The sequence below is a fragment of the Delphinapterus leucas genome, chromosome 19 (genome assembly GCF_059928025.1).
Source record: "Delphinapterus leucas isolate spDelLeu-1000000601 "Yukka" chromosome 19, BTC_Dleu_Yukka2, whole genome shotgun sequence".
Taxonomy (NCBI): domain Eukaryota; kingdom Metazoa; phylum Chordata; class Mammalia; order Artiodactyla; family Monodontidae; genus Delphinapterus; species Delphinapterus leucas.
The window spans coordinates 26,673,835-26,745,177 of NC_143147.1; the positions used below are offsets into that span (position 1 = coordinate 26,673,835).

The 71,343-nt window shown below is 45.4% G+C and overlaps 3 protein-coding genes across 3 annotated transcripts in view; 1 reads left to right on the top strand and 2 right to left on the bottom strand.

Moving 5' to 3' along the window:
- The first annotated feature begins 9,548 nt into the window (after positions 1-9,548).
- On the top strand, positions 9,549-11,227 carry LOC111185888 (C-C motif chemokine 8-like). Its single transcript, XM_022595915.3, has 3 exons — positions 9,549-9,709; positions 10,525-10,642; positions 11,048-11,227. The coding sequence occupies exons 1-3, from the start codon at positions 9,634-9,636 to the stop codon at positions 11,151-11,153; spliced, it is 300 nt and encodes a 99-aa protein (XP_022451623.1). The 5' UTR covers positions 9,549-9,633; the 3' UTR covers positions 11,154-11,227.
- Positions 11,228-28,509: 17,282 nt separating this feature from the next.
- CCL1 (C-C motif chemokine ligand 1) lies at positions 28,510-32,797 on the bottom strand. Its single transcript, XM_089900800.1, has 4 exons — positions 31,587-32,797; positions 31,332-31,488; positions 30,058-30,172; positions 28,510-28,950 (listed from the first exon to the last, which is right to left on the bottom strand). Exons 2-4 carry the CDS (start codon positions 31,405-31,407, stop codon positions 28,860-28,862), a joined length of 282 nt encoding a protein of 93 aa, XP_089756926.1. The 5' UTR covers positions 31,408-31,488; positions 31,587-32,797; the 3' UTR covers positions 28,510-28,859.
- Positions 32,798-49,924: 17,127 nt separating this feature from the next.
- LOC111171139 (AP-2 complex subunit beta-like) overlaps positions 49,925-71,343 on the bottom strand; it is a 62,664-nt gene continuing 41,245 nt past the window's right edge. The window contains 6 exon segments of the mRNA XM_089900799.1: positions 49,925-50,889; positions 58,940-59,199; positions 67,151-67,249; positions 68,793-68,958; positions 70,972-70,996; positions 70,999-71,077. Of these exon segments, the coding sequence (XP_089756925.1) occupies positions 50,883-50,889; positions 58,940-59,199; positions 67,151-67,249; positions 68,793-68,958; positions 70,972-70,996; positions 70,999-71,077 (636 nt within the window). The 3' untranslated portion in view covers positions 49,925-50,882.

Consider the following 71,343-nt stretch of genomic DNA (forward strand, 5'->3'; position numbering starts at 1 on the left):
TTCTGCCCATGATCTCACTTGGTGAAAGAATATGACAACTAAGCTGAGGTTTGAAAACCACAGCACTACAAGATCTTTATCTGCCAGCTTTGATCTCTGCTGATGTTAAGATCCAAGAGCTTTATAACTAGGATTCCTGGAGTCCTTCATTCAGCCCAACAGGGGGAACTTTGGATCTGCTCATCTTTCTTATGACCAGTTTCATTTCTTCTTCCCTTTTCTACAAAAGGATTTTCAATGAAAAGGAAGTGGAGCCCCTATGCTGATCCAGCTCAGAGCCTTTCCTGTTCTTAGATTGGGCATAACTGTAGCTTCTCTTCCTATCTCAGCCCCGTTAGTCTTGGCACCAGATGGAAGATGTGTCCAGTCCCACTCCACTGGTTCCCTTTTTTTCTTCCAGGAAGCCTCCCCAGGACCCCACTGCTTACTCTGCAGATTTTGGATCTCATTTCATCATTCCTTGACCGTGACCCTACTAAGAGAAAGGCTTCCCTTGCATCCTCCTAACTCTCTACCTCCTATAAAATAACGGATCACAACTCTATAAAAATCAAGCAGAGCAGCCAGGGGAGCAGAGAAGCTGAGAGAAACCCAGAAAAATCCACGGTTTTAGGAAGTGGGGGGCATATGCCCCCAATGAATGGCCTTTTGACTTGGCTGTTCTCCATGCCGAGGTTCAAGACAGGCAGGGTCTTCCCAGCACTGGGGTTCTGGTGCCCCACTGCAGCTTGCTGGGACTCCAGGACTTCAGTCGCCTGTCCAGAACCAGCCATAGACATTCCCTTCCTCACGTGCCCACCAAACCCTTCCTCCTACACAGTGAAATCTCGTGGGAGGGAGATCTATTGAAATAGCCTTTGGGATTTCTCCCTGCCTCTCACCATTCCCATCCATCTATCCTCAGCCCCAGAGATCTTATGTGAACTGAGACCTCAGAGGAATGCTGGTGACAACAGACTTAATAGTCAGGTGACACTTTTCAGTGAAGAAGAAACATAAGCAGGACCTGCCTTAAAGGATGGGGCGAGATTAGAGCAGAGGATTCTACAGAATTAGTTCAGGATGGGTAGATGAGTAGGCAAGAAGCAGAAATTTCATCTGGCTGGAATTTGGTCCGGGAATAGGAGGAAAGTTCAGAAATTTTAGAATGCGAGCTTGGAGTCTTGTTTTAGAGGGTCTTGAATGTCAAGGTGGACAGCTGGGGTTCAATTCTGAAAGTGATAGGGAGATACTGAGCATATTTGACCAGCAGGGAAGCCAAAGTGCCATAATCAGAAGTGTGCTCTCAGCGGAGAAAGCTGTGGGCAGGATGGGGTGTGGAAGGGAGGACCTGAGAGCTGGTCTCTGCGATGATCCAGGCAAGAAGTAATGGCAAGGGTGGGGGAGAGGAGGCAGCTTGTAGGGGATTTACTGAAGATATTCAGTCATGAGGACAGAGAGGAGGGCCAGTGATGCAGGTTCTAGAACCAGCTCCCCAAACACCACAAGCTGGTATTTACAGGCATGTCCACCCTATGCCCGAAATTTTCTTCCCTTTATCACTATCCCCTTAAGCCCAACTCTAGAGGTTTAGGAACAATCATTTAAAGAGACAGGGTCTCCTCTTCCTGGATGGTCCCCTAAGATCCCCCTGCAGTATATGAGCTTGGCTTGCTGTTCTTTCAAAAAGGGGACCCACTTGTACGGAAACCAGCCTCCCCACCAAAGTTAAAGACCAACTATCGGGACTCACACTTGCCAGTTTCAGGGAGAGATGGCTGCTGTACATAACAGTGTACTTGGGAGCGTGGGGTGCTGGAAAAGTCCAGTCCCGGGAGGCAGGAGATGTCAGTGCTGATTGCAGACATGGCACTGACTCCCTGTGCACTCAGGCATATCAACTTCTCTTTCTGGGCCTCAGTTTCCCTCTTCATTCAATGGGGATAATACTGTATCACAGGCAGGAAGGGAGAGAGTCTGGTAAGTGACCTCACCATTTCCCTCAGTTCAAGGAGCCATGTCTTGGGAGAAGCTGGAAGGCACCAAGCTTCAAATCCGCACTTGGGGCCAGCCAAGGGCCTGGGTTACTATAAACCCACTCCTGGCTCAGCCATTGCCTGCCTAGGTACAGAGTTTTCATCAAAGCCCCCAAGGAGGCCCCCAAAGTCCTGGGAGAAATCAACATCTTCATTCATCCTCGGACTGGGTCCAGTAGTCCCGTGTGCCTCTTCAGACACCAAGATCCTATCTCCAAACGCCCATCAAGAGTGACCCCTAAACCTCCAATGGAGTGGAGGGGCACAGAGTGAGTCAGAGTACAGATGACTAAGATGCCGCCATATGATCCACACTCAGAAGCCCCTCTGGCACTAGGCAAGTCTTGGGCAGAAGGTGGGGAATGGTAAGAGGCATGAGGTGGGTTTTGTTGTTTTTGGACCACCCTCTGCTGCTATATCCTTGGGGTCAATAGGTAGAGATGCACTGCCACCAAATGCCACAAGTGCACAACCTCAAATAGAATCTGCTTGCACTCCCTCCTTAAAGATATCGCTCTTCATTTTGAAATGGTCCTCAGCCCATTTGTCCTCTCACTCCTGTCCATGAACCTGTAAACTCAAAGCACTGGAGACTCTGGGACCTCTGATAGAGAAAAGCTCCCACCAGGGACCAGGGACAAAACACGGATGCATGATGTGTAATTGAGCATCACCCTGTCAGATTCTTCTGCACTAAATGGTCAGCCTCTTTCCATTGTTTCTATGATTCTGTGATCTCTGAATAAACCTGGGGCAAAGCTGTAAAATGTAGCCCGGGCTTGGGATTCCCAGGCTATTCTTCCACCTGACCCTGATGTTCCTTGAGAGTCACTTAAGAAGATGGAGACCAGCTTCCACGGCAGCAGCCTCATTTCTTTCCCAGTGCTAACTTAACCCTGCCCTCTACCAGCTTATTGTCTAGACCACAGGCTTGCCATCCACTGGCTCCTAAATGACAAGCACGTTGAGAAGCCCCCAGGAGAGGAGAGAGAGAGAGAAGGTAGAAGGATCCCCTCCCTGGGGAGGGCAGTCTGGCAGCTGGCCAGAACAGCTACAGAACTTGAGCAGTCTCGAGTTTCGTGTTAGCTTTCACACTAAGATTTCCCAAATCCAGATGAAAACCACAACGAAAGGAGGGAAATTGAGAAATCAAAGGGATTTGCTGACGGCAGTCTTTGAACTCCCCGCAGAACCTGAGCGAGGTGCCTCTCTGTGTCTGTCCTACCTGGGATCTGTCTCCCATTCCTTCTGGGGGCCCAGAGCCTTCTGCACCTCTGGTTTGTGTGAGGGTCTGAGGACCCCATGCTCCACTGTTTCCAGGAGACTCTTTCTATTTCCTCATCTATAGCACAGGTCTTCCAGAAGGTCCTACTACATCTTTACCAAGAAACATGAAGACAGCTAAAGGAACACTTCCAGTAGTCCACACCCCAGGTACCTCCCTAGCAGCCTCTGGTCACTGCATCCCCCTCATTATGAATATCCATAACTGCTAACTTAATAAATACTTACTATATGCTAATAACACACTGTTCAATGCTCTCCTGTGTCAACTCTTTTCGTTCACTCATTTTACTGATAGGGAAACTGAGGTACAGAGAGCCGAAATAAGCATCCAAGCATCCAAATCCTGGAGTTGATTAGCTTAACCACTCTCCTTCCTCCTAGATGGAGCTAAGCAGGAAAGAACACTTCCCAGGCGATTCCTAATGTCCTAAATGTCCAGTCTCAGACTGGACCCGGTTCCAGATGATCTTGGGAGAATAAAATGGAGGGGAGCATAGGTATCTCTTGGCCCAGAAATGGCCATGTCACAAAACTGCGGTCCTCCCTAACACTGTGCCCATGGAGGACATCAGTAAAGAGCCTCCTCACTATTTCTCATAGCCCAGTATAAGACCTCTCTATCCTTCCAACCATCCTCTTGGGTTGACACTTGCACTGAAACTCACTTGTCATCCCTGATCTTGTGCATCCCCACATTTCATAGATGAAGCAGGTGGGCCTAATGGAATCTGGGTGGGTCACAGAGCTACTTAGCAGGCAAGCCAGGATTATGCCTGCTGGACCTTAATCCCTTGCATTTCGATGAACCCACTTATCCTCATAATAGACTTTTAGTCTTATTTCTAGTTCTTGCTTCCAGATGCACCTCTGTATCATGTCATCTCACTGGAGAATAAAAATGTCCTGGGCTTATTTAGTGACCTTGCATGTGCACTGCAGCTAAGTACAAACTTGGTCCCTAAACCATGCTGGACCATGTGTATCAGACATGATGCAATTGGTGGGGAGAGTCCCCGAGTTTAAAAAAGCTGCCGTCCTGGAAGGGCTTAAGTTCCTTCTTCTTCTAAGAGGAAATCCTGAGGTCAGAACTATGGTTCATGTGCTGTAACTTCTGTATTGTTAAGAGGTGATACAGTGTTTTCAAAAAATGAAATATACAAGAGGTAGATGTTTTAAAGTCTCTTATAAATAAAGAAGAAAAATAAGTGAATTCTTAAGCTAAGGAGACTATCAATTCACAAGATAAAAAACCTAAACCAATAGTGTATTGTTTAGCCTCCATGTGTTTGTATTTTTTACACTTTTTTCCTGTAATTGATATCTAGCCTCATAGCGTTGTGGTCAGAAAAGATACTTGATATGATTTCAATTTTCTTAAATTTACCAAGGCTTGATTTGTGACCCAAGATATGATCGATCCTGGAGAATGTTCCATGAGCACTTGAGAAGAAAGTGTATTCTGTTGTTTTTACATGGAATGTCCTATAAATATCAATTAAGTCCATGTTGTTTAATGTATCATTTAAAGCTTGTGCTTCCTTATTTATTTTCATTTTGGATGACCTGTCCATTGGTGAAAGTGGGGTGTTAAAGTCCCCTACTATGATTGTGTTACTGTCGATTTCCCCTTTTATGGCTGTTAGCATTTGCCTTATGTATTGAGGTGCTCCTATGTTGGGTGCATCAATATTTACAATTGTTATATCTTGATCCCTTGATCATTATATAGTGTCCTTCTTTGTCTCTTGTAATAGTCTTTATTTTAAAGTCTATTTTGCCTGATATGAGAATTGGTACTCCAGCTTTCTTTTGATTTCCATTTGCATGGAATATCTTTCTCCATCCCTCACTTTCACTCTGTGTGTGCCCCTAGGTCTGAAGTGGGTCTCTTGTAGACAGCATATATACGGGTCATGTTTCTGTATCCATTCAGCCAGTCTATGTCTTTTGGTGGGAGCACTTAATCCATTTACATTTAAAGTAGTTATCAATATGTATGTTCCTATTACCATTTTCTTAATTGTTTTGGGTTTGTTATTGTAGGTCTTTTCCTTCTCTTGTGTTTCTTTCCTAGAGAAGTTCCTTCAGCATTTGTTGTAAAGCTGGTTTGGTGGTGCTGAACTCTCTCAGTTTTTGCTTGTCTGTAAAGCTTTTAATTTCTCTGTCGAGTCTGAATGAGATCCTTGCTGGGTAGAGTAATTTTGGTTGTAGGTTTTCCCCTTTCATCACTTTAAGTATGTCCTGCCACTTCCTTCTGGATTGCAGAGTTTCTGCTGAAAAGTCAGCTGCCAACCTTATGGGGATTCCCTTGTGTGTTATTTGTTGTTTTTCCCTTGCTGCTTTTAATATTTTTCTTTCTATTTAATTCTTGATACCTTGATTAATATGTGTCTTAGTGTGTTTCTCCTTGGATTTATCCTGTATGGGACTCTCTGAGCTTCCAGGACTTGATTAATTATTTTCTTTCTTATACTAGGGAAGTTTTCAACTGTAATCTCTTCAAATATTTTCTCAGTCCCTTTCTTTTTCTTTTCCTCTTCTGGGACCCCTATCATTTGAATGTTGGTGCATTTAATGTTGTCCCAGAGGTCTCTGAGACGGTCCTCAATTCTTTTCATTCTTTTTTCTTTATTCTGCTCTGCGGTAGTTATTTCCACTATTTTATCTTCCAGGTCACTTATCCATTCTTCTGCCTCAGTTATTCTGCTATTGATTCCTTCTAGAGAACTTTTAATTTCATTTATTGTGTTGTTCATCATTGTTTGTTTGCTCTTTAGTTCTTCTAGTTCCTTGTTAAATGCTTCTTGTATTTTCTCCATTCTATTTCCAAGACTTTGGATCATCTTTACTATCATTCCTCTGAATTCTTTTTCAGGTAGACTGCCTATTTCCTCTTCATTTGTTTGGTCTGGTGGGTTTTTATCTTGCTCCTTCATCTGCTGTGTGCTTCTCTGTCTTCTCATTTTGCTTAACTTACTGTTTTTGGGGTCTCCTTTTCACAGGCTTCAGGTTCATAGTTCCCGTTGTTTTTGGTGTCTGCCGCCAGTGGCTAAGGTTGGTTCAGTGGGTTGTGTAGGCTTGCTGGTGGAGGGGACTAGTGCCTGTGTTCTGGTGGATAAGGCTGGATCTTGTCTTTCTGGTGGGCAGGACCACGTCTGGTGGTGTGTTTTGGGGTGCCTGTGACCTTATTATGATTTGAGGCAGCCTCTCTGCTAATGCGTAGGGTTGTGTTCTTTTGCTAGTTGTTTGGTATGGGCTGTCCAGCACTGTACCTTGCTGGTCGTTGAGTGGAGCTGGGTCTTAGTGATGAGATGGAGATCTCTGGGAGAGCTTTTGCCGTTTGATATTACATGGGGCCAGGAGGTCTCTGGTGGATGAGTGTCCTGAAATTGGCTCTCCCACCTCAGAGGCACCCGGCTGAAGCACCAAGATCCTGTCAGCCACATGGCTCAAGGAGAAAGGAGAAAGAAAGAAAGAAAGAAAGAAAGAAAGAAAGAAAGAAAGAAAGCGAAAGAAAGAAAGGAAGGAAGGAAGGAAGAAAGAAAGAAAGAAAAAGAAAATAAAGTTATTAAAATAAAATAAATTTAAATTACTACAAATTTAAAAATTAAAAAGTAAAAAAAAAAAAAAAAAAAGAAAAAAAAACCAGACAGATAGGACCCTAGGACAAGCTATACAGACAAAATCACACAAGGAAGCATACACATACACACTCACAAAAAGAGAAAAAGGAAAGAAAAAAATATATATATATATATTTAAAAAAAAAACAAAGAGAGTAACCAAATCAATAAACAAATCTACCAATGATAATAAAGTCTAAATACTAAACTAAGATAAACATAAAAACAGAAACAGATTAGACACAGAAAGCAAACCCCAAGTCTACAGTTGCTCCCAAATTCCACCTCCTCAATTTGGGATGATTCGTTGTCTATTCAGGTGTTCCACAGATGCAGGTACATCAAGTTGATTGTGGAGATTTAGTCTGCTGCTCCTGAGGCTGCTGGGAGAGATTTCCCTTTCTCTTCTTTGTTCGCACAGCTCCCAGGGTTCAGCTTTGGATTTGGACCTGCCTCTGCGTGTAGGTCGCCTGAGGGTATCTGTTCCCACCTCAGACAGGACGGGGTTAGAGGAGCAGCTGATTCGGGGGCTCTAGCTCACTCAGGCCGGGGTAGGGAGGGGCACCGATGCAGGGCGAGCCTGCGGCGGCAGAGGCCAGCATGACGTTGCACCAGCCTGAGGCGCGCTGTGCGTTCTCCCGGGGAAGTTGTCCCTGGATCAAGGGACCCTGGCAGTGGCGGGCTGCACAGGCTCCCGGGAGGGGAGGTGTGGAGAGTGACCTGTGCTCGCACACAGGCTTCTTGGTGGCGGCAGCAGCAGCCTTAGGGTCCCATGCCCGTCTCTGGGGTCCGCGCTGTTAGCCGCGGCTCACGCCCATCTCTGCAGCTCATTTAGGTGGTGCTGTGAATCCCCTCTCCTCGCGCACCCCAAGACAATGATCTCTTGTGTCTTAGGCCAGACTTTTTCCCAGACTCCCTCCCGGCTAGCCGTGGTGCACTAACCCCCTGCAGGCTGTGTTCATGGCGCCAACCCCAGTCCTCTCCCGGCACTCCGACCGACCGAAGCCCGAGCCTCAGCTCGCAGCCCCGCCCGCCCCGGCGGGTGAGCAGACAAGCCTCTGGTCTGGTGAGTGCTGGTCGGCACTGATCCTCTGTGCGGGAATCTCTCCGCTTTGCCCTCTGCACCCCTGTGGCTGCGCTGTCCTCCGCGGCTCCGAAGCTTCCCCCCTCCGCCACCTGCAGTCTCCGCCCACAAAGGGGCTGCTAGTGTGTGGAAACCTTTCCTCCTTCACAGCTCCCTCCCACTGGTGCAGGTCCTGTCCGTATTCTTTTGTCTCTGTTTTTTCTTTTTTCTTTTGCCCTACCCAGGTACGTGGGGAGTTTCTTGCCTTTTGGGAGGTCTGAGTTCTTCTGCCAGCATTCAGTAGGTGTTCTGTAGGAGTTGTTCCACGTGTAGATGTATTTCTGGTGTATCTCTATCCACACATTTTGATTGATTAATCCCTTAGCTATGGAATTGAATGGAGACATTAATGATAATATTACATCAGTTTTCTCATAATTATTGTTTATGATTGTGAAAAAATGGAAATTATATAATTCCCAACTGAAATTCTTCAATTAATTATGGTGCCTTTATATATGGACTCCTGTGGAGTCTTTAACATTCAAGATTATTGGAGAATATTGAATGATTTGTGGAAAATCTGGAAATATTCATTGAAAAGGTGACAGGCAAACTTGGGTTTGATGATGAGATTTTAGCTATAATACCAAAAGCAACATCTATGAAAGGAAAAAAATTGATAAATTGGACTTTATTAAAATTTAAAGCTTCTGCTCTATGAAAGCCATTGTTAAGAATATAAGCTACAGCCTGTGGAGAAAATATTTGCAATGCACATATCTGGTAAAGGACTTGAATGCAAAATATACAAAGAACTTCTTAAAGTCAACTGTAAGAAAAAAAATTTTTTTAATGGGCAAAAGATTTGACACCAAAAGCAAAAGACCCTTTTCAAACAGACCCATTCTACCTGAATCTGCATGATATATTGGGCTTCCGCATATCATTTCACTTGGAAAGAAACTTTAGTGTCTAGATAAAATATTTGGAAATCACCACCCTAAAAGATCAGTATTTGCCGCCCAGTTCTTAGGCTCCACAACAGAACATTCCAGGGCATTAAGACTTGAAGATTCCTGGATTCTATCGTTCTGCTAAGGTTCTATCAAGCTACCTGTATGAGGTTCTAAAGGAGCCTGACTTATTTAGGATGGCAGGGACACGAATCTGATAAAGAGACCAGGCAAAGCCTTAGGGCCCCGTCCCAGACCTCCCGGGACGTGGGGAGGGTCAGGCACTTGGTTCTCTTCGCTCTGTTAGGAACTCAGCTTCTACTCTTCCTTTCCAACAGATCATGTTCCATTTCAAAGAAATCAGAGCCCTTCATAGGCCAATAAGGTCACTTCCTACACTTTACTGGGCATAACCACATCCCCTTCCACCACTGCCCCACCATCTAAACAAATGATGGAAACTGCACGACTTCCCTTTCTCGGTGTTTGGAAATCACCACCAGGATCTGGCACCTACTCACCACATTTAGGGGCCTATTTTATCCTTCCTTAGACATGACCCTGCCCGTGTGCTCTGCTCCCTATAAAAGGCAGGCAGATCAGCCAGAGGAGCCAGAGTTGCAGAGAAGCTGAGACCAACTCAGAAACCTCCAGCTCTCAGGCTGAAGCTCCCATGCTCACCCTCCGGTATGAAGGTCTCTGCAGCACTTCTGTGTCTGCTGCTCACAGCAGCTGCCTTCAGCACCCAGGTGCTGGCTCAGCCAGGTAAGCCTCCTCTCTTCTTAAGCCTTAACATTTTAACTACCCCAGGTACTAACACCTGGCATGAGTCATCCCATGCTTGCTGCATAGCCTACATTAAAAAGATGGAGAGAATGAAATCCAGAGGGGAATTAAGAAGAGCTGGCATGTCACAACTGGTCAGAGGCAGAACCAGAACTAGAAGCCCAGGCCCCTGGAGCCAGGCTCCACGATCTTTCTCGACACCAGCTTTGGGACATTAAATGCAGCTGCTATCTCAACAATCCTCACCTTGTTTGGAGATGTGGCACAGAAGGAAGAACCATTTCTCATTGTGGATAGGAAGGACATTTCGGGCAGTAGTAGAGAGGAAGAAACTCTTGCTGAGGTTTCACATGTTGGATTACAGTCCAGGGTAGCTCCCAGAAGGGTGGCTGTGTAAGGAGGATAAGGACCCAGAGGCATCTCAGCATGTGACTTAGGTTGGCTCTAAGCCCATGGGGACAAATAGCTGGGAAGCAAGGTCTTAGAACTTACCTTCCCAGGGTCAGAGGTTTTGGATCTGTAGACCCTCCGAATCACGCTACAAGGATTAATCTTGTTACTCAAGATTTTGCCATCTGCAGTCAACAATGAGGGGCCCCATAGTTCAGCAGAGGAAACTGACTCACAGATAACATTTTATCTATGGGATCTGGACTAAAGCTCTGAACTAGGGAATGGTAGGTCTTAGTTAGAACTTGTGTATTTGCTTTGTCTTCTACCTTCTCCTTCTTCTCTTACAAATGCAGGCTGACAATACATTATAACTCTCTGACGCTTTGCAAAATGTTTTTCAGATTCAGTTTCCATCCCAATCACTTGTTGCTTTATTGTGATCAGTAAGAAGATCCCCTTCAAGAAGCTGGACAGCTACACAAGAATCACCAACAGCTGGTGTCCCCAGGAAGCTGTGATGTGAGTGGACCATGCCCGGCCACCGTCAGCCAAACATTCTATCTGAGTTCTATACTTCCAAATGAGTCAGATAAATATGCCATCTAATCCAAAGGACCCTTTACCCCATAGACAAATGAAGCCCATGAGAAGGAATCCATACTCACTCCAGGCTCTTCTGGAAGCTTGGTCAGATCATCCAAGTTCCTTTAGCCAGGAGCTAAAGGAAGGCTTCCCCTGGAGCAGTAGCAACAGAACTTCCTTTCTGGAACAGAGGCCTCTTCCTCCCTTTTCCCCTTCTTCCTGTCCCCATCCAGGCTCCTCACCCAGGGAGCAAGGGCTAATCATGTCCAGGGGCCAATGGACCAAGCTCCTGGGCAAAATCCTCAAGACACTCCATTTAACTGTGCCCTCTTTTCCCCACAGCTTCAAGACCAAAGCGGACAAGGAGGTCTGTGCTGACCCCAAGCAGAAGTGGGTCCAGAATTCCATAAAGCTCCTGGATCGAAAGCCCCAAGCCCTGAAGGCTTGAACCTTCGTACCTGGACTGAGACAGTCAGAGCCCTGGAAAATCTTATTTATTTCCCCCCGACCTTCCCCAGCTGTATTATTTTATTATAATGTCCAAAAAGAGGTTCTTTGTTTAATAATTTAAAACACATAGTTTCTTAAACAATAATTATATTTAAGTTATTGATGTTTTAACTTTATCTGCCATAAATCCTAATGAATGTAAAAACACAACATCTGGCGACGAGTTTTCCTTTGTGAGCTCAATTAAGCTCATGGTAAGATGGCACTGTTCTCCCTCCTACCTGCCTGTAGTATCCTGAGGTCCTTCCACTGATCATCAGAGTGAAACACCTTTGGATTCTTAGGAAATCAGCGCTCCTGGAAGTCGATGTGTGCTATGTAGTATTGTGATGGAAATTAATGTTATTAAATGACTATGGTGTTTTCAAAGAAAAAAATCGATATAATTTTAAACTACTTGGCCTTATTTTTCATGGGGTAACATTTGGCAGGAAGGGAGAAAATGGCAGCAATGAGTGACAACTGGGGGTGTGAGGATCATCCTCTAAATTCAGTCTTTTGGACTCAGCTGAGGATTACGCAGAACCTAGAAGGACCAGACCAGACTGTTCCAACCCTGTGGCTCCAGTCCCTAAATCACCTGCCCTTATTTAATAGAATCTAGATTCCTATTGCTTTTCTCTCCACACTTACCTTTGCCTGGTCTCTCTCTTGATCTCTTGCAACAGTCTGCAAACTTTTCTCCATAGCCCCAGGTTTTCTCCATCTAATTAATTCTCAAACCCAGAGTAATGTCCCAGAAATGAAACTGAGTCAAACAGGAAACTAGATGTCTATAACTTAGAGGTCCACTTAAGGTTCTTTACTGGAGATGAGCCTTCAACAGGACCGGTCTTGAGAGATCGGAATATGATGGGAAATGAAAGGATTCTTCAGAACTGATACAGGAGGGAGATGAGGGGAGGGGGCCAGAGGAAGGAATCCCATCTGGCTGCGCTCTGGGAAGAAAGAGGAGTCAGAGTTTTAGAAATGCAGGTTGGAGCCAGGTTGTAGGGGCTCTTGAATTTCAGATTGGGAAGTCAGCAGGTAATAAAGATGCACCGAAAGTTTTGAAATAGGAGAGAAGGAGAATATCACATTCAGAGGCGAGCATCAGGAAGAATAACCTAGTATCTGAGTACAGGATGGAGTGTGAGAGATAGAGGCCTGAGAGCAGGCTGCTGCCATGGTGCAGGGGAAATGATGGGGAAATAAATGGTACAGGGTGGGAGTGGAGATGAAGTGAGGAAGAATGGGCCAGAAAGAGTGATAGGTTAAATGTTGTAGAAGGTTGAGAATAATTGACCAAGACACAGACCCTTCTCTTATAATCTTGCAAACCAATATCTACAGGGCTTGCACCCTTGAGACACAGAATGAATTCATCTCTGTCACTATACCCTCAGCCCCCAATCTCAAAAATTTGCAAAATCCATTTGAAGCCATGGAGTCTCCTTTCCTTAATAGCATCTTAAGGACAAGATTCTCTTGTACTTCGTGAGCATAGCTGGCTCCTTTTTCAGACAGGAGACCCACAGCACCAAGGCACAAAGACCAGACCCCTCATTAAGGGAAAGAAGATTATTGTCCTGCTGACCCAAGTCCAGGGGGGCTGTCATTGGTTGGAGAAATACCATGATTCCAGTACAAACATGGAAACATAGCAAGGCAATGTTTCTGGGCTCTGATCCCAGAACTGACCCTGACTCTCTGAGTCACTTACAGCAAGTCAATTTCTCTCTCTGGCATTAAGATGCCCCATACAAAAGTGGAAGTTGTTCTGTGTCACAGGCAGGAAGTGAGAGGATCTGGCAGACAACCTCATAAACTCTCTCCTGCTCTAGGAGCCATGTCTCCTGGGAACTTGGCTACATCTGTTGGCTAGGGTAGGGCCAGGAAGAAAGTGCCTAGAATTAAAACCACTGAGCCAGCCAGGAGCCCAGCCTAATGGCAAACACCTGCAAGTCAGGTATATAACCTGTCTGAAGATGAGCTTTCCATTGAAGTCCAAGGTAGCACACCTAAACCCCAGGCATCTAAATAAGGCACCTAGATGTCAGCTGGGCAAAAGGAGTGCTTTCCAACCACAGTAGGCTCCATCCAGTTCTAACCGCTCTCTTCCACAGCTTCAAGGTCAAGCTGGCTCCGGAGATCTGGGCCCAGGGTTTTTCATGAACTACCTAGACACAAATCCTAAATTCCAAAGGCAAGAGACTCACCCTAAACTGGCACCAGGCCACAGCACAAGACACAATCCATTTGTTTTCCCCGAGCATTACCCAGAGGCACTCTGGGATTATGTCGTTGTATTTCAAATCACAATGAACTTTATTAATGACATTAAACATAAATGTGTTAAGTGATATGTCATCTTATTTAAGTTGTTGATGTTTTATGTGCCTTCACTTGAATATTAATATTTTGAAAATCCCCATAAAAATAGAGCTAGCATATGACCTTGCAATCCCACTCCTGGGCGTATATCCAGAGAAAAACGTTGTCTGAAAGGACACATGCACCCCAGCACTGTTTACAAGCCAAGACACGGAAGCGACCTAAATGTCCATTGACAAAGGAATGGATAAAGAAGATGTGGTACATATATACAATGGAATATTACTCAGCCACTAAAAAGAATGAAACAATGCCATTTGCAGCAACATGGATAGACCTAGAGATTGTCATACTGAGTGAAGTAAGTTAGGCAGAGAAAGAGAAATATCATATGGTATGCCTTGTATGTGGGATCTAAGAAGAAATGATACAAATGAACGTATTTACAAAACAGAAACAGACTCACAGACCTTAGAGAATGAACTTATGGTTACCAGAGGGAAGGGTGGGGCGGAAAGGATAGTTAGGGAGTTTGGGACTGACATGTACACACTGCTACATCTAAAATGGATAACCAACAAGGACCTACTGTATAGCACAGGGAACTCTGCTCATTGTTATGTGGCAGCCTGGATGGCAGGGGAGTTTGGGGAGAATGGTTACATGTATCTGTATGGCTGAGTCGCTTTGCTGTGCCCCTGAAATTATCACAATATTGTTAATTGGCTATACCCCAATATAAATTTAAAAGTTTTTTTTTTTAAAAAGAAAAACACATCCTTCCACTAATGGGTTCATACCTGTGAGCACAATTCATTCCCTTGTCAACTGGGGGCAAAGAACTGGTGAGGTCACTTGAAGCTAACAAGCATCCTCTAGGGCTCTCCTCTGATTTCACCCTGGGCTCGGGCAGGGAGCTTGCTGCGGGCTTGGACTCATTTCACTCTCTCAACAACTTCTCTGTGTCTCCTCACTTCTTGCTTTCTGCACACAGGCTCCTCCTTGGGTGTCATCTCAGGTCAGGGGTTGGCTCAGCCTGCACATTTGCCTGAGGCTCAGAAGTGCGGGGCAGTGAACACTCTGGGTGACAACTTTCCACCAATGCAGGGTGGAAGGCAGATGTTTAAATGCTTCTGCCACCCTTCCTTCCAGCGGCTGATTCTGGGAGCCATTCTGCAGGCATGTCAGTCAGTTCAGGAGAAGCTATCCCCATTGCCCACTATACCGACCTTGATTCTGCATGCTTCTGTTCGTTCCTCCTCCTTTTCCGTCTCACTCGGCTGCCTCTCAGTCATGATCTCTGGGGTCACTTCCCAAAGGAGCTATGTATGAGAGAAGTTCTCATCTCAGGCTCTGCCTTATTGATTCATTGTTTTATGCAGTCAATATTTGTTCTCCTTCTCCCAGCCAATGCCTGGATTTCAACAGGCAAGTTTGCTGGCTCAGGGCCAGGGATTTAGCTGGGCATTTGTTTGGTGTGTTTACCAAGGCTGGGGCTGGGGTCAAGATCAGGGACTCACCCAGTATGTTCTTTGGGACCAGGGCTGGGGCCAAGACTGTGGACTCAACCAGCATGTTTGGTAGAACTGGGTTCAAGAGGTCAGCCCACAAGTCAGGGTCAACCGGATGAGAACTGAGTTAGCCACGTAGCTAGGAGAATGGTGACCTAAAGAAGGATTTAGCAAATAAGTAAATGTATTGAAGATAATGGAAGCCATCTCCCTTACTGTTGGAGAAGCTTCCATAGAAAAATATGGAATGTTGGAAGCTAGAAAAACCCTGTGGTGTTGGACTGCAATTGGAGGTATCAGTGTGAACTTGAGGTTTTACAGGTAGATGGTACATATAGACAGATAGATAGATAGACAGATAAAGATAGATGGATAGATAGATGGTAGATAGATAGATGGATAGATTGATAGAGATAGATAGATAGATATACACACATGGATGACAGGACATGCATATATTAAGCATATATTCAACCACCAAACACCTTTCCAGATATGGCTAAATATTTTCCAGAGTTTTGTCACCAGTTTACACTCACTCCTACCAGCAATGTATGAGAGTTTGAGTTATTCCATATTTGGTATTTCAACACTTGGTACTGTCATTCTTTTTAAGTTAGCCATGATGATTATATGTATAATTCCACATACTTATGGTTTAAATTTGCATTTTACTCTGACAGATTAGGTTGAACATCTATTTAAATGTTTATTAGATATCTTCTTTTATGAAGGTCCACTTCATATCCTTTGCCCATTTTTAGATTGTTTAGATTTGGATCTTGTCTATTTTTAGATTGCCTGTCTTTTTATTATGAATTTGTAGAAGTATTTTCTATATTCTGAATAGGAATCTTTTGACAGACATGTGAATTGAAATATCTTCTCATAATCTGTTATTTTATTTTTCGCTCCTGTTTTGCCTTTTGATGATACAGCTTCCTGATTTGATTTGATTTGATTGATTGATTGATTTCCATGGAAGGGCTTACAAAGACCAAGATGTAGGTAACTAGAGAGATACAGGATCAGGGTGCTGTACACATGTGTTGAATTGTTCTTAGGCAACAGGTTCAAATGTAATTAATTGGCCTAAGAGAAATTTCTGTCTCACTCTTCAGCGAGTAAGTAGATCAGAGCCTAGTTTTTAATCCCATTGAGTTGGAGCTTCTCTGTATATATCTCTTGGGAGAGAAATGTATTTCAATTCAGCATCGTCTACTGAGTGCCACTGTGTGCTTGGTGCAATGCTGGCACTGTTGAGGGTGCCATTACGGTGGTAAAAGAGACTCAGCACCCCCATCAGGACTTCCTCATAATGCACTAATGAGTATCACTGGGCAGAGGCCAGAGGATAGTTGGCCCAAGATAGGCCTTTGCTGATTTACCAGAGAGAGGTGGGGTTAAGAGCATCCAAGGAGGGGGATACTTAGAGCAAAGGCCTCAAATAAGGAGAAGTCCAGAGGGACTGGGGAATGGCAAAGAGACCTCAGTGGCTAGAGTTAGTTTCAGGCTTTGCATTGTGTATGTGGATAGGGAGAGGCTAGGATGGGGAACCCCCGTTTTGTTGACCTTCCTAACAGGAAATACAGCTTCCTAATTTTAAAATAGTCCATTTATCAATATGTTCCTTTATGGTTAGTGCTTTTGTTTTCTGCTGAAGAAAACTTTTTTTAACCAGATGTCACAAAGTTATTCTCTTACATTATCTTCAAAAAGCGTTATTTTTTGTTGTTCACATTTAGAACTACAATCCACCTTAACTTGATTTTTGGGTATGCTGAAAGTTAGCGATCAAGATTTTATTTTTCCATATAAATATCCAATTGATTCAGCATCAATTATTCAAAAGAGTTCTTTTTCTTAACTACTCCACAGTGCAAACTTAGGTTATATCCAATATCAATATATGTATGGTTCTATTTCTGCACTCTTTAATCTGTTCCCTTGGCATATCATCCATTCTTGGAACAATGGCACCATGTCATAATGACTATTGCTTTCTAAAAACTGTTAACATCTGGGAGTGTAAGTCCTACAACTTTGTTCTTCTTTAAAAGTTGTCTTAACTATTTTTGGTTTCTTATTTCTCCTTTAAAAGGAATCAGCTTATCAATCTCCACAAAATTCTTGCTTGGATTTTAATTGGGATTACATTGAATTAGGAGGAAAATCTGTTACCGAATCAAATTTGGGTCCACTCGCCTGTGGACAGAAGAACTTCCGTTTCTTTGGCCACTGCACCAGGGTGTGCCGAATACAAAGCTTTTTCTGCCTGCATTTTTTATTTAGTCGTGGGAAGGGGCAGCCTCAGGCATTCATCCTGGGAGTCTCCCCCAAAGACAGGACAGCAGAAACTAAAAACTATAAACACCTGAATTAGCAATGCAACAACAGGCAAAATGCTAAGACCCCAGTGGGTAGGGAGACTGCACACCTCAGTTTGCCCAGGACAATTCTGCCTTACCCCTGTCTGGCTTGGAAAATCAATTACATGATAATCTTCCCACAGAGGAGAACCCTTATGTCCTTTTAGGCTCCTTGGATCATTGGTAAGTATTCATTTTTTACTATATGCTGGTCCAGGGAGTGACCAGAAAGATGAATCTGTTTTCTAGAGTAGAAGTAGGAGGGCTTGAGCTGGAAGGTCATCAGCCATCCATTTCAGAGCAAGTTTGTTTCCCTATGAAATCTGTGAAGCCAGACCCAATGTAAGCCAGACCTCACATAATTCCTGTATGGGCCAGATGGAAAGATGAATGTTGTAATGGATGGGATATTATAAGCAAAGACAGAGATAAGAAAGAAGGTGATGTGAAGGAAGAAGTGAGGCAAGTGGTCTTGCACGGTGTTCAGTAGTGGTGGATGGGCTTCCCTCCTCCACCGTCACAATGGAAATATTCTCTCTCTCTGCAGGCTTGCCTTTCTCTGGAGAGACCCAGTCTGAGGGGCAGAGAATGCCAGCTAGCGTGTCTCCCTCCTCTTTTCATTAGTCACCCCAGCAGCCAGATACCTGTTCTATAAAATGGAAAGGTTGCACTGTCTCAATATTCCTTAGAGGCTTAAACAGTGAAAGAAGTTGGACAGAGAAATCTTGAGTACAGGGTTCCCCAGCTCTGCTTCCTTGAGCAGCTGTAGTTTTCATCGGGTATATATCAGGCTTCCCAATAAGTTATTCCTGGAGAATAGACATCAGCAGGTAAACACACCTCTGAAAACCACAACATTGCAGAATGAAATTAACTCCACTGTTAGGATCTTAGATGGTAAGGCATTAAGAATGTCCAGGGCTGGGCTTCCCTGGTGGCGCAGTGGTTGAGAGTCCACCTGCCTATGCAGGGGACACAGGTTCGTGCCCCGGTCCGGGAAGCTCCCACATGCCGCGGAGTCCGCGGCTGGGCCCGTGAGCCATGGCCGCTGAGCCTGCGCGTCCGGAGCCTGTGCTCCGCAACGGAGGCCACAGCAGTGAGAAGCCTGCGTACCGGGGAGGGGGGGAGGGGGGGAGGGGGGGAGGGGGGGAGGGAGGGGGAAGGGGGCAGAAGCAAGGTGCTAGGAAAGGGCTTAGAGGGCATTTAGCCATTTCAATTGGGCTTTAAAGATTGATTAGTATTTTCCAACAGGTAAAGAAGGGGAGGGATGAAGCCCTCAGGCAGCAAAGCTCAGAAGGTGTTGGGACACGGTAAGCCCTCTGCTGTGTGACTTAGGACAGGGTACAAGAGGAGAAGGAGGAAGAGAAAATATTTTGGATTCAGATAGGAGGGTCGTGAGTCCCATGCTAGGGAGCATGGATATTCTGGGGAGATGGGGAGCCATCCACAGAGGGTCTCTGAGCACAGGGGTACCATGATGAGATCTATTTAGACTTTCCTAGAGACGGCAGCCCTCAGGGTATTAGCTAATGATTTTTTTTTCTCTTCCTCCCATTGGGAACTCCTAGTCTTCAAGAACATATTTATTTTCCTTCTACCCTGGGGTTTGTAATCAAACATGAATTTAATCTGCCTAAACACACATACCACAGAAGCAAAGTTTCTGTTTTGTCCAAAGAAGACTGTAATCAGGCATTCACACTCCTTCAGCTCTCTGGGTGTTTCTTTTTATCCTATTTGAAATAAACATTCTTTTTTTTCCTTTCTTTCTTTTTTTTTTTCTGCGGCATGTGGCATCCTCCTGGACCGAGGCACGAACCCGTATCCCCTGCATCGGCAGGCGGACTCACAACCACTGCGCCACCAGGGAAGCCCTGAAATAAACATTCTTGTAAAATAGTGCAACCTCAGAATACAGATCAAGGGATAGAGCTCAAAAAAAAAAAAAAAAAAAAAGATGGGTGGAAGACCTAAATAGACATTTCTCCAGATAGGTTATCCAGGTGGCCAATAGGCACATGAAAAGATGCTCAACAGCGCTAATTATCAGAGAAATGCAAATCAAAACCACAGTGAGGTATCACCTCACACTGGTGAGAACGGCCATAGTTTAAAAGTCTACAAATAACAAATGCTGGAGAGGGTGTGGAGAAAAGGGAACCCTCCTACACTGTTGGTGGGAATGTAAACTGATACAGCCACTATGGAGATTCCTTAAAAACCTAAAAATACCGTTGCCATATGATCCAGCAATCCCACTCCTGGGCATATATCTGTAAAGAAACTCCAATTCGAAAAGATACATGTACCCCAATGCTCATAAGCAGCACTATTTACAATAGCCAAGATACGGAAGCAACATAAATGTCCATCAACAGATGAAGAGATAAAGAAGATGTGGTGTGTGTGTGTGTATATATATATATATGACCTTCAAGATGGCGGAAGAGTAAGACGTGGAGATCACCTTCCTCCCCACAGATACATCAGAAATACATCTACACGTGGAACACCTCCTACAGAACACCTACTGAACGCTGGCAGAAGACCTCAGACCTCCCAAAAGGCAAGAAACTCCCCACGCACCTGGGTAGGGCAAAAGAAAAAAGAAAAAACAGAGACAAAGAATAGCGACGGGACCTGCACCAGTGGGAGGGAGCTGTGAAGGAGGAAAAGTTTCCACACACTAGAAGCCCCTTCGCGGGCGGAGACTGCTGGTGGCGGAGGGGGAAAGCTTCGGGTCCGCGGAGGACAGCGCAGCCACAGGGGTGCAGAGGGCAAAGCGGAGAGATTCCCGCACAGAGGATCGGTGCCGACCGGCACTCACCAGCCCGAGAGGCTTGTCTGCTCACCCGCCGGGGCGGGCGGGGCTGGGAGCTGAGGCTCGGGCTTCGGTCGGAGCGCCGGGAGAGGACTGGGGTTGGCGGCGTGAACACTGCCTGAAGGGACTAGTGCGCCACAGCTAGCCGGGAGGGAGTCCGGGAAAAGTCTGGAGATTCCGAAGAGGCAATAGAGAACATTGTCTTGGGGTGCGCGAGGAGAGGGGATTCAGAGCACCGCCTAAACGAGCTCCAGAGACGGGCGCGAGCTACGGCTATCAGCGCGGACCCCGGAGACGGGCATGAGACGCCAAGGCTGCTCCTGCAGCCACCAAGAAGCCTGTGTGCGAGCACAGGTCACTCTCCACACCCCCCTTCAGGGGAGCCTGTGCAGCCCGCCACTGCCAGGGTCCCGGGATCCAGGGACAACTTCCCCGGGAGAACCCACGGCGCGCCTCAGGCTGGTGCAACGTCGCGCCGGCCTCTGCCGCCGCAGGCTCGCCCCGCACTCCGTGCCCCTCCCTACCCCGGCCTGAGTGAGCCAGAGCCCCCGAATCAGCTGCTCCTCTAACCCCGTCCTGTCTCAGCGAAGATCAGTTGCCCTCAGGCGACCTACACGCAGAGGCGGGGCCAAATCCAAAGCTGAGCCCCGGGAGCTGTGCGAGCGAAGGACAGAAAGGGAAATCTCTCCCAGCAGCCTCAGGAGCAGCGGATTAAAGCTCCACAATCAACTTGATGTACCCTGCATCTGTGGAATACATGAATAGACAACGAATCCCCCCAAAATTGAGGCGGTGGACTTTGGGAGCAACTGTAGACTTGGGGTTTGCTTTCTGCATCTAATTTGTTTCTGGTTTTATGTTTAACTTAGTTTAGTATTTAGAGTTTATCATTGGTAGATTTCTTTTATTGATTTGCTTGCTCTCTTCCTCCTTTATATATATATATATATATATATATATATATATATATATATATTTTACTCAGCCATAAAAAACAATGAAATAATGCCATTTGCAGCAACATGGATGGGCCTAGAGATTATACTAAGTGAAGTAAGTCAGAAAGAGAAAGACAAATACCATATGATATCACTTATATGTAGAATCTAAAATATGATACAAATGAACTTATTTACAGAACAGAAACAGACTCAGACATAGAAAACAAACATTGTTACCAAAGGGGAAAGGGGTTGGGGGAAGGATAAATTAGGAGTTTGGGATTAGCAGATACAAACTACTATATGTAAAATAAATAAACAAGGTCCTACTGTACAGCACAAGGAATTATATTCAATATCCTGTAATAAACCGTAACGGGAAAGAATATGAAAAATAACATATATATATAAAACTGAATCACTTTGCTATATACCAGAAACTAACACAACATTGTAAATTAACTATACTTCAATGAACACAGAATTTTTTCAAAATTGAAATTATTGGCACAGGACTGAGCACTTTGCATGCACTCATTATCTTATTAGGTTCTCAGAACATCACAATGAGGTAATAATTAGCAATCAGTTCCTCTTAGAGGCTCAGAGAGGTAAGCAATTTGCTCCAAATCATATAACCAGTAAATGGCAAATACAGGACTTAAATCCATGTCTGGTTGACTCCAGACCCCAGGCCCCTAAACATATTTTCTTACAAGATAATAGGTCCTGAAGCAGAGGGAAGGACAGACAGGAGTCCCTTCAGCTGGAAGTGTTTGAATGTCCCCCCACTCACTCAATTTGGAGAAGAGTGGGGTGAATGTGTAGGAGTGGATTGTAAGAGGATAATAACATACAAGACTCAGTTGGTTAAATTCATTGGCATGAATGTGCTTATCCAGAATTCAGGATTCAATGCACTAGCACAAGTACTTGGGGATGATGAATATTTAGCTAGATTGGCTGATTGGAATCTAGGCTTTAAAACAGGCCTGCAATTGATGAAGTTGAAATGCCAGAACTCCCCTGGGACATTAGGAAGGTGTCTTAAAGGCTCAGGGAAGTGGGTCTATTGAAAAGGATCTATTATGTGTAAGCTGCCTAGCCATCCCTAACTGCACTCCCGGGCAAGGCCAGAGGACACTTCCTTTACCAAGGCATGCTTTGATGGGGCCGTGAGAGGAGGGCAGTGTTCTTAAGAGCTCTCTGGTGGCTATTCACTACAGATCAGAGATGGCCACGGGATATGCTGGAATCCCGCGGTTCTCAAATTTTAGTGCCCATTAAGAATCACCTGGAGGGCTTGATACAACACAGCCTGCCATCCTACTATTGGTGACAACTTAAGTAATCATGATGCCAGCAGCTGCCATTATTATGCTCCTAAAATATATGAGCAACCCAATTCCAGAATCCCATTTAGAAGGTCTATTACCAGAAGCCACTTCTGGTACCTAAACCTATGTTAGTGAGGAGGAAACAGATGACACTGAAATTGGAATGATTTGAGGAGGGTTTAATAAAAATGCTATTTATCAAGATGTGGGCTGGGTGTGGAGAAACCATAGGGCTGCTTTGGTACTCTGAGGCTAGTGACAGCATGGTGACCACCCTTGGACCCGAAGGAGCAAGGACAGAGTGTGGTTCCCCAAAACTGGACGGAGAGATTCGTGGAGAGGGCCACCTGGAAAGGAAGTGAAAACCATTGGTTGAGGGCTGCATCCAGGCAGAGGTATAAGGAGGCAACAGAGAAATCAGTACTTCACCCTAACTACTCCCTCTTTCCAACACCCTGCAGGGTTCCCCCATGTCCATACCCAACCCAAAGCCAGAAGACCTGCAATCTCATTGATGTGATCCACAAAAGAATGGCATATGTGTCTGCAGGGACAAGCTTGAAATCTTTTCTTTTGTGGTTCCTGAGACGTTTTTATGTCTAAGACTTATAAAATGAGTCAAAGAGTGAACACTTTTGATATTCCCTGGAAGCGATTGTGTAAGATCAGAATTATTTGTTCTTGGAATGCTTGGAGGAAGAGCTGTTAAAGCTTCTGGAGACTAGAGGATGTTTTGTGGGAAGGTTTTCCATTACTGACTCAAATTTTTAAATAGTTTGACGATTTAAAAAAATTTTTTTCTTGCAATCTGGTAAGTTAGATTTTAAGAAATCCATCCACTTCTTCTAAATTAAAGTTGCTGGCATAAGGTTCTTATTTTCTTCTTGGTGTCTGCAGGCTCTGTAGTGATGTTCCCTACTGGTGCCTTTTTTCCTTTTTTCATGGTCAGTTCAGGAGAGTTTCAGCTTCTTTGTAGGCTTGTCAAAGAACAAAATTTGAGCTTCTTTAGCCCTTTGTCTATATATTCTTTTCTATTTCACAAAACATAGCTCTTTATTTCATTTCTTTTACTATCACTGGGCTTGTTTTGCTAGAGTAGAAAAACTTGCAAGGATGGAAAGTGGACAGGAGAATATTCCAAGCAGGTGCAAAAAGCAAGCAAAGTCTGGGAGCCAAGAATGAGCATGGGGATAGGAATACTCAGGCCAAGGGCCTTGCCAGGTATTCTATCATAGTCCAAGCTGTTCCCTCCTTGCCACCGTGCTCATTGGCACTCCCCCCCCCCACTCCAAGCTCCTAGCTCAGACCCCTTGCAGGAGGGAGCCAGGTTCAGGAACAAAGAGCCCACTTCATTGCTCTGTTCCCCACCCCGTCCTATCAATGATCCTTCCTGAAAACAAGGGGCTTAGACAAATCAGTGGTTTTCAAACCGTATCCCTCTGGGCCTGAGTAGCAGAAGGGAGCACCTAGATGTGATAGGAGGAGCCTGGTCACCAGAAGCTGGCTTTTAATTTGTCTCCAGTATGAGACTTCCACCTAAAACTTGCCTTGGAAAAAGACAGCAGCTACATGAAACTCTCTTGGTGATTATATGTAAACAGACTGGTTTTTCTCCCAGTGTCACCCCTCACTCCTCATGAGAAGTTGGGCAAGTTATTTAATCTCTCTGCCCCTCGGTGTCCCCATCTGTAAATGGGCATGATAATAATAGCGCTTACCTTGTCAGGAGTAAATATGTAATAGGGGAAAGTCCTTAGCATAGGAGTTCTTTTCTATGGTTTCTTTTTCATTTTAGAGAAAGCAGCTCCTCGGATCACTTACTAGGGTGAGTGCCAGCACATCTGTGCTCTGTCTTCATCTCTGTGGTCTGGGTGGCTGGAGGGAAACGGTGCCTACCCTGCTACAGGCCACAGCTTTTGCCTTGCATTTCCTGGAAAACTCTTTGGCAACCCAGCCTCCAGCTTAGTAGATTCAGGATACACGGTAAGAATTCAGAATCTTAGTAGATTCATCTTGACTTGACTGTACCCTGGCCAGGCAATGATCCCTCTGGGGGCCCCCATCCTCTCTGCCTCTCTACAAAGGCAGGCGGGGCAGCCAGAGCTGCCAAGTGGCTGAGATAAACCCAGAAACCAACAGCTCTTAGGCTGAAGCTCACATCTTCCCCTTCCAACAGGAAGGTGTCCACAGCGCCTCTGTGTCTGCTGCTCACAAGCAGCTGCCATCAGCACCCAGGTGCTCACTCAGCCAAGTAAATTCAATCTTTCTCCCCCCTTCCCTTCCTCTCTCTCCTTGCCTCTGTTTCTCATCTTCTAGGAAGGCCTAAGCCAAAGCGACCCACTTCGGAGACTCTCAGAGCACCTGGGGTCCTTGGAGTTTTAACATCTAATTTTGGAGACAGAAAGCAGAAGCCCAGGTTGGGGACAGCAGGCACCCTACCTGCCCCCTCCCGCCTCCAGGACACTGCAGAGCCAGAATAAAGCCTAAACTCTACTGAAAATCCAGGGCCTTTCCTTTGACCCCAGATGATCTCCCCAAACACTGCAGGTTGGGGGGCCATATCCAGGACCTGTCACACTGGCCTCCCTCAGTTAGCAAAGATGTGTCCCCACCATGCAGAATCAACCTCAAAATCTTGAGCCACATGTTCCTGGTTCCACCCTCTCTCGGGGCGGCCGGCAGGAGCACTGGACCTGCGTGGAGAAGACACACTTCTACCTCTTAGCTTTCCTTCCCCTGCTGCGTTCAAGCTGAGAAAAGCCTGACATCTCAGATGCTTTTTCTCTGTGACTTTATTTCTAGATGCACCCCGCGACCTGTTCAACTGCTGTTTCACATTTAACCATAAGAAGATCCCCTTGCAGAGGCTGAAGAGCTATGGAATCACCAGTAGCCAGTGTCCGCAGGCAGCTGCCCTGTAGCTAAAACCCTGCTCCCCTCCAGCCCCCCACCTCATCTCACCCCTTCCCTTTCTTCCATCCCCCCCATCCTAAGTTCTGCCCCACAAGACAGACATAGACTAATTTGAGATGTCCTACTCAGGGGATAAGATCCAACCAGACTATGTAATCCAAAGCCTCCTATTATTACATCAGGGACAGGCCCAGAGAGGGCCAGTAACATCCCACACCCTCCTTGCTGAATGGGTACCAGCTCACACTTGGGTGGTTGCTTTGCTGGATGCCAGGCCAGCTTCTCCCAGGGCGCAGCAAGAACAGCAACTACCCCCAGAGGGCCTCTCCTTTCCACACCCCTCTGACTTCCTGTCCCAGGGTAGCCCCTCACCTGTAGCAGGTGGGCCTGGTCATCCCTAATGAGTCATCCCTTGGATAAAACCCTCCAACATTTCACCTAACCCTGCCAGCCCACCTTCATCCACAGCTTCAGAACCAAACTGGCCAAGGACATCGGTGCCAACCCAAAGGAGAAATGGGTCTGGAATTACATGAAACACCTGGGTCAGAAACCTCACAGCCTGAAGACTCGGACTCTTTCGGCCACACTAAGACCAAGCCAGAGGCTGAGAAATGATTCTTCTCCCCCAGGCTTCCTGTCTCTATCCTGGACTAAATTGACCTGAATTTTCAAATAGGGTGCTTTCTGTTTCCTGATGCAAAATGTACTATGTCTTATGTAATATTTAGTCTATTATTTGAATTGTGGCTGGTTGGGGAGTTATTTTGAATATTGGTGATCTCTTTTTTTAAAGCAAGGCCTTGAGCCACTTGGTTCCTGTCATGAGCCCCAGTTCCTTCTTCTGTAAGCTGTGGGCAGTGGGTCTTTCTCCTGCCTAACTCCCCAGGGGTGATGAGCATGCCTATGAGAGCCACAGCGATGAAGGGCTACTGCAATCTAGGAAGGACAGCGCCTGGTGAATGTGAGGTGTTGCTAAATGTGTTATTATGGAAACATGAATGCAACTGTAGGATGGCTGACTTTTTGCAGAAAATACATTTTGTTTAAAATCTCTAATACAGTAATGGTGTTTTCTTCAGGGGTAACTCCCAACCAGTAGGGGGTGCTCTCAGGTGCAGGTGGATGGCAGAGGGTGCTAGAGGAATGTGGATGTAGCCAGGGCCTGGCTGTGTGGCTAACCTGGGCCCATCTGAGTGTCAGGGAGGGCCTGGCTCATCAGCCCAGGATATTCTAGAACGATGGCTCCAGTCCCCAGCATTAGCTTCCAGTGGGTCTCCCTGCCCTCGTCCTCCACCCTGGAGTAATACAGCCAGTAAGTGCACTTGACACACCCGCTGGTGGGGGTGGGGGCGGGGGAGGAATCAGGTGGCCCCGTCCTGATTAGCATCAGACTTGACAGCAAAGATGCGACTTGGACAGATGGTGTAGCACCGTCACAGCAAAGACTCTCCCGGAGGAGATGCGGGATGGAAAAGAGGGGAGAGGGCCTGCAGGGATTATCCCCAAATAGTCAGAGTAAGGGATCCAGAATGGAAAAGCCAGAGACCTTTGGAAAGGAAGGTTGAGGCATGGTTATAGAGGAATCGGAATATCAAGGTGGGAGTTTGGAGTCAGCTCTGAAGTCTTTGGAGCGATGGGGAGGGCAGGGTGTGGGGTGCCAGGAAGAGTAGCCTGGGATCGGGCTGAGGGCAGGATGGGGTTGGCAGGGGGGCACGGAGAGCAGCCTACTGCAGTGGTCCAGGTGAGGGGTAGCCAGAGAAGCAGGGCAGTCATGGGGGCGGAGGGAAGAGATGTCCTAAGAAGAATGAGCCAGATGCGCTGCGTGTTGAATGCCGGGGAAAGAGGGAAAAGCCCTGAGACACAGGACAGGAGACCGTCTCCCCTAAAGCCACCAAACCCTGAGACTCAGAATTCACTGCCCTCCTTTGCTAGTCTCCCTAGAGTCTCATGTTACACAACTTGGAGCTTGTGATTGTCCCTCTTAAAGGGACAGGACCTCCTCTTCCTCTCTATCCCCTGAGGGGCCCCCTGTTCTTCCCGAGACTGCCTCCCTCCCCTGGATGACTTGTGTCGGCATCTTCATCAGACGTGGACCCACCGATGCCTGGACCCTCCCCAGGGCCCTTCCCAGGAGAAGGCCCTGCTAACCAACTCTGCAGGCTGCTTCCGGTTGAGACAGGGTCCGGGTATCCTGCTGTACCACACAGTCACGTGGCATCTGGGGACTCGGGGAAGAGTTCTACCCTGGGAGGCATTGTAAGCAGCTTTGGGCAGGAAAGCGCTCTCTGCAGGAGGTCCCTTTTGTCTTGTTGCTAAACTTAAACCAGGCACCCCCATGCTCTACTCCTCTCTGGCCCTAGCACACTTTTCAAACCTTTTGATCACACAATACTTTGCCTAACTTGTTGGTTCTTTACATAGATCAAAGAAGCAGAAATGAAGAGTAAGTAATTAACGGAGTACCAGATCTCTTCCCCAGCTTCCCCTTCAGGAATCTCTCGAAAAAACTGCTAGCAAGAGAGCATCTAGAAATAGATCTCAAGGAGTCCACAAGCCTGCACACAGTGGGGGATGGTGACAACTCTGACCCCCTATTTCAGTGATTAACTGAAATTACTTCCCTGTTTCCCCTTAAAAACGTTCATGGCCGAGCAGAATCTTCGGAGGTGGCTTTGGGGGGACACTGAGTCCACCATCTCCCCAGATCGCCAGCATTCTGATTAACGGCAACTTTCCTTTCCAGCAACACTCGTGAGTTTGGTTTTGTAAGCAGCCGAGCAGCGGGAACCCTGGGCTCTAGCGCCAGACCTAATCCTGACTTTCTGCGTGTCCTCAGGCCTGTGGGTGTCCCTCTCCAGCCCTCAGTCACCTCATCTATGCAATGGGGCTAGCATCGTCTTACAGGCACACGATGCCCAAGATCCCTTCCAGCTAGGGCAGCTTCTGGGTATCATCAGCCTCTGAACCCTCTGGGCAGCGCAGAGTGGGCGGGGGGTGATGGGGGCATCCTGCATCCAAATGGGGACCCAGCCCCACAGAGAATCTACATCACAACGCTTATCACCCAGGACAAAGGCAGTCAGCTGAGAGATCTAAGTCATTTATTGGCTCCTATGATGAGAAGTCGGTTCTCCTGGCACGTGGTCCAACATGCTTCCTTTTCTCCGGCCCCTGACCCCAGCCCCTCAATGTCAATCAGCTTTGCACCCTGAAATCCCTGTGGGGTCCAAGAGGCACAGGGAGGCAGAAGCTGAAGATTCTAGAATTTAACTATATAAAGTGCGACAACATATCTTATCAGGACCCAGCAGACCCTCTGGCGTGACCCGGCAAAGTTGGGGCAGAAGGACTGGTGTAGGGTTGGGCGTTGAGGGGACAGGTAAAGCCACACGGTGTCCAGAGTCCAGGATGGAAAGGAATCAGCTCATATTTCCTTTCACTGGCAGGGGTTTATCCTTTTTAAATAAGCCTGAACCCATGATTTTGTCTGTGAGACACAGGCCTCTCGGCCTCCGTTCAGCTTCAATCTGTAGGCAGAGAACAAAGGAAGGGCTAAGTCACCTGAGCCACCCCCTGGGTGCCACACACAAGTCCCATCACCCCCTCATTGCTCCTGGGTGCCCCTAAGCTTTTCTCCCGGGGCCTATAAAATGAAGTCGTTGCGTAAGACCTACAGTTTGTACGCTGGGAGGAACACCCAAGCTTCAGGGGCAACGGATGGGGGGCTTTTAAAATTTCATTTCGCGGACCCCTTCTGCGGATTCATTGTATCAGGGTAGAGCGAAGGCTGCAGACATTCTGAGGACCTGCTAACATGGAAAATTCCCCTCCTAGAACATCTCTGAGGGCCCACCTGCTCCATCTTTTCATGTGTCTGTGTCCATCCGGGACCCCTAGTCATTGCCTTGGATTTGTGTGTGTGTGTGTGTGCGCGCGCGCGTGTGTTTCTTTTCTGATCTACCCACCTCCCAAACTTGGCTATTGTCCAAAACCGTAGATCAAGTCTGCCTTTAATTATCTGCAAGACCTTAGACAAATCTCTCCAATTCCCTGAACCTCAGTTTTCACGATAATGAAAATGTGTGCACCAAGAGAGTTAGATGAGATAGTAATATACACGAAAGTGCCTTAAAGACACTGAGTGGCAAGTGTAAGCTACCTCCCTGGAGCTTCATAACGACCCTGTGATGCAGCTATCGTGTTTACGCCACTTCACAGGTCAGGAGTGCAGAGGGGCTACCCAGATACGGAAGTTCAGAAGACTTACCTGTCCAGAGTCTCTCAAGACTATAGGTTGGCAAATCCAGAAGCAGGAACTATCTGAGAGCCCCTCACTCTTACCATCACCCAGTAGTGCCTGGAGCTTTTAAGCTCTGGGCATAAAATATTAAGATATAACACTTGGTGCCTTGCAGCTCCAAGAAACCCATGTCACTGCAGGAACACAGGTGTTCGTCCTAGCGCCCACTCTCAGCTCTGCGCCCAGGTTTTGGCCGCCTCACTAGCTTGGTTAAAAAACCTTAATCCGGTGGAACATCGCCATCTAGCGTCTGCTATTCTAATTCCAGGGCGGCCGCTTTCTGTCCTCTGGTTCTAGAAGGGAGTCAAGGATGGAAGAGAATACAACCACTCACATTAGATGGTTTTTGTAGGAGCAGGTGGAGCTGGTGTTCTTGTAACACTGGATTCTCTGCAGGGACCTCTTTCTCTCCACCAGTGTGAAACAACAATTGGAGGATGACACATGCACTAGAAGAGAAGTGCAAAAATGGTTTGCATCCATTTCTCAAGCTGGACTGAGTTCCTCTCATCCAGGATGGGGAAAAAAACAGAAACAAAAAACCCTTCCAGAACAGGCTCAGGCTTTGGGGTCACATCCAAAGGGCACTAGTGTCTCATCAGCCACCCAGTTCTGTATTTAGGCAGTCAGGACACTGGGGTTCAGATCCCAGCTCCCCACAAAACAGCTGTGTGGCTTTGGTCAAGATGAGCCCTCCCCTGGGCCCCAGACTTCCCAGCTGAAAAGCAAGACTCTTTAGACTGATTTCTAAAGGCTATTCTAGTTCTGACATCCCACCACTAGGGTATGGTTCTGCCCTTACATTTGGGTTCAAGGGCCCTGAGACACTGTGAGTCTGATTCAACAGCAGTCCACTATTTGGGGCAGGATTAGGGACTGTTTTAGGAGCTCAGACTGATGAAATGACCAGGCAAGAGCTTCCAGGAACTGATCAGCTCCACGCAATCCTAACCTCACCCTCCACCCTGGTCCTCTCAGCTCTGACCCGCAACTCCGATTCTGCCGGTTTGTAACCCCCCCTACACACACCCCACCTTCAAAAGACTTGCATTTCAATCCTGGCTCCTTCCTCCTAGTTTGACCGTTTGCAAAGTCCCTTCCATATGTCTGCTGTTAGGTCAGTATTCTCTCATCAGCCTTGGAAGGCAGGCATTATCAAACCCATCTTACTGATAGCGAAACCAGAGTTTGGGAGGTATAGTAACTTGCCCAAGGTTAGCCAACTGTTAAAGCCCCAGATCCTGACCTCAGACTCTGCCCGTTATCTGTTACACAGTGGAGGCGAGACCCCAGTCAGTCCCTCCTCTGGACCTCAGGCCTCCAGCTTGGCCTCAATGACCTCACAGCTGCCCTCCATCAGTCCGCAGGGTCTGGACGAGGCTGGCCTCCTTTGGCTGAAGCCAGCTGCTCAGTGGTCTGTGTTGGCCCCAGGCTTATGGCTCTCCTGCTGTCCCCCTGCCCTGGAGCAAGTCCTCCCTTCCTCCTCTTCAGGGAGAATTCTTTCTGGAGGAGTGGAGATGAAGGGGTGAGCCTGCCTCCAGCCCCAGAGCACCTGCCTGCATCTCCGCCCTCCCCAAGGAGGAGCAAAGTGACTCCAGCCAAACTCACTGCCCTTGGCATCCACATCCTGTAGCCACGCCCCGGCCAGCAGCAGGCACACCAGAGCGGCGGTGATGACCTTCATCTCGGGACGTCCAGCTCAGGCCTCCCTGCAAGGAGTCCCTCAAGGAGTCTGATGGAGTGAAGAGCTGTCCTCTGGCCCATCCTGCAGTACCCAGAGCTTTTATTAGAAGACCTGGGTGGGGTTTTCCAAGCCCCAGTGCAGAGGTGGGGAAGTCACAGGAAGAAGAGATGGTTACTCACGTCCAGTGACCACATGGAAAACTCCTTTCCTCACCTCCCCTGGGTGGTGTGAGAGGTGTAGGGAAACTTCCCTAAGCGCAGGAACAGATACAGATCTTGAGAGGCTGAGTAGAAGCTGTCCCAGCTGAATGGGACGTGGAAAAAGGTGAATGAGAGGAAGTGGCCTGTCTGTGGCTCCTTTGATGTCACGTCTTTCCATCCAGGGATGGAGCTACTGTCCCAGGAACATGGTAGAGCAGAAGAGCTCTGCACCAGCACTGAGACACACATGGGTTTGAATCCCAGTTCTGCAAATCAGCGGATACATAAACTCGCCCGAGTCACATCTCCTGTGCAAGATGGAAAGAGTAACTCGTATCTCACAGGTGACCGAGGAGCATTCAGTAAGATCCATTCTGTCAAGGGCCTGGCCCAGATAGTTGCAATTTCTATTTTTTCAATCACTCAACACTTTTCAATCACTTGCCCTGTTCTTGGTCCTTGGTTAGCCCCAGGGAAGACAGCTACCGATGACATACAAGCCATTGCATCACAGCTAAATAAGGAAAAGCCAGTTGGTGTAAGGACAGCAATGGATGTGCCATATGGAGGGTGCAGGGCAGGCTGCGAGCTGTCCACAGGGGAGAGGCCTCCCAGGGGAATGTTCTTCAAGCAGAGTCTCCTGCAGGAAGGCTGAAGTGGAAAACGGCCTCTCCACAGAGGAATGAGCTTGTGTAAGGACAGCGAGGCGTGGAGGACAGTGCCCGGAGTGAGGAAATGGCTGGAGAGATGTGTGACTGTCCAGCGACCAAGTAGTCAGGTCAGGAAGACATGGTGTGCAGTGCGTGGAATAAGTAACACTAGCAGGTGCTCAAGAAAAAGTAGCTGGGCCATATCCGTGTGTTAAAATCACAAGGCCAACGTGATAGCTTCCCATGGTCAATGGGATGAAGTGCAAGCTGCTGACCTGGCCATTCGTGGCTCACGTGATGTCTCCATGGATTCCCGCATGTTGCAATATTTGCAAGTCTCTGAACAGGTCACATGCTTTCTTATCTCCAGGATTTGCTGCCACCGTAACGTCCACCTGCAGGGCCCCCCTCGTCTCCCTCTGTGAATTCTATCCATTGCAAATGTCGTTGTCTCTGTAAAGGCCCTTCTGCTGTCCCCCCAGATAGGCCTCAGCCTCCTTTGAAGCCCCACTGTGCCTGGATCTCCCACATGAAGGTCTTACATCCTTACAACTCCTCCATTCCGTGTATTCTCCATCCTAACACCTGCGTGGGAGTCCTGGCGTGTCGGAGTTGAAAGCTCCCTTGGAGACCATCTGCAGCAGTGGCTCTGAAAGTGTCCTGGGAGAGCAAAAAATGCAAAAATACCTTCGCCCCGTTTTTGAAGCAACATCAAGACACATGTGCCTATACGTGTTGAGGGGCAGGGGAGGAAAACTCCAGGTAATTCAGGCACCAGCAGATAAGAATCTAGTGTGGTCTCTTTCTATTACAGATGGGGAACAAACGAGCCTCAGAAAGCAGAAACCGACTTTGCCAAGGTCATACCGAGACTTCGCTGCACAGATGGAACAGTGGATGCCAAGGCATCTGGTCATCTGACCACCATGTGCGGCCACCTCTGGGAACACACTGTCAGTAAGGACCACACACTTTCAGTAAGGGCCTGCTCCATCAATTCCTTCACCTGGCCAGCTGCTTCCTGCCGCCCAAAAAGTACTTAAAGCAGTTGAAATCACTAAGACACTGTTGTCACTCTCCTGTTTTCTTTGTCCTCGCAGACTGATACTTTTTTATTCCTTGGTTGTCGTTTTAGTGGGGTCTCAAAGAGGAAGGAGATTAAAGGGATGTGGCCAGTTGGTCAAATGTCACCTTAGATCCTTTAGACTCACTTGGGACACAGAGAGGGGCCAGGTCGCCACCCAGGAAATACTTTGCTCTCCCCTCCTCCCGGGGATGCTGCCCGGCCCACTCGAGACCAGGACAGGGCTGCCCCTCCAGATGCTCACTTCCCATGCTCCCCCTCACTGCAGCTACTATGAGCCTAGGACAGGAAAAGAGGCGACAGAAAGACTTAGTCATGCCTCCCCCTTCCCAGCTCCCGCAGCCCCAGAAGGAACTGGCCAGAGGCTCCAACTGCATGGAAACCTAGCGTCCCACAGGGTCCCGCCCCCAGCCCCACTCTATCTCTTCTTCTCTAAGCCTGGCACAAAGCATGGGCCAAGTAATAACTCAGTAAAATCTCCATGGCCTTGAATGTGATGGATCAGAACTGTGTAGTTGAGGGAAAGGTAAGAAAAGCTCCCAGCATCGACACTGAACCAGTTTCTCATGTGAACTACCCTTTTCTTAGTTAGAAGTTTGAAAACCAGTATGTGCCTGTAGAGAGATTTTTTTTTTTACATCTTTATTGGAGTATAATTGCTTTACAATGGTGTGTTAGTTTCTGCTTTATAACCAAGTGAATCACTTATACATACACATATGTTCCCGTATCTCTTCCCTCTTGCATCTCCCTCCCTCCCACCCTCCCTATCCCACCCCTCAAGAGGTTTTCTTATTAGTCATCTTTTGTGAAGTAGGGACCAATTTACTGCGGATGGGTAGAGGTCAGACAGAGCTCAACTGGTGCGGGTTCATCTTAAGATCATCTCCTCCTGGAGTGGCCCCAGGTTCTTGCCTCAGCCCTGCTGGCCTGGGGGTCCTGGAGCCTGGTCCTGCCTGCTTCCCCTCCAGTTACATCTCAGCCTGATTCTTCAGACCAGGACACAGAAACCCATGGGGGTGGAGGGAGGAGCCATTTGCCCGGCATCGCACAGCTGCAGCAATACTGGCCTCGCTTTGTCCATCTCTGGGGCCTAGTTTTCTTAGTTCCCTCACTTGGGGAGGAAGCGTGTTTGCCCTCGGAGGTAACTGTGTCAGATTTCAGCCCCACTACTTTTTAGCTATGTGACCTTAGGCAAATAACTTAACACTTCTGAACTTTAGTTCCTTCGTTGTAAAATCCACTACTGACTGGATCTGGTAAAACTCTCCCCAATGTTTTCAAAATAAACTCCCCAAACCACAGCCTAACTTTGGGCTATTTGAAGGATTAAATGAGATGTCTCACCTTATCTTGGAACAAGGGAAGAGGAAGGGAAGGGAGGGAGAAAACGAAAGAGGGCAGGAAGGAGGGAGAGGAAAAGAAAGTTGGATCATTCAAAATCATTGTGGAGCACCTAAAATATGACAGGTCCTGAGGACACGGCAGACACAAGACAGACACTGGTCCTGCCCCTGTGGGGCTTACAGCTCGCCGCAGGAGGCAGGTACTGGGAACTGTGTTTAGTGCTCGAGAAGAGACCTCGTGTCCTATGAGCTGCAGAGTATACGGAAGCGCTTACCATGGGGCCTGGCACATAGTAGGTGCTCAATAAAACTGCACCCCTCCCCCCTCTACCCATTAATCCTGGACCATCTGAGGCTTCATCACAGGAACCAGGCAGTGCTGCCACCTCCCTAGCCGGGACCCCCTTCCTGCTCTTTCCTCTCCAATCCTGTGATGCCCAACGCCCAGGCCAGGCTTTCTATTGTCACCCACAGGAGCGTAGTGTTCTCTTCCATCCCCACCTCCGCACCCGTCCCCAGCTGCCTCCTATAAGTGCAAGTCCAGCCACAGTGCCTCCAGCACCCAAACATCTTTGAATTAAAAACCCTTTCTTTTGTTTTCCAGCTTTCCAGCGACTCTTACCCTCCTCCCGGGTTCCCTTGTACACTGTCTTCTAACATTCAGCACTTTTTGTTCTTTTCAGGAGGCCTCTGTTATCCAGCTCTCAGCAACAAAGTGAACGAGGCATCAAGCATCTCTTATAGCAACAGCAGACCCTGGGGGTGCCCAAAGAATGTCACAGCAGTGACAGTCACCAGTTTTTCAATTCACGTCCACAGCCGTGGAGCTCAAGAGTGACAACTCAGCCTGCTGTTCGGAGGTGAAGTACAAATGTCTTGGCTCGGCTTATGTAGTCCCGCACAATGTGGCCCACAGAGCTCTAGCCGCACGACACTGTTACTGCTCTGTGCACCTGTGCTGGGGCGTCACTGCCCCTTCTGCCTGGGACGCCTGCTCCAGCTTTATCTGGAAGACCTCCTGCAGGCTGCCCCATCTGAGCTCCCAGCATGAAGCAGGCTCACGCCCCATAGCAGCCAAGCCAATCTTGTGATTGCCTGGTGGTCCACACCCCTCCCTCATCTGGAAGCTCCCGGGGAGCAGCAGTCCCTCTGTCGTGGTCCTCATTTCATGCCCCAGCGCCCCACCCAGGGTGGATGCGTAGTGACTGTTGCTAAAGCAGGCGGAAGGAGAGGCCTTCACATCATTCTCGTCATCCCCCTGCCGCAGATGAGAAACAGAAGCCCTGGAGATGACAGGAGTCATACAAGTAGCAAGTGACAGAATTAGGATGAGAAGCTCTGGCCCAAACCCTGTGCTTGTTTATACTCCCCTGGACCCTCTAGCATGGATGGACCATTTTCCGACTGTGCTGATGGGCACCATTCCACACACAGGATGCTGGTGACAGGTCTCAGTTCCTGATGTGGTCATTCATTCATTCATTCACTCATTCACTCAGGAAACATCTTCTGAGGGCCCACTTTGTGCATGGGCAGTCAGGTGAGAGAGGAGAGCTGACCACAGAGTCAGGGCCTTCAGAGGGAAACAAATACGCAAACCAGTAAATGGGCACAGATGGTCAAGGCTGCTATAATATGCAGACTAGACTCTGCACATGCCCATTCTAGGGGAGCGGAGAGCTCACTGGGGTGCAATGTGGAATACTGGCTGGGCCTGGAAGGATGAAGGTGGAATTTCCCCTGGGCAGGGGCCTGGATAGCACATTGTGTGTGGTTATAAGGGTGGGCTCTGCCTGGCCCCCAGGCCCAGCTCCTCTGTACACCACTGGTGTGACTTCTTTCCCTTTCTTAACCTCCCAGCCTTATCTCCAAACAGGGATAATAATGATACCTGCTCATAGGCTTGTGTGAAAATTAAACGTGCTGTATCTCTTAAGGAAAATCAAACAGTTGTTTGACGGCATGCTAATAGCTGGTGTGGAGGCTGATGTCTTCAGGGCATGGGGGGGTGAGGAAGGCCTGCAGAGAGGGGCTGGAAATGGAGCCAGGAGGACCTGGGCTGGGTTTCACAAGATCCTGTTTACTGGGCTCAGCCCTTGGGACTTAAGCTTGCTGTCAGTGGAGGGAAGGCCAATCTTTTGCTTGGGACAGGGATGCGGCCAGATTTGTGGTTTGTGCTGAGGGCTTGTGCTAGAGGCTGCAGGACACAGTGACTGGAAGAAGGCAGTCGGACTGGGAAGTTTGAAGGAATCCAGGAGAAGTGACGGAGGTGGGGTTCTGTAGAAAGAGGGTGAAAAATCAGGATTTCTGAGCTCTGCCGCTCATTGTCTGTGGGACCTTGAGCAGGCTACTTCCTGCCTCTGGGCATCAGTTCTCCCACCTAAAACGTGGGCTAGTTGGCCTAAATCAGTGACTCTACCTGGAAATCGGATTCATATTAGGATCATTTGGGAAGCTTTTATCCAAAGACACGTGCTTGAACCTCAATATGGACCTTTGTATTCTGAGTTCAAGGTAGTTGGAGTATCTCGAAAGGGCTCCCCACATAATCCAATCCCACCACTTCCCTCTAGCTTGGATGGCTCAATTGAGACCCTCTCTGGTTTGGCATGAAATGATATTCTGGGTCCCTAAGGGCAGATAGAGCCCTGCCTACAATCTACACCCTAAACAGCTCCCTCGTCCATCCGAGGTGGAACTGGCCTTTCGGATCAGGCCTGTTGTACTGAGAGAGCCTGCTGGGGAGGGCTCCCTGCCCTTTCTGATGAGGATAGAGGGCAAAGAGCCTAAGAGGGCTGATCCAAGTCCCTGAGGCATTTAGATCCCACCCACCCTAGGAGCCAGGGTCATCTGAAACTTAGAAAGCTCCCAGGAAGCCAGAAACTCAAAGAAGCCTGATAGGCAACTCATAGGCTTAGATTCAGAATGTTTTGTAGCCTCAGTTTTGTGGTTCTTGAGCCATTCGGCCCTGGACCAAAAATAGCCACATTGCAAAGTCTCTGTGGGTATATTCGGGGAGTCAGCGTGGGTCAGGTGTGTGCCACATCCCCCCAGCGCTCAGGAGGACACTCAGGACAATTGGGGTGGACCATCTCATGTTACAGCTGAGGGGCCGGAAGCCCAGAAAGGAAAAGAGAGTTGTCACATGGGGACCCCGTGACAGAGCCCTGAAGATAACCCACCTTAACTCCCAGATAGGCTCCTTCTCTGTGATTTTCTGGCTTTATGCTCAGGACCAGAGAGCTGGGCTGTGGTCAGAGAGAGAAGCTGGGCATGATCGGGGCCCCTGGGATGCTGGAAAGCCCTGCAGGGTTCCTGCAGCCCACCTGGAGGCCAGGGCACAATGCCAACTTTGCAGGGAATGGTAGAAGAAAAAAGCCCCAGATTTTCCACCCAACAGAGCAAGGACGCAGGGGCAGGAAGTGGCAACAGTTTGACCCCAAAATATACCCACCAACACCAACAAGGTCACCCATGATTCAGCTAACATGCCCACATGTTGCTAGGAAAGTCCCCTGAGGAGCCCTCTCCCCCTGAGGTAGTAGGTGGACGCCTGGGTCCCACCTCTGCTCACCACCAATTTCCCAGCTCATCTTGGGGCCACAGCTCTGGGAGCCCAGGGGAGCCTGAGCAGGGATGCTCTTCCTTCATTGCCCTTTAGGCCTGGCTCTCAGGCTCAGCTTAGAGCTGGCCACCCAAAGAGACACCTCCACTGCCAGGTCTGGCTTCACGGGCTCTGGAGTGAGCTGAACTGGTCACAGAGAGTGCATTTAGCTCAGAACTGGAGCCGGGCCTGGGATATGCTAGCCAGCATAGCCTGGACATCCGGGTCCCCTGGCCTTCACCTCTATCCTCTAGTGTAATAGGAAAAGCACTGGACTTGGGATCCAGACACCTGCATTTTAATCCAGGTCACCGCTTACCAGCACCATCAATTCTGATCATCTTCCTGAACCTCTGGGTCATTATCCCTAAAACTGGGATCCCAGTGCCTCTGTACTAGGACCATTGTGAGGACTAAATATGGAAATGTGTCAGAAGGCTTGCGGCACAGAGCCCTGCTCATTATCGTGGTTTCTAAGAGTGTTCTGTGTTTCCTCCCTCCCTGCTCGGTTTGTCTGAGGCATCTTTACAGCTGCTCTTAAGAGCTGACTGCAAATTGGCCAGGTTCTCTTTCTCAACTCCCGCTGGCTGGCCCAGCTTTCCCAAGGGTGGGTGAGTTTCAGGAGCCAGGTTCACGTGGGGAGCATCTGAAGTCAGGGCTGCTGCCTGCCAGACCTAGCTGAAGTCTGCAGTCCATGTGTTCCACCAAGCCTGCGGCCCTGACCAGGAGGTTCACATAATTTGCAGGGTCCAGTGCAAAATAAAATGAGGGGTCTTGTTTAAAAACTAAAAATTTCAAGCATGCAACAGCAGAGTCTGCACAAATCATATGCCATGAAGGCTGCCCTGCGCCTCTCAGCCCTCCTGCCATGTTTCTGCTTCATGTTGGACAGGCATCCACTGGTTTTCTCCTTGAAATATCCCACTTTGGGTCTCCTGTGCCCTGGTTTGGAAAATGATTTTCCAAAATCCCACCATTATGGTTTTATCGTTCCAAAGTCCTTGACATAAAGACATTTCCCAAACAAATCAGAAGGATGCACTTTACTTCCCACAAGCATTGCTGCTTTAAATGACACATCAACCTCCAAGCCACTCCCACAAATCCCCAGCTGCAGAGTCAAAGAAAGACCAGACCTATCTAAAATGTCAGAGAAGGGATTGCAGAGAGGGGCAGGAGTGAAAAATAGACAGTGTTGCCTCTGCTGATGTGGGATCCATCTTGCCTCCCGTTTCTAGCTGGAACCAATTTCAACCAAAGATTTCTCCCACCACCTGGATATGATGTGATTCAGTAGGATGGGACATATTGGGCACCCAGCGTACATTAGTTTAAAGGAATCTGTCACCAACCTCTTCTGCCACCTCCTCCATCCACCTTCAAGAGATGGGTCCTTTACATCCAGGTGTGGTAAAGCAGGTAGACGGCACTGAGCATCCTCCACCCTCTTGCCCAGTCCCCCCTTGCCCACAATCACATCATGAAAAGGGAGAGGAAATGGGTAGCTGGCCTTTCTCCCAGCTCTGCCATTCTTCATCTGTCTATACACGTGTCCTCATTTATGACTTATATTTTCTGCTCTTTCTCCTGCTTAGCTGACCAGAGATTGTGAACCTCATAGGAGACAATGGCAGGATGCAGTGGGTATTTGGCAAAGCACATGGTTATCGACCTCACCGTCCCTCTACCTCTGCTGCCTCTCACTTGCGTCCCTTCCCAGCCAAACAGCTGGAAGAGTTGGCGCCACTCTCCCTGGTTCCTCCCAACCCATGTGTTCAATATGCTGCAAACTGGCCTCTGTCTCTACCACGTCACCAAAACTGCAATGGCTAAAGTCAACGGTGACTTCCTTGTTGCTAAATCCATGGCACCCTTGGCTGTCATCTTGCCTGACATCTCGGCACCCTTGACCCTGTTGACCCTTCCTTCTGGAAACATCCTCTTGCCATGGCTTCTATGACAGGTGGCCCTCATGGTTTTCCTCCAACCACTCTGCTGTTACTTCTGAGACTTGGTTAGAGGTTCCTGGTCCTCTGTTCATCCCTTAATCTTGAGGTTCCCCTGGCCCTCCATGGAATAACAGCGGTTATTAGCTAACGTTACGTTGTGCACTTCACGTGTGTCAAGCTACTCTAAGCACTTCATGTGTGTTCAGCTGTCTAGTCTTCCTCATGGTCCTGGAAGTAGTTATTAACACCCATTGTACAGATGAGGAAACCAAGGCACAGAGAAGTTGTCCAAGATTACTCAGCTAGTCGCTGGGAAGGTGGGATTCCAACGCAGACAGTCTGGCTTCAATCCTGAAACAGTACTCTGCACCATCTCTTGGTAGAGACTCACCCCTGGGTGCTGCCCAACATCTTACCTTGTCCTGCAGTCTGCCTCTTAATCTGGCCACAACCTACAGCACCTGTAACCCCATATATACGCTCTGTGCCCCTAGACTGGGTTCCACACCCTTCTGCCAGACACACCCTGGTCTTTGCACACGCTCCTTTCTTTAAGGGGAATAAACTTCAACTGTTTTTTCACGTGGTAAGTTCCACTCTTGTTCAAAATCACCTCCTCTGTGAACCCTTCTTGTTTCTCCCAATCCTCCATCTTCCCTGGATCCCAGGCACTGTGCTTTTCCCTCTGTGCTTGCACGGACTGCCTTATAATGTAATTTGTCTGTTCCTGAGACTGCCTTCCTGTCTAGACTCTGAGTTCCTGGTTTAACACAGGCATATGATCCTGCTGAAGAATGTGTAGGTGAACTAATGAGCTGGCCCGTGTCTCGGTGGAACCTGATGCTACCGAACCAAACTTGGGTCCATTCATCCAAATGCAGTAAAGCCAATCTCTTGATCCTGGGTTGTGGTGAAGGACAGTGCAGCATTTATTGCAAGGCCAAGCAAAGAGTATGGGCGGCTAATGCTCAAAAGGCCTGAAGTCCCCACTGGCTTTGGGGGAAAGGTTTTCAAAGACAGGGTAAGGGAGAGAGTTGTGAGGTGCTTGATCAGCTCGTAGACATTCTTCTGATTGATTGGTGGTAATGCATTCTGGAGTCAACATCATCAACCTTCTGGTTCCAACTGGTCTGGGGGCTACATGCACATGGTCATCATGCAGTTAACTCCTTCCTTCTGGTGGGGGTTTTAGTATCTGTGAAACAGCTCAGGAATGTGTGTCAGGTACCGTCATTTATGTTCTTCAGGGAAGAACTAAAGATTCTGTGACTCTACTGTATGGCTGATCTATTGTTTAAATTATTACCTGTTCTCCTGACCCAACTGCTGTCTTTGGTTATACATGTTCACATTCTTCCAATCATTAACTGTTGAGCCACCCTTTTGTGACCAACAGAGGCCTGGGAGACGAAAGCTTTTCCACAAACAAGAGGCAGGCCAGGACATGGGGAGGTCTGTCCCAGGAAGGCCCCATCGGGTCCTGCTTCATTATTCTGAGACTTTAACCTCATCTACCCTGTGTTTTTACCTAAAATCTAAGCCTTCACATTCAGATCCACTCACACTCTCATGTGCATACAATGACACACACACACACACACACACACACACACACACACACACCGGGCTCAAAGGTTCCCTTAGGCAGTCCCAGCCCCCTCAGGCCATTTTCCTAACTGTACAACCTTCCAGGAATCTGAAAATCCTGCCTTTCCACAATGTCTCATCTCAACTCTGAGACTGAGTTTTGCATTCTTCCATAATGTTCAGGCCGTTTCATGGGGCCTAGCAGCTACAACTTGACTACGGAGTCATGTCCCACATAGACAGGACTGTCTCCAACAATAGTTACAAAAATAGTCCCTTATGTGTTCACAACTATTTGTGGCTTCTTTGGTCCCTTACACCCATGTGTTCATTTAAGCTTCACAACAAGGTATGGAATAGCTGCTATAAATCTATATATTTGGCAAATGAGGAAATCAAGGCGCATAGAAATTAATACTACACACACACACACACACACACACACACACACACACGCCTCCACCCAAATGCCCCCAGGAAAGGGTTGGGCCCTATGGGTCCAAAGGCTGCTTGTCCCATGCTGAAGCAGGTTTATGCCAGGTGAGCATGAGATGGGCCAAGGCCACATAAGAAATGAGTTTTCTCCAAGACTGTGTATGGAATTTCTTTCTGGCCTCCACATCTCTACTTCCCCAGGGCAGGCCTCTGCCAACATCCCCCCTGTGTAAATAAGCAAGCAGGTAAATGTAGCCCAGTTTCACTTATTCAGGTACATCAGTGGAAAGGCAAGATGAATTTAAGACTGTTATTAAATAAATGTGGTTCTCTTACTTCCAACCATATATAAATCCTTCTAACAGTATTATGGCGTTAAAGGTACTTCGAAGATACACGTTAATGGAGAGTTTATCAGGATTTGTAATTAGCACAACAACTGAGAGCACTTTAAAGTAGCTGGAAACAGGGTAACTCACTAAAGAGAATCAACCACTCAAAAACACAATTGCAGTATCCATTTACATGCCAGCAATTTGTCTGCCAATTAGAAATGCATAAATTCAAACAGCTACTGTAAATCTTACTCTTGATGCAGGATTTGACATCCCTCCCGGCAAAAAATACTCATTAACTAAGTCAACAGATATTTAAAGGGTGCCTACTATGTGCCAATCACTCTCCCATGTGCTGGGAACCAAGATACACAAGGCACTTGCCTTGTAGAGCTAACCCCCTGGGAGAGACATAATTTTTCAGTTAATTATATAAACAAGATAATTTCTAATAGGATAAGTCAATGAAGACATATAACAATGGGATATGACCAGAAGGGAGATTAAAGAGTTGGCATTTGAGCTGAGACCTGGAGGGGTAGAATATTCTAGGCAGAGAGAATGGTGAGTGCAAAGGCCTAATGCGGTATCTTAACACTACCCTCTGAATAAGACCCAAGACAAAGATTTAAAGAAAGTAATCTATTTGGGAGGTGCAGGAAAGATGAGTAAGGGAACAGGAGAGCAAAACAAGGACTTGATAAAGAACCTGTTATCAGGCCAGCTCCTTTGTGAGTCGTGGGACCGGCTCCCCAGGGACACTTTGGGAAACAGTACAGAGCACACAGCTGAGACACAGCTGAGTTATCTCACCTAGGAGCAAGGGAGTTGGGGTATTTATACTCCACTTCCTGTCTCTCACTGGTGAGGCCTGCTCCCTGGCACTTCTGTCCTGTCCTGCTCATGGACAGAGTGATCTTCCATGGCTGAAGGCAGCTTATGTGCACTGAGACGGAAGGCCTAGCTAAGGCATGTGAGCTGGCTACTGGCAGCATCTGCTACATGCAGAGAGCAGCCTGGAATATTCCAGAAAGAAAGTCAGTGAGAGTGGCATATTAAACTTGGGCAGGGGGTGGGGCACAATGGTAGGAAATGAAGCCTGAGAGGAAGGCAGGGACCAGCTCAGGTGAAGCCTGGGAGGCCATGATGAGTCTGAATTTTATTCTAAGTGCTTTGGGAAGACAGCTGAGAAATTCAGAGATAAGAACTGACTTTTTTTTTTTTTTTAAAAAAAAGAAGATTCCTCTCTCAGTTGTACAGGAAACAGGTGTTTTGGAGAGTAAGAGAGAATGTAGGAGGATCAGTCAGGAGGCACTGGCTGAAGTCCAGGTGGGAGATGAGGCTGGCTTTGGCTCCTGGGGGTGGGGTGGGGCGGGCACTGTGCAAAGCAGATGGACCCAGGTGTGTCAGAGTGGAGCAGAACTGATGGATGGGTTAGATGTGGGGCAGAGTAAAAGAGGATGAAGCCTTGGCTTGAGCGTGTCAGTACTGAGGTAGGAGGATTACAAGAGGAGCAGGCTGGGTTGCATCGCTCAAGAAGTGTGTAACTTGGGTCAGTCACTTCTCCAATCTGGTCCTCAGTTTTCTCATTTGGGAAATAAGGAAGTAGAACTAACTGACTTCTAAGGATGCTTTTAACTCTAACAGTCTATGACTTAAATAAAAACAATCATATATACATACACACACATTTATATAAATGTATAACTGAATCACTTTGCTGTACACTTGAAACTAACACAACATTATAAATCAACTATACTTCAATTAAAAACAAAATAAGATATAAAAGAGCAATCAAGGGACTTCCCTGGTGGGCCAGTAGTTAAGAATCCGTCTTCCAGTTCAGAGAACGCAGGTTTAATCCCTGGACGGGGAACTAAGATCCCACTTGCCACGGGGCAACTAAGCCCATGTATCGCAACTACTGAGCCCACGTGTTCTGGAGCCCATGCAAAACAACTAGAGAGAAGCCCGTGAACTACAATGAAGAGCCCATACGCCACAACAAAAGATCCCACAATGAAGATCCCGCATGCCACAACTAAGACCTGGCACAGCCAAAGAAATTAAATAAATAAATAAATGTTTAAAAAAGCAATCAAAACAATCCCTCTTTTTTAAAGTTCTAGCTCTTCTTGATAATGCCACAAACCCATGTGAACCACCACTCCAAACAAAAGCTAGAACCTTGACAATAACCTGCTTCTAATCATATTTTCCCTCTATATTAGTTTTCCTGACTCCTTCAACCCAAGGTAACCAACAACCCAAATTCCCTTGCTTATCTTAATCTCTGTGTGTTTCTAAAGTATATACATTTTTACTTTATAAAGAGTATCATAGTGTTTATAATGGTAGGGACTTACTTTTTGGCCAGTAGTATTCTATTAATATATATCCATATTACAGACTGTGCCAATGCAGTTCATTTTGTTTTAACTGCTGTATAATATTCCATTGGTTAAGTATGCTCCTATTTATTCATCCACTCTCTCTTGATGGGCATTTGAGGTTTTTCCCAGATTTTCGCCATTGTAAACAGTCCAGCTATGAACATTTTTGTACGAGCAAGACTTCTACTATGTCTATATGAAAAAGTGCAATTGCTGGTTTAGGATAGTCACTGTTTTGAGTACAGTTTCAATCATTTTCTAAAGTAGCTGCCTGAAGATACCAGCCATGTGTAAGAGATCATGTAGATCCATGTTCTCTCCAATACTTGATATCGTCAGAGTTTCCCGTTTTTGCTAGTCAAATTACTTTGAATTGAGATGTCTTTCTTGTCTGGATTTGCATTGCCCTGAACAGTAATGAGGTTAAACATTTCTTCGCTTGTCCATCACATCAATCATTAAGTGTGTCCTCTTCTGTGAAATATCTGTTCCTGCTTTTCATCATTTTTCTTCTGGGTGTCTGCGTTTTTCTTATCAATATCATCAGTCTGCTTCCTGCCTGTAAAGTCTGGGGCTCGAGACCGTTTTACGTCCTGAAGCGTCAGTCTTATTCAATCCAGACCAGCAGCACTTTTGGTGATGGAACTCTCAAAAACTTTTTGTGAAGGGTCAGTAGCCAATTCAAGTGTCAGTGGCCACAACATGCGCTTTGATACACGTCTCTCCGTCCTTCTCTAGATGTAACTCCAAGTATTTGGACACTATCAGGATTAATGAGATTCAGTTTCTTTTCTAAGAAGTGATGTTGTCCGACTGGCAGGATTCCCTGGGACTATCTAAATCTCCTCAGAGGTCTTAACAAAGGGAGTAACAGTCATGTTCTTGATTTGGTCTTGACCCCAGGTCATGCCTTTGTTTTGATATTGCCCCTAAAGCTAGTTTCTATTTTGAGAATATTTTGCAGGCTGCAGAGGTTGACATAACAGGCGATTGCACCTTTCCATCATTCAAACCCTACAACTTCTACACTTTCTGTTCTCTTTCAATTCTGCTTGCAAATGAGCCAGTCTTATCTGCTGTCACCTCTTTCTTGTATCTGATGAAATGTACTTAGTAACAAGTAACTCACACCAACAACATTCTGTCCCCAAACTTCCTCTCCCAAAGCCATAAATTCGGTAGGTATATTTTCTGCCTTCCGAATGATCACGTGACAGTTTTTCCAAATGTTTAACTATTACATTACATAGCTTGCTAGTTTTCCAGCCCCCTATAGTAGTTACTTCCCTGCCTGCCACTCAGCCCCAAAGCCAAAACCACACATTTTATTCTTTGGGTAGCACAGCACCCCACTGCTAGGTACTAGTTTCCATATTGGTCAGCTTTTGCTACCATAACAACCCCCCCCACCTCATCCCCCAAATCGGTGGCTTATAACAAACATTCCTTTTTGCTCTCAAGTCTGCAGGTCAGTTGCATCTCTGCTCCAACCTGTGGGTCAGTTCCTTGCCCCACGTCTTCCCACTCCTGGGCTCAGGCTAAAGGAACAGCTCTTGTTTAGGATATGTCATTCTCCTGGCAGAGCATCCAGGAAAAATAAACTTGCAATGCTTTTAAAGCTTCTGCTAAGCTATGACACATGTCCTATCTGCTCACATTCTGTTGGCTCAAGGAAGTTACATGGCCAAGCACAAAGCCAATGATGTAGGGCAATATATTCTGAATCATTTTAAACAAGAATAGAGTCTCTCACAGATATCAAGGAGCTCTTGATACATTCTTATATAATCCTTTGTTAGGATGTGGATTGCCATATAGTCTACGATTTGTAGCTTATTTTCTTTTTTCTTTCTTTATTTGGCTGCGCCGGTCTTAGTTGCAGCATGCAGGATCTAGTTCCCTGACCAGGGATCGAACCCAGGCCCCCTGCACTGGGAGTGTGGAGTCTTAACCACTGAACCACCAGGGAAGTACCTGTAGCTTATTTTCAAGTTGTCTTTTTAAGAAAACTCTTAATTGTAATACAGAAAATGTATCATTCTTTTCTTTTAGAGTCAACATTTTCATATCTTAAGAAATCTTTCCCTTCTCCAAAGTTCAAAAGATATTTTTTTTTTTTTTTTTTGCGGTACGCGGGCGTCTCACTGTTGTGGCCTCTCCCGCTGCGGAGCACAGGCTCCGGACGCGCAGGCTCAGCGGCCATGGCTCACGGGTCCAGCCGCTCCGTGGCATGTGGGATCTTCCCGGACCGGGGCACGAGCCCTTGTCCCCTGCATCGGCAGGCGGACCCTCAACCACTGCGCCACCAGGGAAGCCCCAAAAGATATTTCTATTAAGGTTTTCTATTAAAATTTTCAGGGGCGTATTTTTTTTTTAAGAAGATGTTGGGGGGAGTTTATTAATTAATTTATTTTGGCTGTGTTGGGTCTTCGTTTCTGTGTGAGGGCTTTCTCTAGTTGTGGCAAGCAGGGGCCACTCTTCACCGCGGTGCGCGGGCCTCTCACTGTCGCGGCCTCTCTTGTTGCGGAGCACAGGCTCCAGACGCGCAGGCTCAGTGGTTGTGGCTCACGGGCCTAGTTGCTCCGTGGCACGTGGGATCCTCCCAGACCAGGGATCGAACCCGTGTCCCCTGCATTAGCAGGCTGACTCTCAACCACTGTGCCACCAGGGAAGCCCCAGGGGCGTATTTTTAACATTTAACCATCTGCAGTTGATTTTTGCATATGGTGTAACGTAAGGATCCAATTTAATCTTTTCTTCCATATGGACTGCCATTTTTCCAGGCCTAATTTTTGAATTGATGTGACATACAAGCCATATCACATACCATAGCATCATACATACGTGGTTCTGTTTATGGACTTTCTTTTTATTGGTCACCTACTTTATCACTGCATTGACCATAATGAGCCATGGTATCTGGTTAAGAAAGGCTCCCCTCTCTTTCTTTTGTTGTGTTTTTGTGTTTCAACCAGAAGTGTCCTGGCTATTTTCACCCTTTTACTCTTTTATGTCAAGTTTGGAGCCATTTCATCAAGTCCCAGGAAAATCTCTGTTGGGTTCCAGTCTGCGCTCTTTACACGTGCAGCTCATTGAACCCTCACCACTACCTGATGAAGGTCAGTGTTATTTTCCTCATACTACAGCTGAGATGCACAGAGATGGACTGCTGGCACACAGCTGCAAAGCAGTAGCTCTTCTGCATGCTCCCAGCACCCAGCTCACCCAGGCAGCACAGTGGATACACTGATAAGCCTGAGACCACAAAGCCTGGGTCATCTGCAGAGTCACTAGCAGTGCATGCTGTCACTTTGCTGAGGATCCCTGGTGACAGCAGAAACCATGCAGGTTTCTAAGCTGACCATCTAAGTTTCTAAGTTGACCATCTAAGTCAGTTCATTCTCATTGACTGAAAAAGAAAACAAAAAACAAACAGGAAACTGACCCCTGGAGATAGTTCATATTGAGAAGGCAGGCTGGCAGTGGGTCTCCATAATAGAGGGGAAGGGGTGTGTGTGTGTGTGTGTGTGTGTGTGTGTGTGTGTGTGTGTGTGTGTGTGTGTGTGTGTGTGTGTGTGTGTGTGTGTGGTGTGGTGTGGGGTGTGGTGTGTGTGTGTTCACATCAGAGCAAAGGACTAGTATCTGGATTGTCACATCAATTCCATATTTCAGTTCTTGAAAGAGAAGGAGGTAATTTTATTACCAAGAAGATTAAATGACTTTCCAAGTCACTCAAGTTCTCTATCCTCTTAGTTCATGGGAGTAATATTTAAGGCATTTCATTTGCAAGGTTATTTTGAGCAAAATATATGTAGAGCAAGTGGCCCTCCATACTGGGTCAACACCTTCAACATCACTTGGCAGCTTGTTAGAAATGCAAATTCCTGGGCCTCACTCCAGTCCTACTGAGTCTTATCACACGGTGTGAGGCCCAGTAACCTCTGTATCAACAAGAAACCCCCTCCAGGTGATTCTGGCGCTCCTGAAGGTTGAGGACCTCTGGTGTAGGGCATCCACCACAGCACCCAAAGCGGTCAATTTTCAATGAATGCTAACAAGTTTGGTCAAAGGTCACAGAGCTAGTTCATGGAAAGCCTAGACCTTACTTGGTCTCTGGCCCTACTGAATAACTTTTTTCACCAACTGGAGTCTTATCTCCAAGGATCAGGAGCTGCAAGGTCAGATATTGGTATTAAATAGATCACCTGAAAATATTCAAGTTTAGGGCTTGGAAGAATAACAGAGGTGAGCCTTAGGCCTGTGAAGCACCATGGACAGTTCCTAGCTTGTCATTTAAGACTCTTGTATGTTGAGGCTGGGAGGCTGACCAAGTCCAATGTACACAATGGCATTCTTAGAGATGCACATGTCTGTGTATACAGCCCCTAGAACATAGGAGTTGCTAAGGGTCCATTATCCACGAGTGGGTTAAATCTTTACTGCAGTTGTCAGGCTGGCTTACATTGGGTTTTTTATATTACAGATAGCTTTGGGAACAGAAATCTTTATTATAACAACATTAAAGTAAACAAACAAAAAACCAAATCAATAATAGTCATCTCTCTCTCAAAGAGCTGTTCGTTTCTCACTTTCCATTGTTTAGCTCTTTGTAGACAAATCTTCATCTCATCCCATCCACAGTGAACTCCCAGTTTTGTGCTCTTCTTTTTCACTGACTTTATCATAAATATTTTCTGTGATGTTCCCTAGTCTTCATAATTGTCATTGTGATGTGGCTGGAAAAGATTGCCTCAAACTGAGATGACAGGATTTAATTGTAGATATTTATCTGGCTACCACTATTTCCTAAGTAACAGTGTTGTGGCTACTTTTCTATAAGTCAAATTTTCTTCTTGTCGATGTTCTTCTTTAACTTCCTAGAAGTGGAATTACAACAAAAGAGAGTATAAACACATCTGACTACTGGAGCGATAAGAAAGATGTTTCAAAAAAAAAGCGACCATTTCTTTGTTAGTGGCAATGTATAAAGACACTTGTTTTATAAAAAGTAGTCCTCAGCATTGGGTGTCACTATTCAACTCCCCTCCTTTTTTTTTTTTTTTGCCAGTTTAGTGAGCATGTTAAGTTTACCCTGTTATCGCTGCAATTCTCCTTTTTGTAAATCCTATATCCCTCCTTCCTTCCAAAGACTGGTCAAACGGGCTTCAGAGAGAATTCATTTCAATTAGGGTGTACGTGTATGTGTGTGCATGCTGTGTAGCTATGGTTCTTTGTATCTGGATGCATATAAGAGTCCAAGTATCTGACCGTCTCTGTGTCTGCATCCGCTTCCATGTTTATGCCTCAAAGAACAGACGTGTTGTGGAGTGTATATGTCTGGGGTTCTGCTGCAGACACCTTGTTTCTGAGCATGTATTCCTTAGAGTATGCTCATGTGTATGTGTGAATAAACTGTAGCGTGGAATCGTGGAGGAGATGCAAGTAATGAAATCAAACACAGACCACTTGTGGCTTAACACAGTTCTCTCATCTGTACCTTCCTGCATAGCTCTGCTAACATAGGGAACCAATTAATGAATTCCAAATAACAGTGAAATGTTTAGAAGAGTTGGGACGATTTGGAAAAAAGTGGACAGATCCTACAAGCCTCTAGTTTTCATACAGAAAATAAATAAAGCTTCAGTGGGCTGGGACTTTGAAAACCATTTATCAAATGAGTGATACTGGGCAGTGATACATACCACCATCAACAACCCCCGCCCATGCCTCCGTGCTCTGTTCTCTGAGTCTAAAATGAAGATCAGAACAAAGGATGCTTGTGAAAGTTAAATAAGATGATGTTCATAGAAGGTGCTCAGAAGGCGTGGTCCCCTGTAGGAAAAGGAGTGGAGGGGACCCAAGTCCCAGGCCTAGGGCCCCAGTCTCTTCTCAGACTCTGAAATAGACAATGACGATTCCTAATTGTAAGTGTTGCCAAAGGTCTTTCCAAAATACCTTAACCAGAGCTAAAAATCTTACACGTCGTTGCTAAATACATGTAGTTTGGAGGTAGACCAAACTCTTCAAACCATGGGGTTTATAATGAAAAGATAGTCAAAGGTCCTCATGGGGTAGAGGAAGCTGGAAATCACTGACACAAATCTGTAGATTTCAAACTTCTAAAAAAAAAACCAATAGAACCACCCACCCCACAACCCTGTCAACACACACACACACTTTTATCCAAACAACTTTTACACAGAACCCCAAGCTATGAAACAGGTGGGGGCAGGGGCAGAGGCAGAGGATAGGTGGGCCTGCCTACTCCTCTCTGGAATCTGACGAGGGGCTCCTGGGGCACGTCCACACACCCTGGAGCCCCCCAGGTGAAAACCATGCATCTAGATAACCCCAGAGTCCCGGCCAGCACTGCCACTCTCTAAGGCTAAACCGCAGTTTCCAAGCAGTAACAGACCGGCTAATGTTTTCTGAGAGCTTCCTATACTCCAGGATCTGTGCTTGGCTCCTGACACATGCTATCTTATTTTGGCCTCACATGTTCTCCAGGAGGAAGACCCTAGTAGTACTCTTAGGATCCCCATTCTCAGCGGAGGAAGATAAGGCCCGATGCAAGGATACTGGGCATTATAAGAAAAGTGTCCAAGTTCATTCAGCTTGAATATCATGGAGCCAAGAAGCAAACCTAGATAGTCTGGGTCTCGAATCTGTGTTCTTAACCCAGCCTGTAAAGCCTCCCAGTTTTGAGGGTTAAGTAGCATCTTTGTGAGTTAAAGTTCCCAATTCCCCATCAATTGACATTGTAACACCATTTTTAGTTTTGGGTTTTTTTTTGTTTGCTTGTTTTGTTTTCTTTTGCTTTGTTTTTAAGCAGTGGTATGGGAGTGACCCCCAATTCTCCTCAATCTCTTATCTAAAACCCTCTGTGATCAGGACAAAAGAGTAGAGCTCAGAGTTACTGTCTAACTTGAGGATCAAACCATTGACTCTGACAGCAACCATGGCTGCTGGGAAGATTGTTCCTGCAAGTATTTTTTGATGACAGGACAAGGTGGGAACGGAAACAGAGAGTAGCATCTGATACCTCTCAGGGCTTTAAAACCCGCCTTATTGGACTCCCCTGGTGGCACAGTGGTTAAGAATCTGCCTGCCAATGTAGGGGACACGGGTTCGAGCCCTGGTCCGGGAAGATCCCACATGCCGCGGAGCAACTAAGCCCGTGCATCACAACTACTGAGCCTACGCTCTAGAGCCCGCGAGCCAAAACTGCTGAGCCCACGTGCTGCAACTACTGAAGCCCATGTGCCTAGAGCCCATGCTCTGCAACGAGAGAAGCCACCGCAATTAGAAGCCTGTGCAACACAACGAAGTGTAGCCCCCGCTCGCATGCAGCAATGAAGACCCAACACAGCCCCAAATCAATCAATAATAAAAAAAAAACCCGCTTTATTTACCAGGCACTACACCCCAGTGAAGTAGACAGGACTATCCCCATTTCATGATGGCAAAACTGAAGCTCAGAGAAAATCTGCTGGAGATCCCCTAGGTCAGAAGCGTCAGAGCCTGGATTTGAACCCAGCACTCTCTGACCTTCCATCACTCTACACGAGACCTTGGGGAGAGTGGGTCCTTGCCCTTCTTCAGAGCCTTCCTCAAAGCCTTCCTTCTTTGCCTGCTTCCACCATAGCCCTTGTCACCAGCCATGCCAGTACTTGTTGCCACTTCTGCCTCTTTTACTACCCAGAGAGCCTTGGTGGTAGAGTGTGTGTACACACAGGGCCCTCTGTGAAGGTCTGCTAGGGAATGAACAGCCCAGTCCAAGTAACCCAGACCTCCGAGGAGATGAGAACCACCCCTCCACGAAGGAAGGATCTTAGATTACAGGAAAGCACCACTGGACTGCCCAGCACCACTGGACTCCAAGCACTGAGAACCCCTCCGGCCCCTGGAAATTCACACTTCCTCCCTCCCACACATGGTGGCCTTCTTTGGTCTCTGGGAAATCCCAGGGCAACTTTTGACTTCTAAGTGGGTGCCCAGGAGCCAAATTTTCCCCCAAAGTTGAGTGTGTGATGGGGTATTCAAATTCTCCCAGCTAGAAGGACTTTTGTCTGTCTTTCCCTCTGCTTCAGGACCAAATATCGCACACGACAGTGTGTTTAAGAACCTGGGATCTGGAGTCCGCCAGACATGGGTTTGTGTCATGGCTCTGCCTAGCTCTGCGATTTGGGGTAAATTCCTTAACCTCCCTGAGCCTCCAAGAGGAAACAGTTAGTAACTAACCGTGACCACACAGTGATGTTTTGAGACTCAAATAAGATAATGCACAGAAAATGCTTAGCACAGGGCCTGGTTCAGAGCAGGTGCTCAAAAGGAGTGGAGCCTTGAAATTGAGCCCCGCCCTCTCTCAGAGGCTCTGAGAGGCTGGTAAAGGAGGAGCCGGTGGTCAGAGTGGAGCAGGGAGAAGCTCACCTGTGGGAGGGGGGGATGGGGACAGGAAGGGAAGCCCAATGCTGAGTCAGTGGGAGCTGCGGAGGGCACAGTGACTCAGACAGATGTTCCCACTCAAAGAACCTGCCCCAATATTAACCACAGGAAGCAGATAGGAGTTCAGGCAGTAGGGCCTTTCCATGGTAGAAACCCACGGGCAGTGTGCTAGGGAGGTGGAAAGGGGACACCAGGGTGGGCAGGGAGGGGAGAAGATTAAACTTCAGGCTGTAAAACAGAGAGGGAGACACAGGGCACAGTCTCTCCCACAGCCCCTCAGAGCGAGGTCCAGGAAGATGAAAAGGGCAAGCTGCCTGGGACCAGGAAGAAGCCGGCACCAACTTCAGTAGAACACCCTCTTTCCTGTAATCTAAGATCCTTCCTTCGTGGGCTGAGACCGGAGAACCTTAGCTGAAGCCTAGAAAGAGAAGAAAGGAACTCGGGTTGACTGAGCCTCTACCCTGCGCCCAGGGCCAGAACTTGATAATGAGCTTTATCTCTAGATGCCTCTCTTGTGACCACACAACCCAACACTGCAGGGCAGCACCCCCGTTGCATGTCTAGGGGCCCAGGTGAGAGAGACAGCACCAGCTAGACGTGGCAAAGCGGGGCTTCAAACCCAGACCTATATGGCTCTCTCAAACCTGTGCTTTTCCTTTCAGAAAGGCAGCACCATTCTTCAGCACTGAAGCTGTCGGTCCTGGGTTCAAGTTGACACTTCTGTCAACCACTAGGTATGTTAACTCGGATCAGTCACTCATCTCTCTGGGCCTCAGTTTCCCCGGCTATAAACCAAAGAGAGTAGTGGTACCCACTGCGCAGGGTGTGGTGAGGATTGAAGGAGTTCAAGCCAAGCCTGGTACAGAGTCAGTGCTCCATTTATGTCGACTGTGGAGCTTGCGTTCTTCTCCAGTAAAGCCACTCCCCGGGAGAGTGGAAGAAAGCACGGCTGCCCCTACCCCATGGAGGCTGCAAAGGAGAGAGCCCTGGGCTGGGGGGCTAAGGACATGATTTCAGAGCCCAGCCCTACACGTTACCCGGGGTGTTACCTTGGACAAGTCACTGGACGTCTCTGAACCTCAGTGTCCTCACCTCTAGAATGAGGACAGTGAGGCTACCAACTGTGCAGGGCAATGGGGTCACGCTGGGTAGGTGACAGCCCCTAGCACGGTCCAGAGGAGAGCAGAGACCAGGAGGCAGGGACTGGAATTGCCCTGTGGTGGAGACTGATGAGCTGTGGGCAGTAAGAAAGAGAGGGGAAGGGGCGTGGAGGAAGGTTCAGATGCCCCAAAAGATCCAAACCCTACTGCCAAACCAAGATGGGCATTTCCCAGCCACAGAGAGAGATTATGATATTCACGGAGCAAAGATGGATGGGAACATTACAGGACTGGGGTCTTTACCCTTTTCTGTCATCTTCTGCTGAAGGTGGCCACCAAGAAACTTATTGTCCACAGAGACCTTCCTGCTGTGTAACCCAGGGGAAGTTGCTCACCCACTCTGTTCCTTCTCTTTTTGGTGTCTGCACTAGGAGAATGATGTTCACAAAGCTCCTGATTGGGAGGGATGAGAATGAGGAGGAATAAACTACTGGAAAGGAAAGAAGTAGAAGACCTTAGCAAAGAACCCCTCCCCACCCCCGCCAGGGCATTCAGTGGTATCTCCCTTCCTTCCCTCCCTGGCTGGGAGATGGGGGCCTGAGGACATCACAGGAAGGTGTGGCAGAGCGGGACCAAGCCACAGAGACCAAAATTAGCAACAAGTTGGGGCAGGGAAACCTGTGTGGGTGCAGCTCTGAGGGAGGCAAAGCTCCAGCAGGGGAAGGTGGGTGTGGACTGCTGTTCCCTCCCAGCTTCCACGGGGTCAAAGTGGAACCAGCATGGGCTGGGGCTGGGGGGCGGGCCGGGCGAGTAGGGCATGAAAGTTCTGGGATCATATTCCAGCTGTGTCTGTGTGAGATCGTCTATTTGACAAAGGTGTACTGAATACTCTTTATACCCAAGGCACTATTCTAGAAGCTAGACAAGGGTATGACAGGAAGAAGCCCAAGGGCCTGACCTCAGAGAACTTCAAGGAGAAGAGAGATGCAAGGCAAAAGCTGACCATGGTCCAAGGGTGAGACCAGTGAAATGCCATGAGGAGTTCAGAGGACAGAGCTGGGAAGGGAGAGAGATCCAGGTCAACCATCTGAGCCAGAGCTATGAGCATCACAGTTGGAAAGGACCTTAGAGGTTTTCTGATTCAAACGTCTCAGTTTCCAGATTAGGAAACTGAGACCCGGGGAAAAGGAATTCTTTGCATGAAGTCATGTAACGTACTGGCATCAGCAGAGCCAGCTGAGGACCCAGGTATCCTGACTCCTCAGGCCCATCCCCAGCACTATCATGGTTCCATTTACACCCCTGACCAAGGCTGACAGGTGATCTAGCAAACGGAGCTCAGGTAGCCCAGGACAAATCCATTGTCAGAACCGTAAGAACTCAACATACTCAACCATGGCCTTCAGCTTCAGGTAAGATTCAATTCAGCTGCACAAAGAAACCCAAAACATTCCGAGCTTTTGCACCCTAGTTTTTAATCTCTCAGGTGAAAGTGTGGAGGCCTGAGGTCCAGGCTATAAGAGAGCTCTGATCCACAAGGTTGCCAGGGACCCAGGCTCACTCCAGCACCCTCTTTCCATCCCTAAGTTATGGCCTTGGTCCTACAGCCTCGAGTGAGGGACCTACACTCCAGGCAGCAGGGCAGGATGAGGAAGAAGAGGGGGCAGACCTTGTCTTTTAACAAGGGTTCCTGGAGGCTGTCACATGACACATCACTTTACAGCCTCCAGTGGGAGGCTGGAAAATAATTTTTTTTTTTGTGGTACGCGGGCCTCTCACTGTTGTGGCCTCTCCCGTTGCGGAGCACAGGCTCCGGACGCGCAGGCTCAGCGGCCATGGCTCACGGGCCTAGCTGCTCCGCGGCATGTGGGATCTTCCCAGACCGGGACACGAACCCGTGTCCCTTGCATCGGCAGTATTTTTAAAAGGTGAGATATTTCCAAGTTAGACAACTATTTACCATCTCATGCCCACAGAGCAGCTGAAAAGTATAGTAAGCAATACTCAACTAAAAAGCACTTTTCCCTTTCCCAAGTGATTTTAAAAGACCTCACGAAGTAAGCATTTTTAAGCCTCTTAAGGTTTTATGGTGCAAATGTATTTCACGTCAGAGGCATATCACTTATTACCCTTAGGACGCAGAAGAAAGCTAGGTGATGACAGTACTCTTACAGACATGCCATTTGCAGCAACATACCCATATTTATTTCAAAGGGGATTTTTCTGCACTTGTGTTTCTTTTTTAAAAACACAAAACAGGGCTTCCCTCGTGGCGCAGTGGTTGAGAGTCTGCCTGCCGATGCAGGGGACGCGGGTTCGTGCCCCGGTCTGGGAAGATCCCACGTGCCGTGGAGCGGCTGGACCCGTGAGCCATGGCCGCTGAGCCTGCGCGTCCGGAGCCTGTGCTCCGCAACGGGAGAGGCCACAGCAGTGAGAGGCCCGTGTAGCGCAAAAAAAAAAAAAAAACCACAAAACAAGCACAAATGGACAAAAAGGTCATCCAAAAAGGAACCACATAAGGAATTGTGAAGGTAACAAATTGAAGGCTATTTATCTGATAAAGACCTTATGTAAGAGACTGTGCTTCTTTTTACATATTGGTTCTCTCTTTGTGTTCTAGGAAGAGTTGTTTTTGTTTGTTGATTTGTTTCATTCATTTTCCCCATCCCATTTGAGGGTCAAAGTTATCAGGAGAAAGGTAATTTAAATGGCAAACAACAGAAAGTCCGTACCTATTTATCAAAACTTGAAGCACAGACTGGGAGATGTACTTAGAAGTTAAATGGTCATATCTAGCGAATGTTAAATATGCTTGCCTACGAGGTCAAACACCCTGGAACGAGGCCTGATCCTCATGAAACCACAAGTTTCCTTTGGGTGAAAATCACAGCACTGCCCTAAAACCAAAGATTCAACTCAAGGGCTAATGAAAGATTAATAATCATTTTCTTGGGTACTGCCCTTTTCTTTTTGTTTATCTGTGCCCATAGTCTGTCAAAACAGAGCTACAGTATTGTAAACGTTGACTACACTAATTTGTAAAGCAAAAAATCCTACACTCTGGCTATTCATGAACCACTGAAACAGCAATATATATTAGACAATACGAGACACTCAGAAACGGTGCAAGTGCAGATACTCTAACCACTCAGAGATCAAATTCTACTTAGATTTGAGGTTTATTATAATTAATGAAGGGAGATTCTGAAAAGATTCCAAGATACCCATTATAAGAGTTTATGAGAGTACTGCCGCTCCCAAATTAAAATTTTAAGGTTATCTATAGAGCAAGAGTTCCGTGTTACCTGACAGTCTGTTCATAATAGCATTTCCTTACTGATATGGAGCAATTTATTTTGGTAAAAAAAGGTACAGGCAACTGAACAACTATGTCTACACAGAATCTAGGCTGCTCTTATAAAACAATCCTGCAAACATTATTTCACTAACAGCTAGCTTTACAGCATAAGAGAAGCAGTATCTGCTAACTTCATCCATAAGCTTGAACCAAAGTTACAGTAAAGGATAAAAATAGCTAAATGTATACATGGGCGGACCTCATTTTATTGCACTTTGCAGATATCGCAGTCTCTACAAATTCAAAGTTTGTGGCAACCCTGCATTGTCAGATGATGATAAGCATTTTTTAGCAATACAGTATTTTTATTTTTATTTTTTAATTTATTTTTGCAGTACGCGGGCCTCTCACTGCTGTGGCCTCTGCCGTTGCAGAGCACAGGCTCCGGACACGCAGGCTCAGCGGCCATGGCTCACGGGCCCAGCAGCTCCGCGGCATGTGGGATCCTCCCGGACCGGGGCACGAGCCCACGTCCCCTGCATCGGCAGGCGGACTCTCAACCACTGCACCACCAGGGAAGCCCCAGCAATACAGTATTTTTAAATTAAGGTATGTAGACTATTTTTTTAGACATAATACTATTGCACATTTAATAGACTACAGTATAGTATAGACATAACTTTTATATGCACTGAAAACACAACAACAAAAAAATTCATGACACTTTATCGCAGTGGTCTGGAACTGAAGTGCACTATCTCTGTGGTATGCCTGTACAGGCTTTTTACCAAGTTTTCAACTCTGGGAAAATTTCTAGCCTCAGCTTTCTGGAGACTTAAGCAACTTTCAAACTTTATCCATTTAGAAAATCTTCACCACAATTTTCTAAAGGCACAACCTTACCTACCCTGAGGTTAGAACACAGAGGGGCCTTTTAACCCATTGTTTGTGTGTGGTCACTAGTATTCAGATGAAGCCTCCAGGGCAGTAGAGTAGGTTTGCCAAATGCATAGCAAATTTTTCTAGGCTATAAAAGCTTGAGGAAGACCAACTTCGTCTAAACAGAGAATCACTTCTCACTCAAACCTAGTTTACCTGCTTACCTCCCATGATGTACTGGCAAGTGTTTGCGATGGATTCCATGACTTCCTTCCACAGAAGCATTGGGCGGCTTATGGTACACTGAGGCCAAAGAATCAATGTGGCACATGAGCTCATCCAACAGAGTTGGTTCAATAAGATCTGTCTCCTCAGAGGTCAGTGGCTTCTCAGACAAGACTACTTCTTTGGCTATGACAGAATCAGTTGAGAGAAGGCGCCAATAAATAAAGCCCCGGTGTCGAAGGTCAGGATTATCAGAATCCTAATGAAAAGGCAATGGCAAGAAGGTTTAAATGTAACCTTTCTCCATACAGAAAGCCAAACTGCTGGATTTATTATCAAGGCAATGCTGAAGTGATTTACGCAGAGTTGGCCGTTAAGAAGATATTTAGACTCAATATATTGTTAATAGAGCCATAATTCTGTAATCTCTAATGTTTCCAAGAATTTAAATATAAATTGAACTGGGTTAGTTCTAAGACTCAAATTCAAAATGAAGTTGGGAAAAGGAAAATAAAGTTTAAGCCAGTAAAAATCAACTGCTTACGATGGCCTCAGGACATAAAACTAATGTTTTTATAACTGCTTTAATATTAGCAGGATTATTCATGAAACACAGCTTACATATATTTCACCCATACCTTCTTTCTTCATTTAAATATTTATTAACTATCTCCTATGGAGACACTGGCCAGGCCCTGGAAACAAAGAGACAACAACACAGTGCCTGACTTCAATGAGCTCAAAGAATATTAATTATTACAATATAGTATGAGAGGTACTATTACCTAAATAATAAAAAAAACTTCAAGAGAGAACATAACGAAGTGCTTCTAAAAGGGGTGACACTTGAATTTAGTGTTCTCGTTTTTTTTTGTGGCTCTTTAAAAATAATTTTATACATGGTCATGGCTAAGAAAAATTTATTATCAATGACACGTCACAATTTAGAAATGTATAATATAAAAATAAGTCTCCCCCTATCATCCAACCCTACCCCACCTTAACTCCCTATCCCCAAAATAGCCATATTAACAGTGCACTATATATCTTACCAGAGAGCTCCCACACATATATATTTATTTTCTACAAAACCAGTTTCATAGTATATATACTGCTCCTCAAGCTGCTTTCCATATTGGCACATACAGCTGTCATTTTCCACTGTATACGCAGCACTGCATCATTATTTACTAGTGTCCTATTGATGAACATTTAGGCTGTTGCCTTTCTCCCTCCTTCCTACTATTTTTGCAATCATTATAAAGTGGCAATAAATATCCTGGTATCCACCTCTCAGAATGTCTATATAGTGGCATTCATTTACACATGAATTGTTCCAGTGGTATCATGTTATTAAAGGCAACAATCAGTCCCATTTCAATTTCTGTATTTAAAACACATACAAAAATATTTTCTTTAAACTAGTCCAGGGTTTTTCCCATGAGTTTCTACATAAGCAGATGAACTGGTTTATAATTTAGCCATTTAAGGCACGTATCATTCAGCTCAACACCAGAAGTGACCCTGATGGTTTTATATAGATTTTCTTAATCATGTATTATTTAATTTGCACTCAAAATGGAGTGCTGGTTAAAAACAAAAAAGCATAAAGAACACTGAGATACAAGTTAATACAGCATAAAAATGGTAAATTTTACCTCAAGATAATCTTTATCACATTCATAGGTTGCATTATTCTAATAGAAATGCACATATATACATGTATTATTCATATCAAAATGTTTGTAGTATTTGAAATGCCAGGGTTAAAAAAAGGAAACAGTGATACTATCCAATTTAAATGAGTTTGTTTTGTTGCTTGTTGGGAGGGGGGCTAATTTGCTCCTGAGGAAGTGTTTATAAATAGCAGCCTGAAACCTCCTCACTTAGATTTTCATTTGGAAACAAAGCGTGAATATTATGAAACATAAACAAGTTGATTTTTTAAAAGAGCAGAATACAACTTTCTCCAAGTATCACATCAGGAAAGCAATCCCCTGTCCAGCTTTTATTGATATTTAAATTAAAAGTTAAATTTTAATCTGTATATTCAGTCCCCAAAGCATGTCATTTAAAATTTGTAGACTATGCTTTTTATTACACAGTGAACACTATACATCACTTAACTGGGAAAATTTAATTTGCCTTTACATAGTAGTAAAGTTGTTAAACATATTAAAATAAACTACATAATACAGCTTAATAATATACTTATCAAAATATTTTTGTTTTACTTCAAACTATTTCTCTCATATAGCTGGTACATATTTAACCAAATGGCCAAAAAAAAAAAATTCCTGTCGAGATTCGCAAAATATATACTTCTGTGAAAATAGCTTGAGTCCCCCCACAAATTCAAAACACTGCAACAGGACAAACTTCTAGAGACAGAATCACTGGATCAAAGGGTATACGTGCTGTAAATCTTAACAGAAAACTTTAGTCCTATGAGAAATGAGAAAATGAGTGCAAATTTTCCAGGACTAGAAGTGAAGAGTGGGCAAGGATCTCCACTGTCCAAACTCAGTTATCCTGAGGGGTGATCTGTTAGGACTACTATCAGCTGGCCTTCACTGCCTCACTAATTCACATGGAGACCACGATAAATCAGGCCCAGTCAAGGCTAATGACAAGAAAATAGAAACTTTTTATGATTTTAAGGTGCCATTATGTGTTTGGTGACTCAGAAAATTTGGTTTTGGATCTACTGTACTGCTAGTCTGATAGGCCCCCGTAAGGATCTCGAGAAAATAGTGTATTTCCCAAAATTTGAGAGCTTCCTAAACAATTCTTACCAGGCAAGCTCTGAAACAGTAATTCTTAAACTATAATGTGCATCAACATTTTAACACACCAGGAAAGCCACTGAAAGTGCAGATTCCAGACTTTCTGATTCATTATGTCAGAAGTGGGGCCCAGGAACTTTTATTTTTAACAAGCAGCACAGGTGATTTTGATGATGACAGTCTCTAGTTCACAGATGGAAAAACTAAGGTGAAAACTTCTTTTCCATGTACTAAAAATAGTAATTACTAAAGTTTGGACACTTCTATGAGTATTCTTTACTAATTCCTCTAAAATTATCAAAGCGAAAAGACAAATCTTTGAAATAAAGCCATGGATTCAAGGGTTGGTTTTCTTTTCCTCTAATTTTTTATATATATATATATATATATATTTTTTTTTTTCTAACCTGTTGATCTCTGTCATTTAACTGGGGTGTTCAGACACATTTAATGTACTTATTGATATGGTTAGGTTTAGAACTGTTGTCATTTCTTTTTTATTTGTCTTATCTGTTCTCTGCTCCCCTTTTATTCTTTTTTCTTTATTGTTGTTGTTTTTATAAATTTATTTATTTTTTGGTGCATTGAGTCTTCGTTGTTGGGTCTTCATTGCTGTGTGTGGGCTTTCTCTAGTTGCCGCGAGCGGGGGCTGCTCTTCGTTGTGGTGCGTGGGCTTCTCATTGCTGTGGCTTCTCCCGTTGCAGAGCTTGGGCTCTAGGTGCATAGGCTTCAGTAGTTGTGGCACGTGGGCTCAGTAGTTGTGGCCCGCGGGCTTCAGAGCACTCAGCAGTTGTGGCACACGGGCTTAGTTGCTCCGTGGCATGTGGGATCCTCCTGGACCAGGGCTCGAACCCGTGTGCCCTGCATTGGCAGGCGGACTCTCATCCACTGCACCACCAGGGAAGTCCCATAATATTTCTAATCATACCACCATTTTATTTAAAATTAGAAGCACAAAGATTTCACATATACTTCACTGAATCCTCAGCACAGATAAACAATACGATTAAGTCTACTATAAAGACAGAACAGTAGTATGACAGAGAAATATGCCCAGTCACGTCCTGAACCAGTGGATGTAGCAGAAACAGAACCCCACCACCCAATTCAAACTAACGTAACTCAGCAGATCATGCTGCCCTCAACTTAAAAATTTATGGCTGGGAACATAAATATTAAATTAGGTTCTTATTTCACGAACTTGAGAAAAAAATTCCAGAGGAAAATTCCAGTGGAAAAGACTTATATAAATGTGCTTATTCTATTATGCTAATGCCTCAGATTTCATTAACTGGACAGAAAAGGCAAGTCTAGAGAAACTGTTTATTAATTATTTATAGCCAAATATGAAATAATCATCCACAATAATCTTAAAACCTCTAAGTTCACTTATTTATACTGGCTTATGCACAACAATGCCTCAGGCAGGGAAGACAGGAAATGCGTATTCTCAAAAGTCATTCTTAACTTTCAGACTTGAGAAGCAGCATTAACAGAGTAGAAAAGGGCAAAGACTCTGGAGCCAGGCTACTTGGGTTTGAGTCTAGTTCCACCCCATACTAACTGGGCCGGCCTCTCTATGTCTCAGTTTCCTCACCTATAAAATGGGAAGAATAACAGTATTAACCCTTACTGAAAGCCTGGCACATAGTAAGCACTATACAGATGACTGTTGTTACTAAGATTCTCTACTAGTCCTTGTACAGAAAATCTAGAATTAGGAACGTCTGATGGTTTATTTATACCCTGCCCTGTTCTAGAAAAGGATTTAGCAAAGCTTATAAAAATACATCTAAGGCTAGAGAACATAAATTAGAAGCAAAGGCAGAAAAATGCAAGCCACGATGACCCACACATTTTCTACAGGAGATCCTTAAATTTGATTCTAAGGTTTCAAACATCTGATATGGAAAACAAGTCTAGTCAGATAAGCCATTCAGAGGGGCAGTTAATTACATACTAATGCATAAGAGAATCCAAAACTGGTTAGGAATTTTTTTATGGGGTTTCATAGAGAAAAAAATATATAATGGAATAAATACCTTGATAACACATCTAAAGAGGATAGTTTCTCATGACAACCCTTACTATAGGATGATGATATTAGTGTAATTCAGTAAAAACTATTCTAATAAGGGTCAAATACAATGCAGTCTAGATCCCCAGCTCTCTACTAATCTGGCTTGATTCAGTGGTAAATTTCAACATCTATAAGAACACAGGGAATCCTCCCTAAACACTTTATCTCAGGCAAATACTGTAATAAGAGTGAGTTTGAACTCTGACGAGAACCTAAAACACAGCTCTCCTACGCTGACTGTTAAATACAGATACAGAGGCCTTAAGAGACAATGGAGGTGAAGGCAGGGTTCAGAACTTGTGAATACAATAGAATCTACCAAAGACACTCACTTGATTATGAGGCTAGCCTTATCTATTCAGAAGTGAGTAGACAGGATTCCCTGGTGGCACAGTGGTTAAGAATCTGCCTGCCAATGCAGGGGACACAGGTTCGAGCCCTGGTCTGGGAAAATCCCACATGCCACGGAGCAACTAAGCCCGTGTGCCACAACTACTGAAGCCCACGTGCCACAACTACTGGAGCCCGTGCTCCGCAACAAGAGAAGCCACTGCAATGAGAAGCCTGCGCACCACAACGAAGAGTAGCCCCTACTCGCTGCAGCTAGAAAAAGCCCGTGTGCAGCCAAAAGTAAATAAATAAATAATTAAATTTAAAAAGTGAGTAGAGAAGGAGCAAAGCCAAAATTCTTTTTAGAAAATTGTTCTAACTCCATCTTAACAGAGATACAAATGGGTAATAAAGGGTCTAGACTAGGAAATCTAGAATGCTCAATATAGATAATATTAAATAACCATTGCCTTGATGGTTATGGAAATCGCTTTGCTTCAGGCAAAAGGAAGTTTTAGAAAAAACACTTCAAAGAGCTCTAACAAATAAATTTTAAAAGATGTAAAATTAATAATAGGAAAGGTGTATCTATTTTCCAAGGTGGATGAATGTCAAGTGGCCTCTCAGCAGTTAAGATGATTTTGACTATTCCACACATACATAAACACAGAATCTTCAATTTGGCTGAGGCATGAATCTGTCACACAATGTAAGCTGAGACAGTCTCTTACCTGCTGAGTGATTCTAGGTCACCACCCAGCACTCCCATCTCTACATTTTCTCTTTCCTTATTTTCTACTTCTTGTGGTAACTTTCATGGAGAGCCAGATATTGCTGATGCTTTGAAATGTGGCCGTCAGGGGAGAGTTAAAACTTGAGATACTTTAATAAACAGAAATCCCATGATTCTTGAAGAAAATGAGATTTCTGAGAAAGCTAAGAGACTGTGTAAATATGTATTTATCTGTGTTTAGGGAGTTTTCTGAAGTGTTAGTACATAGGCCTCATTAAAGTCAAGTTTACTATATTACCATCTAGAATAAACACAAGACTTCTTTGAATCTGGTTAATTTATACAGAGCTCTTTCTTTCGTACAAAGGAGAGAGGCTCCAGGGCCCGTAGCAAAAGACAGAAATGAACTTCAAGGCCCTAAGATGAAGTCAAATACATGGCTAATTTAATGGCAATCACCCTACAGAGTCTGTAATAAGCACTACATGATTAAGAAGGGGCAATTTCTATTCAAAATGGCCCCCTGTAGATGACCTATTAAACACTAACCCAAAAATTAACGTCTAACCTAAACTACTTTGATCCAGAAGATGACCAATTTCTGCTCTTAGTGCCAAGACATGCCTCATCAGTGATGGACAACCTCCCAGTCCACTTTTCATGGACAGATGGTGAGCCATGGCCTGCCCTTGACTCCACGTACTCATATGGATGCTTCTTCACACTAACCATAATGGGGTCAAGTGAAGGTGTAGAGACTTGGGGAAATAGCACATTAAAAAGTTCATTCATAATTTGTTGGAGAAATGGAGAAAACTGAGAGGTACAAGGGGTGGAGTGGGACACCTCTATTTTCTGTGAAGTGAATTTTCTGACATCCTTTAACTCAACTACTGTTGGTCAACTGCTCCTTAAAAGATAATCAAGCGACAATTCTCAGTAATGTTTACGTGCATCAGTAATCAGACAAGACAATTATCTTAATTTTTAGTTCAGGTCTTCTTCACATTTGAGTTCATTGATTGTAAAACATCTGTACTGGAATCAAGTGTCAGAAAGTAGCCTTTGACTCTAGCAGTTTTCTTGGCTGTATTTTTTTCAGAGTTGTATAGCATATTCTATAAACAACTTATTTAATAATGTTGTCTGCTTTATAGTATTCCATTAAGTATTCAAATGCCTTATCTGCCCGTCGAACTTCTTTTCCTTAAAATGGATTCCTGGCATTTCTAAAATTAAATACTGTCAGAGGAAAGAAGAACTTTGCATTTATCAGGTACCAAATGATGCGCTTTGACCACTTAACAGATGATGTATTGGCAACTATTCAAGGTTCACATTTGTGGCCTCAGTTTGGAACTGGGTTTCAAGAAGTGTACTAAGTGCACACCCCAACCGTACTAATTAATTACAGGATTTACCATATTTAGTCCTCCAATTGTGTTCATTATTGATATGAAATAAAGCTCCTCAGAGCAAAAAAAAAAAAAAAAAAAAAAGGGAAAGATGACAGCTCAGAGCTAGGTTAAAGAACTATAAAAGAGTTCAAATGCTGTTAATATACAACTATAAAGAGATGAAAGAGGAAAATGGTAAATTGAACATCTGAATCAGATTCCATGTGTAAACACACATCATAACTCTTGACAGCCTGCTAAAGCCAGCCTGTTCTCAAATTCAATTAAGAACATTACTGGATCATGATGGACTGATCATTATACTAGTTATGTCAGAAAAAGTAATTACTTTGATTTCTGTGTATCCAGCTGGTTGCCACATTCCTGAAATCAGAACCCTCCCTAAAAGGACCAAAAATACTAAATAATTAAGGAAGCAGCATTAGCACTTTAAAATTACTTAAAGAGAAAGGCAACTTATCTAGAAGGTAGAACAGCACACGAGATATTTGTCAAAGCATTTACCATCTCTACAGGGTACTTTCATTTGAAAGCTGAAATTAAGTCCCCCAGAAGGAGATACTGTGAGACTCAATGTCATTTTCACAAAGTCATGTCCTTCATTAACACTAAAGAGTCTAAGTTCAATTTTCATGAATTATCATTAAAACTGGAGTCAGTCAATTCATTTAGAAGCCATACAAACAGTTCTAATTCAGCAGAATATGTAAAAGAGGCACTGTTTTTATTTTTTTAACAGAATCTAAAGACTGCACTCCTTCCGTTTAAAATCTCTGCAAATGAACCTTTTTGGAAGAAGTTTCACAATTTCCTAGAATTTAAAACAAGACAAATCAACTCCATGCTTTTTTCAGACTTCTTACCTGTGTTGCCAAACTCAAGACCTGCTATACCAGCTCCTGCGTTTCTGATGGTTTCTTGAGAAACAGCTTCACTATGGCAGTAAGCAGGGTGAGCTGTACCTAAGCAAATGTAATTTAATAGGTAAAGTGAAAGGCATTTGCATTATTCCACACCATGAATTCCAAAGTGATATTTTCCCAAATATGACTTACTATGAGGTCTTTCTGATTTTGATTAAGAAACAAAGGTAAAAACTCAGCCAATATCCACAATAGCAGTCAAAGGTTTTCATCAACTGAAAACGCACTAGCCTCCTATCTCCAAATTGCATTTTTTGGCATCAAAAACTGCTGGTTTGTTTCTGGCCCGGATAATCACCTGTATTTCTTAAAGTACATGCTAACATACTGATGGCAATAAAACTGGTTCCTGACCAAATTCTTTATTATTTACTTCCACCAAAAGCTACAACTTCCAGGGAATTAGGGAATCATTTATCATACTGAGGCAAGAGCCAAGACAGTAGAATTATGCCAGATCACAACCAATTAAGAGTGGCATGCTAGGGCTTCCCTGGTGGCGCAGTGGTTAAGAATCCGCCTGCCAATGTAGGGGACACGGGTTTGAGCCCTGGTCCAGGAAGATCCCACGTGCCGCAGAGCAACTAAGCCCATGCGCCACAACTACTGAAGCCTGCGCGCCTAGAGTCTGTGCTCCGCAACAAGAGAAGCCACCACAATGAGAAGCCCTCGCACCGCAATGAAGAGTGGCCCCCGCTCGCGGCAACTAGAGAAAGCCCGCGCACAGCAACGGAAGACCCAATGCAGCCAAAAATAAATAAATGAAACAAATCTATTAAAAACAAAACAAAAAAAGAATAAAATTTTAAAAATAAAAATTAAAAGAAAAAAAAGAGTCGCCTGCCGAACCATGAAACTACTGGCTGGTATATGTTCCTTGTAGGGCCTATTAAAATTACTATGATAGATTACATACAAGAACTTCAATTTGCAGTGAGTACAAATGCCGGGGAAAAAGAATAATTTATCTGCTTCTCTGGGCCTTTGACTCGAAGGTCTCTCAGTTTTGGCAGAAGACAGACAGAAGATGGGAAGGAGTCTAACCATCCACAAAGAATCTTTTCAAACTGCACATGCCAGCCTTCACCCCAGACAAAAATCCCAGCTGCAACTGAGCCACAACCATTACTAACAGCAATGGGTAATCATCTTTAGGTGACAGAAAATTAAAAAGTAATAACTACTGCTCTAAGTCAGTAGTTGTCAAAGTGTGGTTCTGGACCAGCAGCAGCAATAGCATCACCACCCTCAACCTTGTAAGAAATGAACATGCTTAGGCCCATCTCAGACCTACTGACTCAGAAACTCTAGGGGTGGGGCCCAGCAACCTGTCCTTTAACACAGGTTAAACACCAGTGCTTAGGTGCTTCTAAGGCTCATTAAAGTTTGAGAACCACTGTCTAAATTAGGCAGGCTTGTTCCAACAGAAGTTAGCACAACTGAAAAAGGTCACCCCTTTTTGGGAGAAAAATGAACATACTATATGTGTATATAAATTCGCACACATGAAACTGCCTAACCTTTACCTTTCCTGAAATCGTCCCCAAAACACCTAATACATAAGATATAGATGGGAACTTACCTGGGTGCTTTCATCATGAAAACCTTCCAGGAAGCTCTCTAGTAACTCATCTGCATTGTCAATTCTTTCAGCATATTCTCCCACAATCCAACTCATAGCTGCTCGAGTGTCTGGCTCATCCAGTGAGTCTAAGTTCTCACACAAAGTGGCAATGATACTTTCATATCTGATATAACAAAGTGGACTATGGTTACTGAAGGCAAAACTGAGAAGTGTATTTAACAATGAAGCCTAAAAAACAAAAAACCATGGACAAGGTACCCTAAACCACCACCAAACTACAAAGACTTTTAGCCAAGAGAATGTACAGGCTTTAAAGCCAGAAAATTATAAATGTCTTCAATTTTCCTTCAATTATGTTTTAATAACTAGACCATAAATCTTTATAAAAGTTTATCAGATATTCTTTTTACAAGGAAAAACTAACCTATGGTTTAAGATAATACCACTACCTTACATTTCTCACAGTCTTTCTCATAACTAGATCAGAGAATTTTCCTATTACTTCATTTTACCTTCATCGTAGAGGAACAGAAATTCCACTTTACTATTAGGAAAATGGAGTCAGACAGCAATAGCATACAGAAACAGTAATTTTGTCTCTTATCCACCTATCTCTGCTTTCTACAGAGATCTTTATGTTCTTTCCTCCCAAGGCACCCACACTAATGACCTGTTTTTCTAAAGAAATAAGCAATTCAAGTATTTATTTTCACAGGTTTATAGCTCTCATTCTTTACCATGTTAAATCCATCTCCTTGGCTAATGTGTTTTTTTTTTTTTTTTTTGCGGTATGCGGGCCGCTCCCGTTGCAGAGCACAGGCTCCAGATGCGCAGGCTCAGCGGCCATGGCTCACGGGCCCAGCCGCTCCGCGGCATGTGGGATCTTCCCGGACCGGGGCACAAACCCATGTCCCCTGCATCGGCAGGCGGACTCTCAACCACTGCGCCACCAGGGAAGCCCGGCTAATATAGTTTTAAACATCAGAATGAAATTGTATAATAAATGAGATATGGACAACCGAATAATACACTTAATTGTTTGCCCTATTTCCACTGATTAAACCAGGTTCTCGATAATGCTTTCTTAAAATTAAACTATCATAATCCCTCAGTAATACAAACCAGAAATGGACACATTTCTTTACCAAGCATATTGAGATATACACCTCCGCACTTAATCAAGAAGTTTAGAAACCCAACCCTCCCCTTTCCTGGGAGAGTGGTAGAAGTATATGATCCTTTTTCCAAAAATACCATTTCTAGAATTGAAAAACAAAAACAAAAAATATATATATATACAGTATATATAATGCTTAATAAACCACTACCTTATTAAAATATTTCTTCCAATTCTGAGCCCACCACTGAGCTAACTAACTGTAAGTCACTTCATTTCACGTTATCTTTAACGATAATCAGAAGCCTTAGCACAGTCCATCTCTATGATTATAAGGTAAAATGAGATTTAGGATGCTTATAAGATCTGCTCTTATTTCACTCTTTCAGATTCCTTAATTGTTTGCCTTCAAAAGCAAATCTGAAAAAGTATTTTTGTTTCATAACTAAGAGGCCTCAATGTGAAAATTTTTGTGGAGTGAAAATGTAGATTTTGTATATCTTAATGCAAGCAGCTACAATACTTCAGAAAAGGCCTGGAACTGTGACAGTTCATTGTTGCATGTTCTATAATTTTCTACAAGTACTAGGTAACATACTAAGTGAAGAGTGAAGCTGTCACCTCCCTGGCTTTTACAATAAGGTGACCATATAATTTATTATTCAAACTGAGACGTTTCTGAGAGTGAAAAGGGGCACAATTATTAATTATGCCTGGTAACAGGCATAAAATGGATTGTGCCCAGACAACGTGGAATATATGGGTATCCTTATTTAATAGTAACTTCATCACCAAAGAATCTGGCTAACTTTAATATATGCCAATTGACAATGCATGTTCAGACAGAGCTTCAATTCTTCTAAAAGTGATAAAGCAGAGTGAAAAATCAGATTTTAATCCTTGTGCTAACCAACTTATATGTTTCTGATTTTTAATAAAGTATTCAATTATGACCAGTTACTTTACAAAGACTAATTCTTACCTAGCCAACCTCAAAGTGCCTTACTTAAACATTTCCTAAATGATCTGAGGAAGAGGGGCAGAAGTATCTGGACGTACTTGTTGGGGTATTTGCGGAAGATTTAACAATCGCCTCTTGGACCACATAATTTACTTTGGTTTGGATGAGATCAAGCAACGTGCTTACACAGCGCTCTGCAGATTGCTGCAAAGAGGAACATAATGAGAAGTCAGATGATGTATCCAATAACACAACCTCAACATAAAAAATATTTTTTTGGGAACATTCAGGTGTTATCAACTAAACTAGACTAAAAGATGAGGCATTTAATTTGACCACGCTATACTAGAGGCTGGGTTATCTGATGGAGATATACAGAAGTTCTAGATATACTCCAAATTTTACTCATTACAAGGAACAGTTCAAGTGAAAAAAATCATCTTGGATAGCCAGGATGACAGAAATGAGAA

Coding starts and splice junctions, on each gene's coding strand:
- LOC111185888 (XM_022595915.3), top strand. CDS start 9,634: ATGAAGGTCTCTGCAGCACTTCTGTGTCTGCTGCTCACAGCAGCTGCC. Junction 9,710..10,524: donor CCAGGTGCTGGCTCAGCCAG/GTAAGCCTCCTC, acceptor AATGTTTTTCAG/ATTCAGTTTCCATCCCAATC. Junction 10,643..11,047: donor TGTCCCCAGGAAGCTGTGAT/GTGAGTGGACCA, acceptor TTTTCCCCACAG/CTTCAAGACCAAAGCGGACA.
- CCL1 (XM_089900800.1), bottom strand. CDS start 31,407: ATGAAGGTCATCACCGCCGCTCTGGTGTGCCTGCTGCTGGCCGGGGCG. Junction 30,173..31,331: donor GGATGTGGATGCCAAGGGCA/GTGAGTTTGGCT, acceptor CTTCTCTTCTAG/TGCATGTGTCATCCTCCAAT. Junction 28,951..30,057: donor TCCTACAAAAACCATCTAAT/GTGAGTGGTTGT, acceptor CTCTGCCTACAG/ATTGAAGCTGAACGGAGGCC.